This window comes from Pollicipes pollicipes, unplaced genomic scaffold, assembly GCF_011947565.3.
Source record: "Pollicipes pollicipes isolate AB1234 unplaced genomic scaffold, Ppol_2.1 Scaffold_4002;HRSCAF=4701_pilon_pilon_pilon, whole genome shotgun sequence".
In the NCBI taxonomy this organism is placed as follows: Eukaryota; Metazoa; Arthropoda; class Thecostraca; order Pollicipedomorpha; family Pollicipedidae; genus Pollicipes; species Pollicipes pollicipes.
This window is the reverse complement of record NW_023596420.1, coordinates 27623031-27693696: the sequence shown is the minus strand read 5'-3', so window position 1 is coordinate 27693696 and position 70666 is coordinate 27623031. Positions and strand designations below refer to the sequence as shown.

Below are 70666 nucleotides of genomic sequence, written 5' to 3'. Positions count from 1 at the left end.
CCGGCCACCCGCCGGACGCCATGTACCAGCTCGGCTCGAGCGTCGGCGCGCTCAGCTATCTGCTGTACCGCCAGTACGCGCTGCGCTCGTACCGGGAGCTGTGCGGGGGTGCGGCGCGAGCGCCCTGGCACGTGGGAGGACGACGAGAACGCTTGCTGGCGCGCTCCGGCTCCAGAGGTGAGAGAGAGGCTGTAGGAGGTGCGCGCGGAGGTTCCCCACTGTCCTTATCCCCACTGGGCAGGACCCAGGCTCACTCCGTTTCGTAAAGCAGGTTTGCCGATGTGCGCTTCAAGGTATTGTGCTGTGAAAACTGCACATGGTGAATGGTGCTCTTTTTTCTAGGATGGTCTAGTTGACGTGACGATTGGCGTGTGCATCGGAGGAGCTTTGTATCTCCTCCCCCGCCCCTCCCCCTCCCACGTTGGTCCCATTTTACCTAAATCACCAACAAGCCGCTAAAATCATAAAACGGCAAAGGCCCGTATTGGTTTGGAGAAAGCGCTGATAAACCACCTGTCCATCCTGATACCTCAGTCGGTTACGGAGCGCCCGCTTTCTTATTCAACCATCCGAGGCGGGCTGGGTTCGAGTCGCTTTAGGCCCAGGCCATTTTCCCCTGAATGGAATGTACTGCGGCTAGTCTGTCGCACTAAATGTTAGGTCATGTCAGAGTGTATACCAGACCACGCCGAAAATTACGCACGTTAAGCTTTCACAGCAAAACTCTGCTGTTGTCCCGAAATTTCACGACCGGGCGGTGGGGCCAGAACGCAGGTATCAGATGCTACTTAGCATGAGCTCTGATGCCGTAAATTCATTCAACCGAATGGCTCAGACTGCATCTTCGAATGGCTCAGACTGCATCTTCGAATGGCTCAGACTGCATCTTCACCTGATCGTTTGCCCCCCAGTGAATGTCACACTTAGCTCACAGTTGTAGAGCCAAGACTGGAACCAACCGACCAAGAATGAACGCTGAATCATCTGGGCCTGTCACTGATTTTCCGTATCTGGTCGCCTGCTTGCTGCATCGAACAAGGCCATTTAAACGTTGTCTCTCTGTCGGGGTTCTTCAAAATGTACCAACGGAAATGGAACCCCAAAGACATTTTATTGCCCGGCTGGCAGGGCAAAGGTCTGTTCTGCGAAGCAGTGACTACGGGGCCGCACCTGAAAGAATGTGTGAGACAAAAGGTCTTGTGTCCACGGGACAAAACTAGCCCCTTACTTTGTCCTTGGTGGGCTGAGCCAATAAAGATGTAAGGTTCCTAGAAGACCAGTCGGTGACGACAAAGCCCAGCCACTTTACACCTGAATCCTTGCTACCTACGTCGCCCTAGATACCAACAGCTCACCGACTGCAATCCTCCCACCCCTTTTGGATTTTGTCTAGCAGACCCAGGCCCAACAGCTCTGCTTTCTCCACTCTGAACCCCTACGGGTGGTCCAATTTTGTGCGGTGTTCGAAGGTGCTCACCATCGGAAGGCCGCAGACGGGCAGCCGTTTTGGCAGGAGCCGCGGATGGGGCTGTGTTCTGGACACGGCGCCGCCCACGCCTCCCCTCTCCGGACCGCGGTATCGAGACGCCGTCCAGTCGTGTGGCGCCGGCGGCCACAACCAGCTCGTGGCCGGCGGGTGATCTCACTGACCCATCGCCAGACTCCGGGGGAAGGGTCACGGCTGATCTCTGGGACGTAAAGACCGAGAATATCTTGGCAATGGCGCTTATTCTCCATTGGAGGCAGCCAGGATTTACAACGGGGAGGGGAGGAGGAGATAGATCGAGAGATTTGGCTGAGAAGATTTAGGATTGTTCCGTGAGCTCCCCGTCCCGGCCTGCGCCTCTGGCAAGGTAGCAGGGACAACCAGCACAGATCACTCTAGCCCACAGTGAACAATAGAAAGCACTGCCGGCGCCGCGGGGAAAGGCGCGGTAAGCGCGTTTCAAATGTCCTGAGTTTTATCGTTTTCTGACATTAAGTAATCTGAGCACGGACCATGAAACGAATAGACATAAGACACCACCTTCTTCTGATCATCAGCCAGTTGTAAACCTGGACAAAGAGGGCTTGTGTACACTCAGATACATAATCCATCGCGCAATGTGCATGCGTGCAGATTGTTACAGGGTGCTTGCAGATTCCTCCGGGATCAGGGTGGAAGTGTTAAGCATCTTCTCGTAGATTGCTTCGGCGCTATTGGGCAATCTACGATGTTGGACATATAACATGACCGGTGGCGACAGTTGCCGTTCTTGATCACGGACCCCCTTCCGGTGAGATTCATCACAGCAGTCCGCGGCGGGCGCGGACATGGCAGTCAGGCCGTGTGCCGACCGTGCCGACCCGCAAGGCGACCGTCACGTTCAGCGTGGGAGTAAACGAGCGCGCAGCGCCCGGGCCCGGCCCGGCGGGACCCCGCGGGACCCCCCGTCGCGGCACGACGGCGCGGCCGGGCGCCGGCACGAGCCTCCGCCGCCCCTCGCCGGCTGGGGTGGCGTCCCGCTGACAGCCATTGTTGTCGCGCTGGCCGGCGGCGGACGCGGCGTGATTGAGACGGGCGAGTGGCCGGGGTCAGGTGGACAGCTCAGCTCGCGTCTGGACGGCGTGATGACGCGGAGCTTCCGGCTTACCCAGGGCGCTGCTTGACCGAAAACGTCTCCTGGTTTACCGTGTCGCGACGGCAGTCAAGCGCGGGCGCAGGACTGACCCAGGGGAGGGGACGGCGGAGCTGACGCACCGTTAGCCACAGAGCGGGAGGCCTCTGGGCTGCCGCGTGACTTCCAGCGCGTGTCGCGTACCCAGAGCCGACACTCGCAAGTGTGGTAGCCGCTCGTGATACTCTTCTCAAACAAACAGGGACTAGACATCTGCCTGCACGGGAATACTTGCCTGATATGCCTTGCCCATTCTTTCTCAGATGTTAGTTCATACGTTTACGAGTAGATATAGGTCACGAAATGTCAAACGTCTTAGGAGTACGTCAGGTGCGTGTGAAACAAACTGATGAAATGCATGATGAAGCTGAAAATATATCGAAATTTTCCAGCCATACCGCAATGCTATACATTCAAAAAAATACAGCGAATAGAGCCGTAGCACTGTGCCATGTAACTTCATCCGCAAATTGTCGTGATTGTAAAGGGTCCGTACTGCATTTTTTGCGTTCCTAGATTTGTTGCATCTGCGGAAATGTTCTACTTCATCAAATGGAAGTGGGCGGTAGAGCATATTACACAAAACAGCCGTCTTGCCGTTGTAGTGCGTGATGGGAATCGGAACTGTCGGGGTGACTGAGACAAACACTGAGGAACGATCCTGGTAGAGTTGCGTACAGAGCCGCGTCCACTCTTTTAGGTACCGGGAATAAATTAAATTCGTTACGCCACCGTAAGACTGTAGTCTACACTATTATACCAGTGTACAATAAGAATAATAGTATAAGCGATGTTGCCGAAATATTTGATTCTGTTGTGTTGATAAATGCAAGGGTCGTACCATTACTTGTTCATGGACCGCAGTGTAACAAATGAGGATGATTGGGGCTTAGAGGCGCGTCGGCGCCTAGTCATGTACAGTCCATGAACGCCACAAATCAATAGCATGCCTACCGGTATTACCTGAATCACTGGACAGGTAATCGAGAACCAACAGGGCAATCAACGCCCATACTTATTGCGATGACAGCCGAAATTAATTCATGCGTCCCGGCCAATCTCCCCTGCTAAAAGGCAGAGCTAGAATTATGCCGAGGCGAGTGGTATGAGTACCGTCACGCACCGCACCAGTTAATTTAGCCAGCGAGTTGGTCCGGACATTGACGCCTTGCCCAACCACGTCCGTTGCCGTCCGCCGCCGGGGCTGCTCCGGGGTTGTCTGTCGACTGCACCAATCAGCGCGTGAGTGGGCGTCACGTGACCGGTGGTCATGCACGTCTGCAGGCTGCGCCATTAACGCCGCCGACTGAATAATCCTGCCGCCGGTCGGCTGATTAGTCGGCCCGGCCGCCATCTTGGATTCCATTTAAGGTATTCGGCCGGCGGGCAGATGGATTTTTTGTTTTTATTGGGGCTGTAAAGGCGGTCGAGCGGCGTCACGCGCTGAAAATCACGTGACGCCAGGCGATACCTGGCGGCGGATCCGGCGCGGTGTGGCGCGCCATCGCCCGCACGCCCGGCCGGCGTGAATAAGGCATACGATAGCCGATTACGCCGGGCGCAGGCTCGTAATAAAACGCTGCCATTCGGAGATTATCGACATGGAAGTTTTATGGCCGATGCGTGGGTATTGAAGACAATTATCGTTCCTTAACAATGAATGGGATTATGATCTGATGATGTCGGCTTTGCAGAAACCATTGTGGAGGCAGGTGACATTGCCTGGATCACGAATAAATGCATGGGTTTCATCACTCAGCTTGGTCAGTAATTTGATGCTTATCGCCTGACTGTATAACGCTTCCTGACTTAATTGCGCATCGATCGTACGTGATTACATTTAAGCGACATTCCAGTTGTCGGAAGCAGCGGCGAGTGTTCTCGATACCCCAAATGTTGGTTGTAGAATGCCGGCACCAGATGTGTCGCACCTCTGTAACGATTTAACTTACATGACAGTTGTAGTCTCCTGTCAGAATAGAATAAGCTCATTTTTTGACATTGTAAGTGGACGAACAACTGACGTGACAGGACTAAGGGTTGTCCCGAATTATTCAAACAGGACGGGATGAAATACAACCATGCCTTTACGTTTATGCCCTGAGGACAATACATATTTACTTTTCATAGCAATGCGAGTATTGATTTTTGAATGACGTGCTGACCTTAAAACCTGATTGACTTGGGGAGGTTTAGTTATGTAATTTGCAGCACAATTCACTTAATTGGGAAGGCACATACATACCGCACACCAAGGCAAACATGCAGTTCTTTGGTACGAGGGTATGGAAGATTGCTTAATTGAATCGCTTATGAAGATTGTCCGTGCTGCAAGATTCAGATCGAACAGAATGTGCACTCGTTTGGCACACCCATGCAAGGCGTCAATGCGATTCTCTGGTTCTCAGTAAGAAAATAGGCTATGCTGTTGGACCGCATATAAAAATCAGAGTTTCATTTACCCTCGCCCTGATTCGCCGTTTTTCATAATACGATTGACAAGAGGGTCAATGTGGCTCCCTGCCGTTTCCAAAATAAGAAAGACAAAGCTTAGCATAAAATACCAGTGGATCAGCCTTAACAACATCTCGCAATTAGGATATTAAGTTTTATTTTGGGAGGTCAAAAAATCTAACAAATTATATCCGTTCAAACTTCAAATCTCCCCAAATGCCGAACTTTTTCAGGTTTACACGCTCCTGTATGAGATCACACCACGTAGTGACACAAAAAGTGAACAACCGTGTTCCTTGTTCAACAAGCACAATGGAGTGGAACTCTATGCGTTTTTAGCGTATATTTAGGATGTATGGTTCCATCAATGTCACAATGTCGACCCGCCGCGCGCGCCCCGCGGCATCGCCGGTAGCCGCCCGCTGCCCGCGCCGGCCGTAGATCGCCGCGCAGTGCTGTCAAAAGATTACGGCTGTTCCAAAACCAGAAATGCTAGGGACACGTTTTGGGTCTCAAAACACGTGCAGCAGGTGCCCCATAGAATAGTAAAAACTTGGGCGTGATTGCACTACATGCTAGAGAGGTATGCTAAACAAACCTTAAGGGGGCACATCGATCCCCTCCTTGTCAGGGCGAGGGCTAAAATTTGCGGTGGTGGAGGCAAGAGCTGGATTTTCCCTAGATGTGTCTGCTATGCAATTGCCTGCAGTGCTCTTTTAAGTGTTTTAAGCTCAATAAATACGCAAGTGCACAGCCATGCTCCCTACTCGCGAGTGGCGAAACGACGAAAACCTTTACGCATGAAATCGCTTCAATTGTTGTTTTTAACTCAGTCTAATGTGGATTATCGTCATAAATGTATGTTAGTCATTGCTGACATTCACTTCGCTTACCTATGCACTTGGCTGCACTAAGGAGGTGTTTTCCTGATCGCCTGGACGGAAATTGCGACCAAAATTTTCAGTTTCTCCCCTGAGTCCCGCCCTTTTTCCCTCATCATGCTGCGGTGGAGATGCGCCAAGCTGTGCAGAAGATGCGGGAGATAGCCTTGTGTGTCGTCACGCAGTCGCGCGCCAGTTCTAATTCGACGCTGCCGGTAGGCTGCGCCGCCGGACGCCTCCGCCCTCCGGGACACGGAGCCGGCGCGGCCGGCAGGGGTGGCTAATAAGCGATTATCGCTGAAAGTCTCGATGACAGTACGGAACTTAAAGTTGCTCTTAACGAATCAAAACCGCTCCTTTCCTCCAATCTGCTTATGCGGAGCATCGGAACCCACAAACGCTGCTTTGAGGCACAAATGCTCGCATGTTCTGAACTTCTTTGCGTTTCAGGACAATGAAGAAATACTGCAAACTAAGGGAATTGCCGCTCCCTTCTCTCCTTTTCGCTCCCAAGGTGCAAAGGGAGGGCAATACTGGCACCAAACACGGCTTTGGGTCTTGTATTTGTGGTTCTCAGCACCCCTCTGAGGCACCAGGCGCTTTACTCCACCCGACGACATTCACTGTCATGGACATGAGCAGCGTGAAAAAACATGCGAAATGATGATCTCCGTTACATGATGGAAACCATTATGCAAATGATGCATCACAGAGAAAAAGTATTTGGTTATCATTCGACCTTTGTCGAAGTGTGTGGTCGTAAGCTGTAAGCACAACGTTGCCGCATCGGTCTGCTGTACCCGTTCACTGTGCGACGGACCTCGCGTCGGCTTCGCAACAATGGCTAAACCCTCGGCGCGTTGAGGGTTAATCCCCAATCCTGTGACGTATCTCTCCACATATATCACGACTGTCGGTGCATGTCTTGCGTCGCTGACATTGTTATAAGATTTGTGCTGCTTGTTCATAAACAGCAAATGATGGTTGTCCAATTGATTATTTGTTCATGACTATCGACCGTTGTTAATGATGACCAAAAATAACAGGTGATGCACTCGTATCCGTCAAATTTTCGTACGTAATCCTAGTAATCCTAGCACATGCCGGGACTGAACCCTAGATAACTCCTTCTCGAAACATCATGCTTACAGCCCCATCACGTTATCAACCGGCCAATCACAGCGCCTGGCGGCCCGCCCTCCCGCTGTGCACCCCGCCTCCCACGACCAGCCGTGCATGCACTCTCAGATTTAATTACCGTCCGACAAGGTGATAGCAGCGGCTAATATGCCGCGCCGAGTACGACGTGATCCGGCGCGGCGGCGATAGCGGCGCTTCAAGGGCGCCGCCATGTTTGTCGGCGGCTCGGCGGCGTGGCGGCGCGATTAGATTCGCCGGCGCGCGCGTCAGTGGCGGCGATACCGCGCGCTGACGGATTTATGAAGGGCGCGCGCGCGCCGGCCGGCCCGTGTGGTCCGGATTAGCGATGGAGACGGCCGGATCAGAAGCGGGGCGGCGGCAGCGCCGGCAGCGCTGACGCGATAGGCGCCGGGCGTCAGGCCACGGCCGGTCGGATAACGGCGTCAGGGAACTTGTCGGCACAGCGGCTCCGTGTTTGAACGGGCGTGAACGCTCACCTCCCGAGTTTTTTTTTCTCGTCGGTGGAGCAGGCTCGCCCAACGAGCCTATTCTGGCAACCTGACCTGGTCATGTAGCCGCATGAGCACAACATGTTTCAGCTGATATATCAGCTGCTGATTTGGGAGGACATACAACGCGCCCAAAAGCTGGATCAGCTTGATCGTTGTCCTCGCCCGCTCCTGACAGGCGCTGTTTTCTCCTCAAGGACCCGTTACTCTCGCTCCGGCCGGAGACAAACAGCGCCCGCGGCCGTCACCGCCAGCTGACGGCCGCGGCTAATGCGGCGCGCACGTGACCGTACGGTCGTAACACTTGCGCCAAGCACCGCGGCCGCGCCACCGCTCGCCGCCACGGGCGCCAGCTGAACGCCGCGCGCCGCGGGCGCGGGCGTAAATGCCCTGTTGACACTGCCTGCTCACGCCTTTATTGTCGCATTACGGGCGGGCGCAGCGTCAGTCAATAGATCGATGACGGAGCGAATGGCGGCTGGCCGCTGGCCGCTGGGCCGGCCGGCGGACGGACCGGCGCCGCCGGCGCTCGCTGGGCCATCTCCACGTCAGGCGGGCGGTGTCCCGTGGCTCAGCTGACTCACAGGCGACAGTGGGCAGACGCTTCAGTCGGACGCTGCCAGTCGCCAGTGCGCCCTGGCGACAGCGGCCGGGCGCTGCAGTCGGACGCTGCCAGTCGCCAGTGCACCCTGGCGACAGCGGCCGGGCGCTTCAGTCGGACGCTGTCGGTCGCCAGCGCACCCTGGCGACAGCGGCCGGGCGCTTCAGTCGGACGCTGTCGGTCGCCGGTGCACCCTGGCGACAGCGGCCGGGCGCTGCAGTCGGACGCTGTCGGTCGCCAGCGCACCCTGGCGACAGCGGCCGTATGCTGTGGTATACGCCGACTTGGCCGAGCGAGTCGCCGATGTGTGCTGACAAGTCAGCCGTGAGATCGCCGGTACTAGAACATTGAAGAGAAGCCAAGGCCTCGGTTCACAAAGGCGTCAAACGATGCCGACGATGAATCATTCATGAGTAAAAGTATCCGATTGGTTCCCTGGACCATGCAGTCGCGTTAACCAAGATACAATTGCTCTTGCCTCTAAAATGACAAGCAAACACAAGTGCAGTTCAGGGGTAGGTAGGCAAGACCTCACCCTTTCTTAGACCCGATTCTTTCATTTTTAATCATAGATGGATTCTGACTGATCAGTGTGGTGCGTTCCCTTCCTTCCCCCCCCCCCCCCCCTCCCCTGAAGAAAATCTTGGCTGCGTCCCTGAAAGCAAATATTCTGAAAATGCATCGCTGATTCATGAACATAAACTCTTACGTGCGGGGAAATGACAATGGAACAGTACATAAGACATTCTAAAAAGTACAAGAAAGCAAAAAAAAGCGTTTGCTCATTGCTTGAAGGCGGCGGCACACTAAGTCGCGAACCTTCCTCAGGACAGACGTTCTGGTGCACGTTATCATACCCAAGATGCACAGCTTCACCGGTTCACTGAGACTATCGGCATTACTTGGCCACATCCTCACATGTCCTCTCTTTTCCCGGACGCCTCGGGCATCGGAGTCAGCCATGTGTAGTCCGAACCAACCATATAGGTCGTCGCGTGTAATCCCGGCTCACCACTGTGAGCATAATTTGGACATCAGCTCAGCTGTGAGTATGTTCCGCCGCCATCGTGGCCTTCGCTCTACTCCCGCGTGATATCAGAGAGCTCGGTTCTGACGAGAGTGTGTCCTGTTACCGCGTGATATCAGAGAGTTCGGTTCTGACGAGAGTGTGCTTTGTTGCAGGCAAAACCCGCACAAAGGATAAGTACCGCGTGGTGTACAGTGACGCCCAGCGGCTGGAACTGGAGAAGGAGTTCCGCTACAACAACTACATCACCATCAAGCGGAAGCTGGAGCTGTCCAGGATCCTGGGCCTGACGGATCGGCAGGTGGGTGACACGTCCAGCATGGGCTACTGGGTCACACATGACACGTTGTTGTTATTTGGGCTCAAGGGCGCGTCGACTGCCGCGGACATTTTGGGCCCAAACTATTGCTGGGCAGAACTATGTCGTGTTATGACATACAGGTTGCTGTTGCAGCACATTACGCGTGTTCGAAAAAGATCAGTTAGCTTTTTAATGTTGACACCAGGTACATCTACATCACTTGGACATGTTCACTGCAGGGATGCCCTCGGACTTTTCCACCGTGGACCGTGGTGCGTTGTTTTCATGCATGCATAGATTGTGATCTGGGTTCTGTTTGGTTTATATTTTATTTGAGCGCGGATCTTCACCTGCCGGTGATACTTCAGGATTCTAACCACGTGCCACGGTAGGCAGTCGGAGGAACGCAATGATGTATCTGGATCAGTGGTGAAACGCAACAAATGTTCCACAAAGCCGATCCAGGAAGCAATCCCTAGATCGGTCAATCTATTTTGCCCCTGACCACCGCTGTTATCAGTTTTGGACCACTTTAATGCAATAATTTGACAAAATCCAATTTAGGGTTTGAAATGCAATGATCTCGTTTTCAAACATTTATGTCTTACACTGTTTGTATTAGGGACGCAACGTTTCAACCCGCAAGGCCACCGCATTTGACACGCAAAACCCCGCGCGCTTTTGGTCCGATTGTGGACAACGGTGTGCAACATATTGACGGGAAACGGTGCGCCACTCATTTTGTCGTGCCTTTCTTTCATCACTTAATTTGCCTAGCCTGGCTCACATGTCAATACAGCCCTTAGTTACAGCTGTATCACACGCGCAACTGTTATCGGAGCCGAATTAGTGGTGACGTAAAGTTTTATGACCGCGATAACAGGGGCCCTTATGTACGACACGTTTTACGCTTACCGCGATTGTCATTAGTTTTCAACGTATATGTCCTTAATTGCATTTTTTCTGTTATTTTTTCATCTCCTGCGATATTTTTATCTGCATGCAGGCATGTGTCACAAATTTAAGCTCTACAAATGACATCATTCAAACATTCAATATAGATCCGTAAGTTGCGCCAGCAGGCTTTGTCAAATGTGGACGCAGTTCGTCGACATGAGTTACTCAATTCTTATTTTTCTACAGATTTTACTCCAGAATTTGGTTCTATTGCAGGGTTTTTGTGGCCGTGCTAAACGTGAATGATATTGCTTTGGTGCAAAACATTCTTAGACAATATGTTATTGCCATGCTTGTATGCAGCATCACAATGGTCGCGGGATGGTTATCGTGGAAAGAAACGTGAATAGTAATAGGAGGAAAATTTGAATTATTTCAAAGATGCCACGTGGTATTATTCCACGCTGTCGCATGCTGCATCCCAGTAAGAAATGAGAAAATTTGGCGAGACATGAAGGAAACCACCTTCATTTAACAAAAGTCTGAGTAGAACTATGAAGCGGCAGATGTCATTTTGTCAAAGAGTAGTGAGCCATTTGAATGGGCTGTCAAGCGAAGTTGTAGGAAGCCACTCTCTGGAAACATTTAAAAGCCATGGGACAAGCTATTTTGGTCTAAAGATCTCATTTATAACTAAGTTTATGCAGGTCACATGGTAACATTAGTTTCGAGGATGTGTACGAAACCTGAACACGGCCAGCCTCAATGGATCCTTTGGCCCTTTGTTGGTCAGATGTCTTCATGTTTTTATGTCTTAAGGACAGCGAACGCCGTATAGGAGCCTGCATTCGTTCTGGAATGCGGGTTATGAAATTGCGGCCTTTGTGACGCATTCGAAGTGTGTGTGTGTGTGTGTGTGTGTGTGTGTCTGTGTGTGTGTGTGTGTCAGTGTACAGTGTAGTGAACCTCCCATGACTTGAAATATTCGCCATTTCTCTGCTCTTAGTGCAGAGCCATCGATAATGCATATATTTTAAGTGGCATTGCCTGTGGTTTTCTGTGGTGATGTACAAGGATAAAACCTCTGGTTTATCTTGGTGATAGACCGCTTTATACTCCACCCTCTTTCTTCTCATTAGTGGCCAGAAACTGGCATCACGGTGTTTAATGTATACTTTGGTTTCATACGAATTCCGTAGTCCAGGTACGTTGCTCGCTACTGTTCAAGCAACACCACTGGTTTAAATCAAGCAATGCTGTGCATTATACGGCACTGATATGATATTCGATGCGTTCTTTATGAATACGTCTCAAATTAACGAGGAATCACAAAGTGCGTAACTTACTTCTTGCGGGTTAATGTCGAGTTAGCACTTAAGCCTAGGGGGTTGTAGTGGGCTAGATCCCCAGCTGGCCGGGCCGGGCAGGGGTGCGGGCTGAAATTTTGGGAAAAGTTGCGTATCTAGTTTGGATGTTTCACGAACATGACTGGGATGGGTCCCTGGCTGCTTAGTCTATGGACGAATCAGCTTTGAGTGCATGATAGAAGATGACTGCGGCCCCTCCGACTCAAAGCGGTGTTGATCATAACATAAATGTTGATTATTCACGCCATTGGACGGATATTGCTCTTCATTAGCACCAAAACAGTCATTCCATCCCCATGCAATCCACGTTAACGTAAATGTCAAAGCCGTGGTTATAATTGTATCTTCCCTGCATGCACATACTACATACTGCAACCGCATGCATATTTTGGAAGTATTACTACTGACTAAACATAAACCTCGCTAAACAAGAATGTCATGGTGGGATCATTTGGAAAGAAACCATGACGTTAGATAAATATTTCTAGGCTGTGCTCTTTGGGCATACCAGACTGCTCGGTCCACTGGGGGTCTTTGTACTAAAGTGTACAGCGCAGCAATGAATCGACACCGTAATAGACACTTCGATCCCGACTGCCCCCAAATATCTCCCATGTGCGACGCGCGAGCCACTGGCACGCCAGCGATGCCCGAGGCCGGGAGAATCTTCGTGGGAAGGCCGCCGCGGGGTCGGCCATCTGCCGAACGGCGGCAGGCCTGAATCGCCGCCCTGTGCCTTCCGGGAAGCCCGGTTTGATCCAATTCGGGGGAGGAATGTCGCTGGGATCGTCGGAAAGCGATAAATCGAGCGGACGTCTGGACGGTGCGCCAGCTCGGGGCGGCGGCGGCCGGGGTCCACCGCACCCACGTCCACGAGCCGACCCTGCGCGGCACCGTCCCCCGAAGCGCGGCTGTGACTGGGCGCTGAATCAGGGGCTGATTCAGCCGGGCCGGCGGCGGCGCGACGCGACATTCCGGCGGGAGCGGCTGCCCTCGGCACGAATGTGGAGCCGCCGTTACGCGGGCGTTAATGGCGGGCGCTAACAGAGCCAAGGCCGGCGGCGGGCGCAGCGCCGATCTCACGCCGCCGCCGCGGCAGCCCGGCGCCCGCTCCGGGGGCGAGGACGCGAGCGGATGCCGGTCACGGCGGCTCGCTGTCCTCCCACGGGTGTGAGCCCCGGCGCCCGCTCCAGCGGCGAGGACGCGTGCGGGTGCCGGCCACGACGGCTGACTGTCCTCTCACGGGTGTGAGCTCCAGCGTCCGCTCCAGGGGCGAGGACGCGAGCGGATGCCGGTCACGGTGGCGCACTGTCCTCCCACGGGTGGGAGAGGTATAGACTTGGATGCCGGCCGCGACATCACCTTTCGCTCTTGCAGCTGAGGTACTTTTAACCTGAGCTCGGGACAAGAGAAGGCTGGAATGAAAACGACAAATGGTTGGAAATTTGAAAGTTTTCTACCATCAGCTGTGTTTCGGGTCCCCAACCGCAATAAGCGCGGAAGATTATAACGTTGCTGTTAATGGCCGCGGCAGTTGCATGCGCCATAAAAACCGAACGGGGCATCTTCTGCAGTCAGACACAGCATTCTCCAATAAAGACGGCTAACGCAAAGATGTTAGATGAAAAGACAAACCCTTCAGTGACAGACAACAGCTTCTTTGCCTCCATTCGTTCGCACTAATCATTTCAAGTACATGTCACATTAGTTCACCACCAACCATCCGTCTGTGCTGCAGGTGAAGATATGGTTCCAGAACCGCCGCGCTAAGGAACGCAAGCAGAAAAGACGGATGGAGGAGACGGCGAAACGGCAGCTAATCGACCTGCAGCAGCAGACCAACTCCTCAGCCGACATGCAGATGAACATCAACCATTCCCACCTGCAGGTCAGTAACTACTTTCCCCAGAGGTCCAGTTGTTTTTGTGAAAATAAATTACGGGCACTGAACGGGGGAAAATGTTTAAGCTTACCCTCCCCCAAAATCCGCTAAAATGGGTTTTTCCTCGGATTTCACGCACTGCCTCTCAAAGTCTTGTATGCTGGAGCTCCCAAAGAAACAAGAATACTATATTGTCGACGTTTCCCAGCAGCAAGTCAAAACCGTCCTTTCCTGCAGATCAGTGATCCCCCATCCAGCCTGCACGTTGAAAACTACCCCGTCGGTAAGCCAGTGATCTCCTCCAGACATAAAACGCCGTTGCATTTCGGTCTTCTAGAGCTAAATGTCATAAAATAAAGGCACAAACCTCTCCATTTATGGGTTGCGTCTTATGAACTCAACGACCAAAAAAGCATGATCTAGCTCACATGACCTATTTTTCAAACAATTTGGAATAGAAAGGTCTAGTAACATCGGTTTATTTCCTGCTTATGCGACGCAATTTAAACATCCCTGAGCTTGTAGATTTGGTGCATGTACGAAACTAAACCTAGGCCTGAGCCCAAGTCCATGCCTGGCAACCTTTTATCTCTGAGGTGTGTACAATGCCTTATTGAGATCAGCAGTCCTGAGGCTTGTGCTTCGCCAATGTTGCCATATACAGTCAGCAGCTATTTGCTATGACGCTAGCTTCTCCCAGTTCCTATTGCTCCTTACCACGAACCCGTTTGATCAGAGTTGCCATTTGTGTACCTTTAGATATCTTTGCCAATGTGTTCAGATGTTAACATAAAACTCGCGGCGATTCATAACAACAGCTTTAATGAGTTGAAAATTACGGCTAGATCTCCCAATCAGTTTTGGAGGGTGACGCCCGTTTGGGAGTTTCGCTTCTCGGTCAAGAACTCCCTGATTTGCCAGCTTAATAATCCCCGACCGTTCTCATGACTAATACAAAGTAGCTGTCGTAGGCATTGTGCGACGCGCCGCTACCAATACCCAGTTTCTGCGTTCCCCAACTCCAGAAACTATTTGTACGTTCCCCAACTCCAGAAACTATTTGTACGTTCCCCAACTCCAGAAACTATTTGTACGTTCCCCAACTCCAGAAACTATTCGTACGTTCGCCAACTCCAGAAACTATTACCAACTCCATTCATTGAGGAGTCTACCTCAACTTGACGCGCGTGCACGTAACATAAGACCAACGCCCTTTTCACCGACACCCATGCCAACACTGTGACGTCAGCGCTGCCCGGGCCCGCCAGCGCCGGCACCCATTGCCGGCCTGCAGACCGGTCTGCCGCGGGGCCTGCCGGACGCTGCTATCTCAGTCAGATCGCGTCTGGGCGGTGTCGGGGACCGCGGGCCGGCCGACCATCGCCGCGCCGGGCGGTGTCGGGGACTGTGGGTCTGCCGACCACCGCCGCGCCGGACGGTGTCGGGGACCGCGGGCCGGCCGACCACCGCCGCGCCGGGGCGGTCACGCTGCCGACCTCGAGCCCGCCGGTGGTCAGACGGGCACTTAATCGGACGGGCTCTGGACTGGTCTAACCGGGTCAGAACACACCAGATTCGGCTGCTATGCTTCCATGCTGATCAGAGGAACATACCAAAACTCTCCTTTTTCGAGGAGGAATGCTGAATGAATGGCGCACTAGAAGGGGATATGGCATGCTGGTAGAAGTTTGCGAATGTGCAGGTGAACGCGTCAGGTCAGAAGTCAGGATAGTCTGCGAACGAACAGCTGGGCGGCAAAAATGGTCGGAGGTTTGCTTTTTTCACGTCTGGATCAATAGGAAGGCATCTCCTGGAAGCATTAAAATATATATATATATATATATATATATATATATATATATACATATATTTGGACGTAAGCTACTTCATTTAGCTACAGCTGCCTGCATCGTTACAGCCGCTGCTTATAATTTTGTTGCTCACGTCACCCTATCACGGCGTGGCGCACGTCCTGAACCGACCCAGCACGGAGCCCTAGCCGTCTCCGGTCGGCACCGGTCACTCCATCCACCTGACACCGACCCTCCCCCACAGGGTGTGCACGGCCTGCTACCCCTGCACCGGCAGACGTCTGGAGCGGCGGCCGGCGCGGCCGAGGCCGGCCGCTACCCGCGCTACTCGGTCCCCTCCGGCCACCCCATGCACCCCGAGATGGTGGCGCCGCCCCACCCGCAGCAGCAGCAGCAGCAACAACAGCAGCAGCCACCGCAGCAGCCGCCACCGCAGCCACACCAGCACCACCCGCAGCAGCACGTGGTGGCGAAGAGTGAGCCCCGCGAAGTCGAGCCGGCCTTCTAAAGGCAACCGGCGAGGGGTGGCGGGGCCGGCGCCTCGGCCGGCGGAGCCGCGCGCTGATATTACGGCGGCCGGCGGCGGACGCTGCCCCCGCCGGGCGCCGGCCCCGCAGCGGCACCGCAGCGAGTTGCCGCGCCGCGCGCGCCCGGACGCCGAGTACAACTGCCGTCGCGAGGCGCCGTGTGGACCCAGGTGCTCCGGTAGCCCTGCGCGGCGCGGCGGTCCCGCCGACGCGCCGCGAACGCTCCCAGCGTCGCTGCGGCGCGGCGTGGTCCGGCCGGTGTCGGCGTGTGACGCGGGCGCCGGGGCGTGTGGGGCGCGCGGGAGGCCGCGCAGTGATTAGCCAGGCGCGCCTGCAGGGGTGCGAATCTCATTCGTGATTGCGCCGTTCCGGTGATGGCTGCGGTGTCAGCGCTGCGCAAGTTGGATGTGTTCGCATCGGATGACGCTTGGTGGTGATGTGAAGACGGATAACAGGCTCGTGTGCTTGCCTCACCTTGAATTAATGTAGATACTCCAGCAACGGGAGACGCGCAAGTCAAGCGCCTTTGCTTTACTTGCTAAGCTGAAATTAGCAGTGCGCGAATTATCATTTCGTGGTAACGTTTCAGCTAAAACATACTGAAACAAACCGAGAGGAGATAAAATTGATGCTTTCCGTCAGAGAAGCATTGGCCTGGATGACGGCGTGGTCCTCACCGTTAACTTTTCCCAGTGAGTCGTTCTCGCAGTCAGGCCTGCTTATCCCAGTCCGGCTCGGGCCGTCCTCTCCAGTCGGCTCTGTCGCCGCCGATTCGACGCCGTTAGATGAGAATCTCAGTCGACGGCCCGGCAGTTTAATTGGCGGCGCCAGCCGAGCCGGCACGTTCTGAAACGCGTCCCGGGAGAGCCGGCGGTTTGGACGGTAATCGAGGCCGAAACGAGCGGCAATTCACGCGCCGCCCGGCGCATTGTTGTTGCGCGGCCGCCGCCGAATAGCAGAAATTAGCCAGCCCGCTCCGCCAGGGCAGAATTGATCCCCCAGGACTTTAGAAAATGAGCTGTCGCGCTGCGGTCGGCATCGGTTTAAAGGGCTCGAACGGAGCTGGGATTGACGGCAGAAATGTGACGATTGGACCACGGCTGGACCAGAATTAGGACTGTCGGGCTGGCTGGGACAGGCGTGTCGAGGCTCGACGAAGTGCAAGGTTGAGTCGTGCTGTGTGGGGTTAGGCATCAATAGATTTTGTCCGTGCTTGCGCCGCAAATTTCAGTGCCTTGTAGTGTTGACGAGGCACAATTTGTGGGTGTTTGTGTCATTGATGTGGTTGGCCCCGTGAACTGTTACATTCCTCGCTTGTTGATGTGCGTTGCCACCGCAATTCGATTTCTTGAGTTCAATCCGTTAATAAACTAAATTCATTTTGGCATATTGCACACAACCGGAGCATGCCATTTACATGTTAAACCAAGACAAATGTTATCCGACCTTCCGCACTGTTCCGCTCGGTCGGCCCGCGTGATGCCGCCCGCCTGGGCGAGTGCGTGTGCCTCGCCCGTGCGCGGCAGCACAAGCCCACGCCCCGTGACGCGCGCGGCAACCTGGCCAGTGACGCTTGGGGCTCGTTTCCGGAGAGCGGTGACCACGCCTGTTTTCTGTTAGTGTTAGTGTTAGTCGTGACCGCCGCGCCCCGACTGGACCGCCTGACGCCGTGCTGATCCGGACCAGATCTCCGCGGGTCGCCTGTTGCCCGGAGACGGCGGGGGCGGTGACGTCCGCGCGTCGCCAGTGACGGGTGAGGCGGCTGTCCGTGACGCTGCATGCCGCCGTGGGCCGCGCTGCCGTGCGTCATGCTCGCGTACTCTATTCAGCCATCGATCGCAATAAACAAGAGTAGCTGATGCGCTTGGCTGGCGCTGGGAGGCCATGCAGAGCTGGCCGGATGAAACTCGGCTGGATGGCTTCGTGAGAACGCTGACCGGGACTAGCTCTAATGCGGTGGCGAGGTGCTTCACAGGCAGCCCATGTCTGTATCCCAACAAGAGGGCAGCAATACCTACACCAATCAGTTGAACACTAACGGGGGAAGATGCGCCATAGGAACACGGTCATGCGACCGACAATAGCTGCAAACGAAGCCTGTGCCAGGGCAGTACTGAAGCGAGGGAAACAGAGTATCGGCAACGCAGAGCCAATACGCAAAGCATCTGTCACTCCCCGACCTGTCTGTCGGCCGCTGCATTACAACCAAACCGCACATACCCGCATATCACAAACCAGCAACCCGCCGCCCAAGCAGTCACGACATCCTTCCCGCCGCCCCCCCCCCCCCCCCCCCCCCGCTGCCCTGCCGTCGGCTGAGATGAAACAATGCGGCGGCGGCGGCCGGCCAGCGGCGCGGCCGGCTCTGACCGACCGCCCTCCCCGGACTGCCAATTAGTCGCCGGCGCTGGCAGCTTTATGGCCCGGCTGATATAGGGCCGACGCTCACACAACTCTATTTATACGTCACCGATAGAACCCGCCATTTTTATTGATTCTCTTTGATGCGGCCGCACCACAAACAAGATGGCCGCGCCGATTAAACTGTAATGTGGAGCGGCGATCTGTGAGGCGCTTTGCAGAAGAGGATGCAAGCCAAGGTGCTCAGTTGCGGCCTCAACACGAATAACGGTAGAACAGCCAATTGGGAGTGTGCGGCGTGAGTTACATTTCGGCGTGGATCGTCGGTAATAGGATGTTATTGTCGCCGGCCGTGTGCATTGCTGTGCGGTGACTGTCAATGCCACGGGAAGCGTCCGACACCGACGTCAAACAGCAATCCTCCAGAGGTCGGTGGAAAACCCGTCACCCAACTCCCTTGGAGCCTCTTAAGTATGTGTGTGAGAGGAGGGGGAACTGCAGGTCATCATCATCGGATCTGGCTCGTACCTATAGCCACAGCGCCTCGAAAGTTTGCTAGTGACACTGGCGTCAAACGGTAATCCTGCAGAGGTCAGTGGAAAGCCCGTAACCCAACTCCTTTGGAGTCTGAAGTGTGTGTGGCGGGAGGGGGGACTGCAGGTTATCATCATCGGATCTGGCTCGTACCTATAGCCACAGCGCCTCGAAAGTTTGCTAGTGACACTGGCGTCAGACGGCAATCCCGCAGAGGTCAGTGGAAAGCCCGTCACCCAACTCCCTTGGAGTCTGAAGTGTGCGTGTGGGAGCGAAGGGGGGGGGGGGTGGACTGCATGCTACCATTCTAGGATCTGGGTTGTACCTATAGCCACAGCACCTCGATAGCTTGTTGGCTGCAATGGAACTACCAATCGTCTTTTCTGATAATTGAGGTGAACCCATTAAAGTTTCAGCAGAAATGCCAGAAAGCGCTTAAAGACCAGTGCTGTACCTGTTTTTATTGCCAGTCTTACACGCAAGTTGTCACTGAAAATATGTGCCATTAAGAAGTGAAACGGTGTGCGAAAAACGCAACATATCTCAAATTCTAATTTTTACTCAGTTTTATTGTCTAGCATCATTTATGCATGGCTTATTATATTTTCTACGTGGCGTCCAATTTATGTGTTTTCGAAATTACTTTTAACATGAGTTCTCACCATTATCGTGATGTTTCACACGTCATGTAGTGAACACGACACTCCATAAATGCTGTAGGCATATGTTCCTAGGTCAAGTAAATAACCCACTAGAGCGAGCCAAAGATCGACTTTTTCTAAAGGTTAAGCTTTTCAGTTTTACATGCTCATATCTACGAGACAACGCACAGAAGCGACACAAAAAAGGAAGGAACAGACGTGTTCTCTGCTTGACTCTCAGTAAAATGTTATACATGTCTGCGTTTTGAGCACCCATCTATTACGCGGGGATCCATTAATGTAGAGCACGCCGCGCGCGATCGGCGGACTCGTCGGTTGCCGCCCGCCGCCGGCCGCGGATCGCCGTGCAGTGCTCCTAACAACCGTCGCTTTTCAAGGACCAGACATGCGAGGGACACGCTTTTGTATCAGAGCTCAGCTGCGCAGAGCAGAACGCAGAGCGCAGTTGATGCCCAGAGGAAAACGAAAATTTGGCTGCATTGCGCGGCATGCCGTAAAGGTGTTGCCAGGAAACGGCAAGGGGAGGGGTTCACATCGAACCCCCCCCCCCCCCTGTCAGAGCGAGGGTTAAGCTTGTATCACCGAGGAGGGAGGAAGCCACCGTTATTTGCTAATAAAAGAGGAGCGACACGATGAAAGAGCTGCAGTTATCGATGTATAGCAGTCAGTCACTGGCTTAAATCGAAAACAATATATGTCTTGCGGCTGAGCCTTACCTGTTTGCATTTTGCAAGCGTGCGAACAGCAATGGTTATTCAACCAAGGGGACAGGAATGTCTCGTTGGTGGTGCCTTGTTTTCCGGCAACGATGAAAAATTTTGTTTGCAGCAGTCTGCCGAATATCTTGAAGCACGGTAAGCATTATTCGAATGAGTTTTTCACCACTAATTTTAAGCCCGTTTAGCCACATCATATAATGAAGTGAGTCATCATGTTCCATTTAGCTGCTGGCTTATGTGTGCTGTGAAGTCAAAGCCTTCGACCTACCTTAATCGGCGCGTTTCCGCAAACCGTTCTATCCCTGCCCCATCGACTCATGACGGCCACCCGCTGGCGCAAGTCGAAAACAACAAATACCTCACGCCTGAGCCTGTCTTGTTTGAATCTTGCGGCCGAGCCAGCAAACGAGATCCTCTGTAGGAGCGAGTCCGGGCGCGTGCCTGATCCCAGGGGTTCAGCAATGGTCGGCAGTAGAAGTGCGTACCAGAGAGACCTTGACCTGAGTTCTCAGAGAAGGGTATCCTAGGATCGGCACTGGTGTTACGCTGCCGGACGGCGAGATGTTGCTGTTATGAGATCACTCGGGCAAGCACCACACAATGAAACACCATATAGCAGTCATGAGGAAATGATAATGAGATCATTCGGTGCTGGAGTTGGAACATCCGCGACCATTTGCATGCACATGCAGTGCTGAATTATGACCACCCAAAACATACTCAGCATTACCTAACAAAGCATACACTTCACATTATTTTGAACCATTTACTCCTCATGGACACTGACTACCATCCACCATTGAGAATGCATCAAACGGGAGGAAAACAGTTTCTATTTAAGGCACACCAGTCGTGAACAACGCTGAAAACATGCTGTGATACCTTTTAAAAACGGCCTCATGGAAACACCCTCAAAGGCTTGTTTCCGCTTGGAGAAGTATATTAACTTGAGTTAGGGTATGCCAAGCCCTTCACCTTTTCACATCCTTCGGCGAAGGCGTCAAGAACTCCTCATCGTGATCAGAATCACCTTAAAATGCTTCGTGCAAGTTCCCGGATGTAGTGAGCACCTGGCGAGGACTTGTATAGTTTTTGGCGGAATTCTCAGACGGCCCCTTCGAACTCGAAAGGCACTAATTCGAGAGAAATCTTTCAGTAGGTAGACGTGATATTCATGCGAGCGTTATTTGGCATAATTGGTGTAATTTTGGTGGAAGTGCAGTGTTGTAATAGTGCTGATTACGTGCATGCTTCCCAGGCTGTGTACATTTGCTGTCACTAAAACGTATTTCGTGTTTTATGGTCGCGGTATGGTTCAACGACAGGAAAAAGCATCACACATCATTCGAAAGGTATGGTATCTCTCCTCAGTCCTTGATGAATGTGTTATATGCTGTTGAGCCTGGATTGGTTCGAGATTAACTGTGTGGTCACTTCGTGTTTGACATAGGACTTTTTCGTTCAACTACTAAAATTAACGTTTTTGTGACTAGGATAAGTGATGGCCGATTATTGAAGCAAGTATTTCTGTCAGAGAACTGCACTGCACAGCTGGCAAATGCGGACAAGAGAGATTGATTGCATTCTCACCCCGTGTCACAAAACGCTTGGCATCAGTTGTGAGAACCTTCCTTTTATTTGTATAAATTTGTGGTTACCAACTAATAATCCAGCGATATCAAACATCTGGCCAAGGTAACTCCCATACTTGCAGTGCCATTTCAAGTATTTCAATTTCTCACTCACCTGGGTCCAAAATGACCATTGCAGACGGTATCATAAAACGCCAATAAACAACCAAATTTCTCACTCCTTTTCAAAATGCTGGCACTGGTATTATGTGAAACAAAAGGCAATGCTATAATTCCTCTCTATGAAACATATCTGCATTTAATTGGGGAATCTCAGTAAGATAAGATCTTTGTGAGTTTGGCATGTGACAGGAACGTGAATTGTGAGGATCTCAGGAAAAGTTACAGTTAAGTTAAGTTACACCCCGTATAATAATCATTGTTATTGATGAAACACCCAAGATGATCAGTTAATCACTGTTGTATTTTAGAAAACCATTGACTAATTGAACAAGCTGGGTGTGTGCCGAATCATTCATAGATGCCAAGTCATTCATAGCCAAAATGTTGAAGATATGTCCACCAAACTTTATAGATGGCACTAAATGCCATTAAATAAACCCGTAATATGCCAGGAATTATTGATTGGAAACTCCTCTGCTGCATCTAATATCCATGCCTTTTCCCCAGATGGGCACCCAGTCCCCATCGGGTGTTATCGCTGCCCGCTGCGACGACCTAGTGTCGACAGTTCTGCTGCGGCCCACCTGTCATGCTGTTCACGCGGGACGCACGACGCATGAAGGTAGACAAACGTCTACGGCAGCGGGCGTCCTGTGAACGCCGCTGCCGCCACTGCCACCGGAGACGCCTCGTCGTCGGCAGATGCGCCTGCGTCACTGCCAGTGGAGACGCCTCGTCGTCGGCAGATGTGCCGGCGTCACTGCCACCGGAGACGCCTCGTCGTCGGCAGATGCGCCTGCGTCACTGCCGCCGGAGACGCCTCGTCGTCGGCAGATGCGCCTGCGTCACTGCCACCGGAGACGCCTCGTCGTCGGCAGATGCGCCTGCGTCACTGCCGCCGGAGACGCCTCGTCGTCGGCAGATGCGCCTGCGTCACTGCCACCGGAGACGCCTCGTCGTCGGCAGATGCGTCTGCGTCACTGCCGCCGGAGACGCCTCGTCGTCGGCAGATGCGTCTGCGTCACTGCCACCGGAGACGCCTCGTCGTCGGCAGATGCGTCTGCGTCACTGCCGCCGGAGACGCCTCGTCGTCGGCAGATGCGTCTGCGTCACTGCCACCGGAGACGCCTCGTCGTCGGCAGATGCGTCTGCGTCACTGCCGCCGGAGACGCCTCGTCGTCGGCAGATGCGTCTGCGTCACTGCCGCCGGAGACGCCTCGTCGTCGGCAGATGCGTCTGCGTCACTGCCACCGGAGACGCCTCGTCGTCGGCAGATGCGCCTGCGTCACTGCCACCGGAGACGCCTCGTCGTCGGCAGATGCGCCTGCGTCACTGCCACCGGAGACGCCTCGTCGTCGGCAGATGCGTCTGCGTCACTGCCGCCGGAGACGCCTCGTCGTCGGCAGATGTGCCGGCGTCACTGCCACCGGAGACGCCTCGTCGTCGGCAGATGCGCCTGCGTCACTGCCACCGGAGGCGCCTCGTCGTTAGCAGATGCGTCTGCGTCACTGCCGCCGGAGACGCCTCGTCGTCGGCAGATGCGCCTGCGTCACTGCCGCCGGAGACGCCTCGCCGTCGGGAGATGTGCCGGCGTCACTGCCGCCGGAGACGCCTCGTCGTCGGCAGATGCGCCTGCGTCACTGCCGCCGGAGACGCCTCGTCGTCGGCAGATGCGTCTGCGTCACTGCCGCCGGAGACGCCTCGTCGTCGGCAGATGCGTCTGCGTCACTGCCACCGGAGACGCCTCGTCGTCGGCAGATGCGTCCGCGTCACTGCCCGTGAGTCATCAGCGTTACGGTGTGCGCCGAGTGTGTGCGGCGGCAGCGGGTGGGAGTGTTCAGGTGCGGCTGAGGTGCTACCGGCGTGGCTGAGAAGTCACCGGCGAGGCTGAGACGTTACCGGCGAGGCTGAGACGTTGCCGGCGCGTCTGAAGGACTACGGCCGCGGGCAGGGACGCTGCCGCGTGATTACTCTGTTTACTTGATATGAATCAGGAAATATAGTGCTCTGCCCGCAGGTTGTGTTCATGCAACATAGCCCTATTTGTCGGTCATGATTATGCGAGTGCTTTGATGGCCGTTCGTGATTAAAACAGGACAGCTATTTTTCCGCCGGTCGTGATTACCGAGACCACATTGTTTTGCCTACCGACGTAATTGCAAAGCAGTGCTTTGCCCCCCCCCCCCACACACACACCATGGTCGTGATTGCATCCCAGTCTGCGCCCCGATACTACTCCACGGACCTCAGGGCCATCAGGTACCAAGGTCAGCGTTCATGTATAGTTTCGGATGGCCGCGCTGAGCTGTGCTGACTAGACCTGTATCACGCTGGGTTATTCCAGCATGTTCTTACTGCGCTCAGCGTCGCCCTGATTTCAAACACGACGCTGCTTTGTTTGCCGCTCATAATAACGCGTGTGCGTCGGTTACGGGTACATCATGATTGTAAGTCGGCAGTAGTGCCTTGTCCGTCGGTCTTGGTTGTAAAGAAAATAGTGTTTTGTGTGTCCTTGTGGTTAAAAAATGGGAGGAATAAGGTACATCTCCAAAAATACATTCGTGTTCACCTCCATCTTTCATATATGATTTGCTGCAATCCTGCAAATGTGGCGATCGTGTATACCTCTGACAATTGTATGGCGATCTTTCCACGTCGTATGGATCTCGTGAAGCTCTGCAGAAGCACTGAAGACGATGTAGGTCCTTGGATGAAAACCGTCAATGATAAATGAAAGCAAAAGGGTCTCCTTAACATCCCTTAGAAAAGTATCGGCCAAGTTCTCAGGAACCCAGGATGGGTTCCCGAACATTCTTCGGAGGGGGTTCAGCGAGGTTCTTAAGTACTGTAAGAGTGCTCCGTGCGAAGGTTCTCCGAGGCCGTTTTGAAGTTCTCCGAGACCATCCTGAAATGTGGTGATTCCGTGGGAATACATACTCTTCTTTGAAACCAAGCAAAGCTATCACTGTCTCTCAGTGCATCCCTTGTCCGCTGGGCAAGAACACCCACGAGATTGCAGCGCTGGACATTTCAGGCAAACGTCTCGTTAGGTTGCAAGACGCGGCCATTTTTCGCGTAAAGCAACACGACTCAAATGCGACAGGCGGCGCGGCGACGCCATTAAGACGGAATGTTAAGGCAATCCCCTGTCGACCGCAGTCTGCCCTCACCACAAAATCGACCTCGCATTGGCCACACCGAGCTCGAGAGATCGACCTCACATTGGCCACACCGAGCTCGAGAGGTCGACCTCACATTGGGCATACCAATCTCGAGACTTCTAGCACAGCGCGTCGCCGACGATCGGCACATCAAAATGCGAACACGCCCTGATGAAAATGTGTTTAAACACGTGACATGAGATCATTAAGTGGCTCAAGCCAGTTTGCCCAGCCTCATGCCAGCTCATCACAGGCTATTAGCGTGTTTCACTGTCCCGATGATGCAGAGTTGAAATATGCTGAAAATCACGGGCGTCACTCCAAATGTTTTCAGGGGGGGGGGGGGGGGCTGAATCCCTCTAATGCTGGCTTGAGCCCTCTTCCTTGAAAGACCCCTTTGAGCTCCCTTAATGCCTATGAACAAAAAGAGAATTCTGAACCAAAGAAAGGCAGGAAAACTATCTTAGCTATTAGCACCCCTGGACAACTATTAGTACATATTAGTCGGTCTCCGTCTCCATCTCCCGTCTCGTTGGCCTCCGTCTGCGACCCCGTCTCCGTCTCCATCTTAGTCTCAGTCTCTATCGCGATCTCTGATCCTGTCCCCGCCCCGTTTCTTAATCATCGGAGCACCAATTTGCTGTCTGACAAGAGAGCACAAGAAACTCCTGGGACCATTCACACCGTCCTGTTCCCGTCTCCGCACCAGTTGCCTCTCTCTTGCACGTTCCCGTACCCCTCCCCACAGCTGTGCCCCCGCTGGTGCACGTGTTCACGCCCGTGTCCGGGTCCATGTCCTCCACCATGCTCCCCGGTGAAGCTCTTCTTGATGATGAGCTGATAATCAAAACAAAAAATCAGTAAACAGCACTCGTAATATATGACCCATCTCACGCATACCAAACGCGTACCTAGGTTGCGCTCGCCCGTTTGTGGACAGCTCGAATGCTTGCAGACTGCATACAACACAACGGGGATGAATAGTTCGTTGCGAGCCACGTGCCACGTGCCGCAGATGGTGCCTTCCGCATCGCCTTGGGTAAGAGCTTAGAAGCGTACGTGAAGAGTGAAAACAAGCACAGCCGCTCCCCAGCAGAGTAAGAACCACACAACACCGGCTCCGAGCTCTTACGCTTGCACATGAAGCCAAACGACTTTGAGTGGGGCCCTGGCAGCATCCATTTCTTTTAAAACGGCCTCTATCTGACGGACTTGGTAACAACATGCAAAAGTCGTTCATCTCTGTCCTAAGAATTATTAAATCAACGGTACTCTGGCCAAAGCTTGCGTATATGGATGCCCGATCGTAAGAAATGTGGGTAATAAGTGAGCAGCGTTTACAGCACTGCGCAAAATTAAGTGCTGACATTTGCGGGGAACGCGAACGGTAGGGAGGAGATAATAAAAACGGGCACGAGATTGGCTTATAAATGGGGATTATAACAGACGCACCAAAATTATATCAATTTCGGGCCCACCATTCGCGGCCGCCTCGCCACCGCGACCGACATTTATAGAACAAAATAGAAATGAACAGAACAGAATAGAATGTTCAGGAAGAAAAGTTCTGCAAGGGCCTGAAACTTCCCGATCTGTGCTGCTCCTGGAGTTTTTTTCGGATGATTATTTAGGTGCCTTCAACAACATGGCCGCCAGAGTTCGCGTTGCGGCTATCTGGGCATGGTCCGGTGGATTCTATACATCTAGTGCTCGTCCAAACGGTTTTGAATGCGTTTGTGTTGGGAGCTGTAACTATCTCGGTGGACAGGCTATTCAATTCATTTATGTCACATACGCGGAATGTTTTGTGGCGATGAGAGCTATTTGCAGTGGGCTCCTTGAGGTTCAAGGGGTGCTCTGCAGCGTCGCGCTCCCCAGTGTCACGCTGAAACAATTCATCAGGGCTGATTCTCAGCCTGACTGTGGTTGTCCAGTACACCATGAGCATGTCTCCTGGACAGCTCCGGTAGTACGTGCCTGGCAGCTTGAGCATCTTTAGCCTGCCCTTATAATCTAGGTGTGACACACACGTGGCCAGCTTGGATACCCTCCTCAATACTACTTCAACTGTGTCTTAGTCTCCACAATACATTGGCCCCCATGCATCTGCCATATTCGAGGTGAGGCCTGACCAGAGACTGGAACAGCACAGGCATAGTCTTGACATCTAGTGCATCAAAGGACCATTTAAACAGCCCCAACTTTCTATTGGCTTTTGCTACTGCGCTTGTCGTCTGAGCATGAAAATGAAGCTTCCGGCCCATCGAAATTTATTAATTCTTCTTACCATTAACTGTGTCAAGGTAAGAGATAATCTGATAGGAGAGTAATAATAAGTAGCCTTATTCCTCGGACAAAAACAAGGAGAATGGGGCTATGTTGGGTTGATATTTCGGCAGCATGCCTTTATCGAAACAACAGCAAAAGGAGGAAGGCACTTCCGCTACTGCGCAACAAACCTCCATTTCACCCGGCTGCCGAAGCACAGCGTAATCGTGTGAAACGGCGAAAAGGACCAATTTTGCCTTCCACAAGTAAATTCTCTTGACACGTGACGCGTGCAGCATTGGACTTGGCACCACGCGCTTTGCCAATTATATGTATGTCAAAATGTGCAAGCTTCTTGTCACTCATACTGGTGGTTTCCGAGTTTTCATCCGGTTTACGGCGGCGGTTAAGCCAAATTTGCGCAAATCGTACTCTTAAATAGCTTTCGACGACACTTTAACGCTACCAGTGGCCATTGGCCAGTACTGCGACAAACGCTAAAGGCACGCCGTGGACCTGCGAGAGCGTCGCTTCGTACTCCGCGTTGCATGGTGTCGATAGGTGCTGTGTGCGAAGCCCAGCTGGGTAGCTATCTGGGTTCAGCCCGCCCTCGTCAAAAAGCTGACGGTGGTAAGCCAGCCCCACAAAAGTATCCGGGGTCCCTGACGGCATGCTAAATTAGACACGATTTTCAAACCTTGCATTTGCATCAGAGCTTGCTGATTTCGTTCGCACGCATCGGCAGTCGGTCGGTGCCTGCTCCATGGCGATTGACCACCAGCAAAGGACCACGTGACGTGCCGGCTGCGAGGAGCAGAATTACGCTCAAGCTTATTTGTAATATGGCGGCGCAGCGGAGTATCAACGCACTTGAGATAAATTGGCCAACGGCTGAGAACAATGCGCACAACGGGGTATGCTGGGGACATAGCGGAATCTAAGCTTGATACTGTGCTGAGATGGTGAGCCGAAAACCCGAAAAATGGCTGGTTTGAGATGCATCGTACTCGTGCTGCCCCAAGCCTCAGAACGGAAAATCTTACACTTATTGTCGCCATTTTCATGCCCTTAATTGGTTGTTTTGAAGGTTTGCAGAACTCGAATTCACCAAACTGCCCATTCTTCTTATGTATAAGAAAATGATTTACACGTTGCTCAATTTTAAAGCATTTCACAAGTCATACTAACACTAAAAACTGAATAACGCCACTACTAATCAAGGCAATGTTTCATCTTTGAAGATGCTGACACAAACATCAAATGTGATGAAATAAGCTCACTTGTAACTATTGGTATGCTTTGAGGTGGAAAAGACTGTTTCTTGTGTTGTCTAGTTAACTTTTTTTGTCTAGACTAATCTAGACAAAACAAGTGTTCTTGTAAGTAAATATGCTCCCCATTACGTCATTGTTTGATCACATCATCATGCCTTGCACTACATTGATTGAGAGCCATTTGACGGTCGTTATATCTGGAAGTTGTGCTCGCGAATGCCAGATACGAACGATTCGACACTCATATATTTCTTGGCATTGATCGCCGCATGCCTAATGGAATGACAACATTTGAATGAAGTCGTTATGACATCATTGATGCCTGGGGGACTTTGAAATAGTTTCCCCGAAACAGTCTGCGCATCGTCACGGGCACGTAGTTCAGAAGCGAGAGGGACTTAACTCTTATGGAAGGCAGGGCCGTAAATTGCACCGAGTGATCTTCAACATGGCTATTTCAGTTCAAAACCTATATAAGGGTGGAACACTCCCTTTAAGCCGCAGACATTGGTTGGATGTAGAAATCACATTTGGGGTTTTTGTTTTGATTCATCTTTGACCGGGCTACGATAACGACCACCAAACGTGGACCATAGCAGTTTGACCATACAATACAGTACATATCGCCTGGCCTGTGATACTATCGTGGCCAAAAGCACCCCAAACAATCCACTTTCCAGGCCGATCCGGGAGTACCTACCGATTGCATCGCGGGTGGATGGAATCGGTCAATGGCTTCCAGAGCTACAAAGAACTAAAGTCAGCGCTGAGAAGTTGCGAGAAAACCCGCGTCACTACCACTCCCACTATCGCAGAGCGCAGGCACGTGGTAGCACGGTCACCACCCGTGTTGAAAGTTTGGGAATTTTGCATTTCAGGCGTTTCTACACATGCGATGTTCATTACGGTGCTGATCAGTAGTAACGCTTATCTCTGATCAACTCTTCTTAGGACTAAAACAGTACTGAATTTCTTCAAAAGCCTTAAAAAAGTTTTGTTCAGTCTGAAAGGCACCTAAATTCGAGTTCGCAGAAATGGAAGCCTCGGCTTCGCAGTCTCCGGCACTGCTACAGACAATTTCTGGTGTCCAGCACCTACCCTTTTCAGCATCGGAGTGCCAGGATCAAGTCAACAGTAAAGTTCGTAGGCGCTCTGGACAATGCAGTGAGTTCCAGAATTCTTCCAATCACAGCCTTCCAATGAAGCAGAGTATTTTTTGGTCCGCTCATGGAACCCTAACCTTCGTTTGTAGACCTTCCCAATGATCTGAGGGCTCGAAGTTGTCCATTTTTACGCCCTGAGTTGATGACACGCACTCAGTTGGCCGGTTCCTTGCTCCTTTGAAGATCAAAAACTTCTCAAGGGTCATTTTTGTATTTGATGGAATGTCAGCTTCGCTCATTTGGGCGAATCATTTGGGCGAAAAAAGCTCGTTGCATATCGAGACACAAAAGAAAAGGATTGCGCCGTTTGGCAATGGCAGGGAGAGAGCCACAGACTCCGGGTGCTACGTTACTGGAGGACAACGGCCTTTTACTCCGACATCTATAGGTGAAATAAATAACCTTAGCTTGATAGTAGTTCATACAGTTAATAGATGTCGCTGCAAGCTCTGAGGCTGATAGTGGTGGCATAACACAAGCATAATTTGTCTCATATTTCTACAAACTCAGAAGTTAAATTTTCATAGTATACTGCTTATGTTTTTGAGTTGTTTGAATTATAAAGCCACATTTGCTGAGAATTTCTGTGCAATTTGGCTTTCAACGTCACAAGAATGGCTGCCCTGCAATGTTGTGCGCCACACTCGCCGCACTCGTCTAACTGTTATAATTAGGTGGTTCAGGTGCCAGTTGTTGGATGGGTGGAAAAGCCTGGTGTGTTTTCTAGAAATTATTGTTGAAAACGTAGAAACTCTGTGACATCACTGCTTTACTCCAGAAGAAATAAATATTCTCTCAGAAGGTAAGAAGTCAGTCTAGCCATTTATCTGCCTTATCTGCCGCCCAGATGAGTAAACTCTAGCACGAATTTATATCGGACGCATCACAGGTTTAGAAAGGGAAGCATCGTTCAAGTGCAGGCTCCTCATTCTTGTCCATGCAATTTTGATTTTAAGGAATGTTGCTTTTGTGGGATACCTTGGTTAGCATTTCGATATATTGACCTCAGATATCAGAAAGTTTGATAGGTAGTGCCCTTCATTAGTTCATAGCCAAGTAAGGTATAATGACCACTTCCTGGATGTTCTCAAGCAAATGTGAGAAGGATGTGTAGGCTGATCAAAAGATTCATAGTTAGTGTGAGCCTAGTGGCTTTTGGTTAGGAGTTTTTCTGGCTTCACAGCTGCTTATGTCAGGAATTAATCCAGCATTACATCCCTGATGATTACTCTGTGTCCAAGCTGTTAGGGAAGGTGCACAGCAGCAGTCAGATCTTTGTCTGGTGAGAACCAAGTTCAGATGTAAGGCATTTCTCTAAATACCAGCCTTCATATAAAATCATGGTATTAGTATTGATGTTAACCATGAACATTTATGATGCCATGGTTGGATATATACAGGTGTTGCTGTGGCTTATGAGCTTGTGATACTGTGATTTGATGAATTCTTCAGATTGGGCAAAGCATCTGGGCTAAACCATTATCATATTGACTATGATGTCACACTGAATGTACAAAGAAAGGTAACATAGCAATTTAATCAGGTGTATCAGGCATTGACAACAGAAGCATTACAAGAGCAAAGCATTTCATGATGTAGGTGTCTTCTGATAGCTTTTTTATTGAAAAGGGTGCTTCCTTTTGTTAGCTTTCATTCAATTCAAGAGCAAATCAGTGGCCAGATAATATTTGTGCCATAAAGCTACTTTCACAAAGCCTGCTTGTACATAACTTACCCTGCAATGGCAATTCAGGGGTACAGTACCTTGTGTTCTGAGTGGTTTAGCTCAATGTTCTGATGAAAACTTATGCAGTACATGATTATTGTCACTAAAGACTAGTCATACATAACTTGTTGCCTATACTGGTGCATGTACAATCCATAGATAATTCAATAAAAGATAATGATGATATGCATCATATTCCTTTTGCACAAAACTAATGTGTCTAAGGTCCTTAGAATACAGATTAAAAAACCATGACACCATGCTTTTTGCATATTTTGGCATCACCTGGTGCTTCTAAATTGCACCTGGAAAAGTCTGCCTGTAACAATCATGACTGGACATGGTGTAGCCTGTTTGTACATCATGCTGTCCTGCTGTGTGATAACTGGATTGCCTGTCTAGGGTGACAAGTGGGGGACTGATACTGTGGGCTTAAGCAAGGGAACAATGGTCTCCAAAGCTAACTTACAAAACTTTGTGAGCACCAGCTGACCAGACAATACTTTTGCCATTGGTGGTCATTTCATGTTTATTTTAAGGAGGCTCATCTAAGAACTATAATCTTTCAGGGTGCATGACCCAGGGAATTCAGATATTTTGGTGGCAGTTGTGTAACTTCTTAGGTGTCTTTCGGTTCTGTTACAAGTACCGATTGGTTTGGAACCACCTTGGCAAGCTATGCCTGTTGTAAGAAAACAAATATGGGTTTTACTTTGTTTGGAGGGTGACCAATCACCAACTGTTTGTTCTAAATGACATGGATGCCTCAGTAAAAGACAACTAGCGAGGTGTGATACTTTATTAAAGGCATTGTTGAAGTTTCATTACAACTCCTCTGATCCATACTTCACCTGCATCCTAACTGTGCATATGGCCTGTGGGTTGCATGCATTCAGAATAATGCATTTGGAGAAATAGTTGTATAATAATTTTGCCTCTGCTTGCAAAGTAAATTCCTAAAGCAATGTGTAAATGTTCTTGTGTCCATTAAGTGTGCGTTATGGAAATCAAATCACCTAGGTTGGAAACTGATCACATGTTTCATGGCACCATTGAACAATTCTGATCATAAACCAGTTGGAGATCACATATTTTTTAGGAAGGCCATTGTATGCCCAACCAGCCAAGCTGTTCTCTAAGTTTGATGTCTCAAGCAAAATGCATACATGGTGTAGCTAAGTATGTAGGCCTGCACAGCTTACTAACATGCCAGCATTTGTTATTTCATGGGTAATTAAGTATGCCTTAAAATCTTAGTTACTGACACTGCTTGGGCAGTGTTAGGCATATTCTCTGATGATAAGTCAAGTTTGTGTAAATGCCAAGCTGGGGTGTCTCACTGGAGATGGTGTTAAATAAACTTAAAAGCAGCCTGTACAATGGCTATTTGAGCAAAAACACTTTCACAACATGAACACATAGGGTCCTGAATTAACCCAATTTTCCAGCACCAAAACATCTTGATCAAATCTTGCTTAGCATGTATTTTTCTGGTAATATTTTCCCATTATTTCCGCCATTCACACCAATCTCCAATATTGTAACATCTATTATTTGAATGGTTGGCTGCCAAGGCTGTGTCAAACTTGGCACAGAATAGCAAATTTCTAGTTCCAGTTCCAAATGCAATACAAGTTAAGGTTCATTGGTGTCCACCAATTTTGTCAGATCAGTTAGCAAGGGTTTGAATGTTTTCAAGTTTGTTTTTTTACAAATGGCCAGGTAATTTTGCAAACAACTTTGTTTCTTCATTTTCAAGCTTGGTTGCAGTTGGTTTTCTTTCTATCAAAGTTTGGCTTGTCTGTCAAATTAATGATGCAGCTTGCTTTCCACTCATCTTCTGTGTTTTTATCCCTAAAGAATTTGCATGTGTCTGACAAATCCATAGGTATGTTTGTTACCATTCCAAAGTTATGTGAACTGTTAGTAATTGCACTTGTAATGGACTCCACTTTAATGTTGCAATCATATGGTACAGGCCCATCACTAGCTTTATAGTTACACATGATGCTTATTTCACATCACATGCTTTTAGATGGTGCAAAGCCAGACAGCTCCTTTCTGGTGTTGCACAGCTGGTATTTAAAATGCTTATCCTCTTCAATATGTTCATCACATTATCCTACATCTGGGGAGGAATTTTATTCACATCTGAATCAGAATGTATGCCACTGGACTGCTCCTGGTCCATGCTTTTGTGATTTCATCACACCTATTGTGTCCAGTTGTTTTGAGAGGCTGGATAGAGTGCACTAGACAGATAGCCATTTGCAGTGACTGAGGCATACCCACAAAATTCCCAATTTGTTCAGGATATGATGCCACTTGTGCTGCCAGATGATAACATATTGCCAGGGAGCCATCCTGTGACCTAAAGCCCATGCTGTCCAACCAGCAATGTACTGCACCAGAGCCATGCTGTGAACTAAGACACCTGCTTCCCAACCACCAATATACTGTACCTGAGCCATGCTGTGACCCAACACCCCTGCTTCCCAGCCAGCAATGTACTGCACCAGAGCCATGCTGTGACCCAACACCCCTGCTTCCCAACCAGCAGTGTACTATGCCTGAGCCATGCTGTGATGTCATGCTTCTGCTCCCCATCCAGGAAGGAACCACACACTAAGTGTGAAGTGTTGTAATGTCACACCCTGGGTCATCAAATAAGAATGCGCTGGACCTGACCCGTACCGTGATGCCATAACCCCGCTCCCAAACAGGTGACACTCAGCACGTGATCTGTATTATGTGACGCCTAGCTGCCCAACAGTCATGGCACCACACTTGAGCTATGTTGTGCTGCTGCTGACCAGTGTGGCGATGTCCTGGCAGCGGAGAGCGATGCGCCGCACCTGAGCCGCGCTCCGAGGCCGGCCGCCATGGGGCAGGCGCACAGCTCCGTGCCGTCGGCGCTGCACCTGCAGCACGGCCTGGGCGGCGGCGCCGCCGCGCCCTTCCCCTCCCAGTACCATGTCAAGGCCAGCAGCAGCGGCAGTGTCCTCACGCCCGCCTACCAGAAGCGGCTCAGGTAGGCGCTGGCCGACGCCCGTATGGTCGGGCGTGGGGACGGGCAGGCAGGAGATGGGGAGGGTAAGGTGGGTTGGGGTGGGGGGGGGACTGCTTGCTGTTTGGCGGGACTTATGGTACTTTAGGATATTTCGCAAGTAGCCATGTGTAGACCATTTTGTCATTTTCATGCGGCGACGTTCAGTCAAATTTCCCCAAACCATTTATGGACCTACAGCGTCAACCATCGTTGAGCAGATTTTTCCGAGGCAGTGGAGTTCAGAGCACAACATCAGTTCGCTCACCGTGATATTAACTACAGTGTGCATAGCTTCTCAGGTTGAGCAAAATCGAGGCAATGAACTCGTAATCTGTGACAAAACTCCAAGTCGTACGTTGGGGCGGACATTCCGCACATCGGATCTCGACCTCCTCCGATCCTCCGATAATGCGACGTTGCCGTGCTGGCTGCGGACGGGGAGCGTCGCAATATCGTGCCCTGCTAGTGCCGTCTCCCCCCCCCCCCCCTCCCCCCTGATAGCCGCTCAGTGGGCCTACTCGTGGTCATCAGTCATGCGGCGCGGGGTGCTCCGCAGCCGAGGTGACCCGGTCCTCGCGGGGTGGCCCGGTGTCGGGGTGACCCGGTCCTTGCGGGGTGACCCGGTGCCGACGTGACCTGGTCCTTGCGGGGTGGCCCGGTGTCGGGGTGACCCGGTCCTTGCGGGGTGGCCCTGTGTTGAGGTGACCCAGTCCTTGCGGGATGGCCCAGTGCCGAGGTGAGCCAGTCCGTGTCGGGCGGCCCGGTGTCGGGGTGACCCGGTCCTTGCGGGGTGGCCCGGTGCCGACGTGACCTGGTCCTTGCGGGGTGGCCCGGTGTCGGGGTGACCCGGTCCTTGCGGAGTGGCCCAGTGCCGATGTGAGCCAGTCCGTGTAGGACGGCCCAGTGCCTGGATGACGCGGTCCTTGCGGGATGGCCCAGTGCCGAGGTGAGCCAGTCCGTGAAGGGCGGCCCGGTGCCGGGATGACGCGGTCCTTACGGGACGGCCCGGTGCCGAGTGTGACCCCGTTCTGGCCGTGCTCCAGCCGCGACAAGAAGAAGATCGGCGGCTTCGCGACGCTGCGTCGACGGCTGGGCCGGCGGCGGCGTCACCACAAGACGCAGGACCACGCCAAGGTAGGGGCGCGGCGAGCCGCCTGCTGCGGGGCAACACGGAACGATGCGGGCTGGGGTGAGGACCGCGCGACACAGTGTGTTGTATTGCATTGGAATCGAACTCTATACACGGATTGGCTGTCACGGTTCTACGTCGAACCACTACAGGCGGAGCTAGTAAGGTGATTGATAGCATAAAATGCACACGAATAGTACGCACGCCCCTCACGCAACGTATAACACACAGCACAAATCGAAAATCCGCTATTTGAGCAAGAAGCCCTCGCCAGACCCCTCCTTGGGCGGTATGTGGTGCGAAGCCGGGTCTGGTGGGTCGGGTGGGGTGTCCTGTGGGCTTATGTCGTGGGGTGTCCGAAGTTCTCTGAAAGGGTGTCGTCCTCCATTGTCTCTCCATCCGATAAGAGGCCTGCCAGTTCCGGCTCAATAGAGCATGGAAGCGGTTGGGTTTGGTGTGCTCCAGCCGTTGCTCACGTCAAGGCTCTGCGTTAACGGTGAATAGCTGGCTTACGAGTCACTAGACAGTTTCCGCGTCTTGTCGAAATGCCACCTCCGACGTGAGCCATTCCAGTGGCAAATTTCTCACCTTGCTTATATGGGCATGAAAGCCTGGGCTCATTCGCGTTTTTGGGCTTCATGCGTGTTAACCTGACGCTGAAAATCAGGTTTGTGCCCCGGTTGTCCTTATCGGGCGTTGACGCTGAGACGGCCCCGCTTGGCTCGCTGCCTTCGTCATAAATCAAGCGCAGAGGCAGCATGTCGTGAGTGATGTGGGAATGTGACGGCGACGTGCACCGCGACTGCCTCTGTCCAAGGCCGCGCGTGTGCGCGCATGCGTGTGTGCGGATTGGCTAACCGAGACCGGGTGCGGCAGCTGGCCGGTTGAGACTGTGTTTGCACTACACGACTAGTCCAGACCGCACACGTCAGCTGACTCGCCCAACTCGCGTATGTCGGCCACCTGACCCCAGCCATAGGGGTGCACCTGGGGACTGTGACCGGGTTTCTTGTGGCGGCCGGCTGTGGCGGGGGCCGTGCGCGTCAGCTGTCCCGCCGTCGGCCGGCGGCGGCTGAGCCAGCTCTGCACGTGTGCGCAGGTGATCCGGGAGTACATCTGCGACTGGCCGGCGCGGGACGTGCGCGCCCTCAACGAGGAGTACCGGGCGCTGGGTCTGATGCGCGAGCTGGCGCAGAGCGCGGCCGCCGCCCGGCCGCTGGCTTCCTCCTGCCAGCAGGACCTGTGCGAGCTGTACCAGAGCCGCTACTGTGCCGACGTCGACCTCGTCTACCAGGGCTGTGTCTTCTCCGTGCACAGGTCAGTGGCGCCAGGCCACAGACGGATGGACGCGCTCGCTCACGGGCCAGTGCTCTGAAATTACAGTGCAGGGATGACGGCTTGGGGTGTTCCAACTTTGTGATGTTACCTTACGCTAGCGATTTTGAGTGTTGCCTGACGGATTATCCGTACGTGAGTTGATAGCGTGTGAGGTGTGTCAATAGGAATAGTTGGTAAATGATTGGATTTAGCTGATGTTCTTGTTGCGCCTAGAAAGTTAATATATATTTAACTGTTAATTCAGATGACTAAGCCAGTGCCTGTGTGTTACACGTGACCGATGACGTAGGCCAGCTTCGTCTGTGTCCTGTTCCTCACCGATATGTGGTCGTCCGGGGTGCATCCGGCTTCAACAGTGGACAGCCACAGCGCCGCCCCTCCAGAGGCACGCTCAGAGGCGTGTGACGCCCTTCCGCCACCACCAGGTCGATCCTGAGCGCGCGCTGCCCCTACTTCCGCAAGCTGCTGAAGGACCAGCCGCGACCGGGCGCGCCCGTGCCCGTCCGGATCCGCACGGCCGGCGTGGACCCGGAGCTGCTGAACGCGCTGCTGCAGTACCTGTACTGCGGCGAGCTCAACTGCTCGGGCCTGCTGTCGGCGGGCGCCGGCCGGCGCCGCCAGCTGGACGTGTTGGCGCAGCTGGAGGCCGAATTCGGCGCGCCGGCGCCGCTCGAGCGCGACATGAAGTACCTGCTGGAGACGGCCGACCTGGCCGACGCGCTGCTCGTGTTCCGGCCGGCCGGCGGCGGCGCGCACGACGCGCATCCGCACTCGTTCGAGTTGCCCTGCCACAAGGCCATCCTGAGCGCGCGCAGCCCCTTTTTCAAGGCGTTCATCGACCGGCGCATGAAGCTGAGCGAGGCGGGCGGCGAGCGCGCGCGTGGCAAGGCGCCCATCCGCATCGAGCTCGACGAGACGGTGCTGCCGCGCCGCTACGCCTACGTGCTGCTGCGCATCATGTACATGGACACGGTGGACCTGAGCCTGATCCTGCACAGTAGCAGCGAGCCGAGCGTGTGCCGGCCCATCAGCCTGGTGGACGAGGCGGTGGAGCTGTACCAGATCGGGCGGTTCGTCGAGCTGGACGTGCTGACGCAGGCCAGCGAGGACCTGATCCTGGAGGCGCTCTGCGTGGAAAGCCTGCCCCGCATCCTGCGCTGGTCGGCAGAACCGCACGGCTCGCAGTGGGTGCACCGCCAGGTGAGCGGCTGCCGGCGGCGGCGCGCGGGCGCTCTGTGACGGTGCTGGATGCCAATGGCCGGTTGGGGCGGATGCGTTTCGAACAAGTTACGTTTTGGACATGCTCTTTTCGGTCGTTGCCCCGTTGGGCGTTTGCTGGCATTTAGCAAAGGCATTTGCTGTGCCGTTCGCTCAACTTTGTTGTCTCACTGACTGCTGTGCTGGCTCTTGCCAGCTCCTCCCACCCACTCCTCTCTACTTCCAGCTGCATGGGACATGGAAAAGATAGAAAAAGGAGACAGTCACCCAGTTTTCAAGCCAATTATTGCATTACTCATATAACTGATTTACTGTTACGCTTTCATGAAACACATGTGCCCCGCCACTCATCCCTACGTTCCTTAACCTCTGCCGATACTTGAACCCCTCAAGCTTTGAGCAGTATAGCATTAGTGCTTAGCTTTGACCACTCATCCGTGCTTGGCAGGGAAGCTCACTATGCTGACCGTGCTGACGTACGCGTCCTCCGCCTCATCGTGTGTCGTGTTCCACGCCCCGGAGTCCGCTGCGGCCCCCCTGCGATGATCCCGGCCCTCCCGTCTGGGGTCAGCCGAGGCAGCTACTGTACCCCGGCCCGCCTCCCGCCCGTGCGCGCCCTCTGACACGGCTCCGGTGCGACCTCAGGCGCTGCAGTTTCTGTGCGAGGAGTTCAGCGCAGTGGTCTGCACGCCGTCGCTGCACGAGCTGTCGCTGTCGCAGCTGGCGGCTGTCGTCAGCTCCGACTTCGTGCAGGCCAGCGAGCTGGAGATCCTGCAGGGCATCATCCGCTGGAGCGAGCACCAGCTGGTCAGACGCATGGAGGAGCGAGGTGCGTGGCGCCGCCAGCTGCGCGCTCGCGGCGCAGCCCGCGGCGAGAGCGGTCGACGCCTCCGCCGAGCAGTGCCACCGAGAGCGGGGCGGCGGGCTGATCCTGCGTCTCAACATGGGATTTGAGCTAGTGTGTCACGGCGTGAAGCTTGAGCCGAGCCCGGAAACCTGAAATGTAGGCCCCCAGACACAGGGGATCTCACGACAAAGCTTGCAAATGAGCATGGGGTCCTGGAAGATACTTTCGCAGCATATAACGGATCCCGTTTTCAGGAGTGTTTTCGGGTTTTCCTCCACAACGGGCAATATGAGTCCTGACCAAGCAGCCCCTTGTGTAGAATGTCAAATCCAAAGTATTCTCGCAAAATACACAAAGAATTGCTGTATCCCAGTAGATGATGAGTGGGGTGGACTGTAATGCAGCAGCATAGGACATAATATTCGGATCCTTGGGCGTGCAGAAAGTTTGCTCAGCGCATGAGCATTCACAGCATTTGGTCATCTGGGGCCTGCCGAATGCCAGAGGGCAATACGTCTCATCAAAATCAGCTTGTCAAACCTTACCACCATAATGTAGCTGATGTAGTCACCAGGTTGTCACCATGTCACTACGTTTTTGGTTGTAACTGGTAGTCAATAGGTTGACATAAGTGCTTCATGCCGTGCTGGTGTGCGGTTAAGCTGTTGCGGTCTATGCGAATAACTGTACTTCCGAGACATACATTTGGAAGATTGGACAGCTCTCATCCAGGATTTGCTTTGAACAAATGTAATACGCTGCATGTTGACCTGAGTCCCGTAAGATCCAGCAGCCAAAGTTGAAGCCGAATTCAAGATAGGGAAAGGCCTTGCAGATACACTGAGACGCGCATATTTGATCGCGGAGAATCCCGCAAAAAGCATCTATAGACGGCGCTGATGGAAAATTATATCTTTACACCACCCATGTCAGTGTTCCAAGGAGCGACTACCATCACTACCATTCCGTAGGTGGAGGTATAGTCTTCGGAATATTTGGGATGAGGTGTTAGTACAGGATATGGAGTAGCGTTCTCAGATGCTTCAGAGGGCCAATTAGCACCGTGTGATATTTGGATATTTGGGATGAAGTGTTAATACAGGATATGGAGTAGCGTTCTCAGATGCTTCAGAGGGCCAATTAGCACCGTTTGATATTCGGATATTTGGGATGAGTTGTTAGTACAGGATATGGAATGGCATTCTCAGATGCTTCAGAGGGCCCATTAGCACCTGAGGACGGCCTCAGAAAGACGAGGCGTTGTATGCAAACTAACAGTGTTGACGACGGATGTGTTGTGAGCTTTTTCAATATGGCCGTGCCATTCAACAAAGTCAAAACAGCCCGTAATTGTGCCACTGCTGTGAATGACGCGGTTATTAATGTCAGATGGAACTATTTGTGTTATGTGTTTGTAGGACAACGTTAGCTCCGTACGCACAAGTTATTCGGGGATTGCGCAAAAAATCGTTTCTTTGTGCGGGTCTTAAATGGATTAGAATTGGTTAGCAGAATCTGTGCGTGAACTTAACTACTGAACGATGTAGATTTACAATTCAAGATACAAATAGGTTGCTTTACTTCGCCATCAAACTTGCTGTGCTATACAATTCTGCACATGGATGCAAAATTATGGCTAAAAATGGAAATGAACGACTTGCAACGCAAAGGCACATAGATCAGCATAACATTAGCATCTAGTCGGCACAACTTGTGTAGGTGATAACTTTTAACAAAATGCGGCACTGACCTCGGGTCGGCGCGCTGGTCCCGGTCTTGTGGCCCGGCCGTGTTCCGCTCTCGCTCCGTTGCCGATCGTCGGCCGGTGTTCTCCGGAGGCCGGCTGAGCACCGCAGCACCGTCACTGTGCCGACAGAGCCGAACCTGCTGTCGCACACGGCCCACTCTGTGACCAAGAAGGGTGTGAAGCGGCGCGAGCTGAGCGACGCCGAGCTGCGCGAGGTGATGGCGCCGCTGCTGCCGCACCTGCGGCTCGACCACCTGCTGCCCGTCGACCACGACACGGTCACAGCCGCCATCCGGCGCGGCCTCATCAGCATCCCGCCGTCGCACATGATCGGCGAGGACACCAGCAGCCGGTGCGTGGCGGCGGGGGTGGGATCCGGGGTTGTCGCCGGAGCGGGGCGCGACAGACGGGGATGACGGCTCGGGGAGAGTGACCGCCTGGCTGTATGTGATGGCTGCCGCGAGGCGGCACCTTGTGAGCAAGGCAGCTTGTCTGACCGGCTGCATATGGGAACTGTTGCGAAGCATAAGTGACGCGTCGTAGAACAGTGCCTGGCTGACAGGTCCCAGTTAACCCCATCGACTGCAGCCAGTCAACTCTAATACCAGTCTGTCGTGGAGCAGTGCCTGACGGACAGGTCCCAGCTAACCCCATCAACAGCAGCCAGTCAACTCTAACACCAGTCTGTCGTGGAGCAGTATCTGACTGGCAGGTCCCAGCTAACCCCATTGACAGCAGTCAGTCGACTCTAACACCAGTCTTCTGTGATCGTGACGCTGCGAGTTGGTCGGTCTCGCTGCACCCTTTCCGGTATGTCGGCGGGATGCTTCCAGAGGCGCGTTACCGCCGCCCACTGCCTGACACGCCACTGTTCGTCTCGACTTTGTTAGTGTCGTGAGTCGACAGCACCCTGTGGCCGTCCAGACCCTCCCCAGCGCCCCCGAGCCAGTGGTGCCCTCTGAGCGCACGCCTCCGGCGCCGACAGGGCCCGCTCCTGGTTCCGGGGCAAGCGAAAACGCGGCGAGTACGTGCGGCCGCGCTACTTCCTGCCCTACGTGGAGGAGGTCAAGGTCAGATCGGTGAGTGGCCCTCGACTCGGCGGGTGACCAGGCAAGTTTGCTCTGTGGAGGCCGAAGTTGGATTGGTGGGTGGCTCGGGACGCTGCTGGTGGTCCATGTGGTTCCGAGCTGCGTCGAGATGGCGTGATTTTGTAATGCGTGGGTTGGAAGCATGGCCACATTTCGATCTGACGTGATAATGGATGATTGCCAGTGGCAGAAACTTGGAATGACATAGCTTTCATTAATATCGCGGGCCGTAAAAAAAGCAATTAAGTCACATAGTTAAAACTGCTGTATTCGGAGTTCCCAATGGTGTTTTTAATGTACCCCGCAAACAAAATAGCTCTGGGTTCTCCACATGGGTCAGAGTCAGAAATATTACCATATGGCGCTCGCCGTTTCCCCACCCCGCCCCCACCCTCCCCTGCCTGGTGTGCGTCCCCGAGCCCTGCCCGGTCTGATGAGTGTCCTGCCGTCAGGCGATGCTCGAGAGTCACCTGGGCAACGAGTACGGTACGGGCGTGTTCCACTACCAGCACAGCGTGGCGGCCACGATCCCGGACGCGCTGTACATGGTGGACGGCGAGGCGCACGCAAGCGCCGCCGACGCCGACTCCTCTGCCGGCGAGGACGATATTCCCGGTGAGGCCCCGTCCGAGCCAGCACCGGCGGGCGGACGACAGCGCTGGCCGAATGAAGCGTCGGTCTTGTCTGCGTTGTCGGAGGGCTGGTTCAAGTCGCCTGCCGCGGACTGTTGTGCTGCCGAAATGGCGTGGTGTGGCCTGATGGTGGGCGCCGCTAGGCAGTCGGGTTAGAAGTGATTGTCTACGTTTATGTGCTAGTACCTTGCGCCATGTCGGCACCACAGGAGCTCGCGGTAGTTGATGTGAAGGAAGACGGCCCATGTCATCATCATCCTTTTAGAAATTGTTTGTGTAAGAAACCCAGCGATACGCCCTATTTTGGAGCAAACACTCACACATAACATCAGCGGTTCAGACTTGGTGGAGTGTTGACACTGCTTTCAGAGTTGGTGAAGTGTTGAGTCTGTTCGTGTCGTCGTAGGTGGTGCAGTATCCCTCTTACGTACCCTCCCTGTGACGTGAGCTCTTTCGACCTCACTGTGACATACCTTCGACCTCGACCTGTTTGTGATATGTGATTTTGCGTGCCTCATTCCTGTTCACTTTGTCCATCCTGGAGTTTGACCCCCTCCTCCTTCTGTATGATAAGCCTGCATCCTTTCCGTGACTAGCGTCTGGTTGATCTCTACTCCCGTCTGCCCTGTCGCCAGCACGCATCTGTTCCCGTTTCCCGTGTGCCTCATGATGCCTGGTCACAGCGTCGTTCCGTTACAGTGGCGCCGCGGGCCGACATCCTGTCGGCGATGCTGCAGCGACAGCGCGAGCTGCAGGCGTCCGGCCTCTACCAGCGCGCCAGCACGTGCCTGCTGCTGACGCCGGCGCGCGTGCGCCGCCAGGTCGGCCTGCAGGTGGTGCGCGAGTACGGCCTGCCCGACTGTATGGTGCGGGTGCTGCAGGTCAGTCGCCGCCCCGCCCGCGCCGAGGCCACCAGGGCGCGCCTGATGCTGCCGGACGGCTGATGCTGCGCCGCAACACGGGATCATTACACGTGTTTTCCATTGCTGTTCGGCTGGGGTGTGATGTACTGAGCCGGTGCTACTGCACAGCTGTGCCTTGTTTTTGGGACTGGGTTGTAGTGGGGTGGTTTGTATTGCTGGGCTGATTTGGTCGCTCCATTCGTGGCTCCTTAGTGTCCCATACCCTGAGCGTTAGTCGTCTCTTGATCGCTGACATGCCTCCATGGTGTCTGATCCCTAACATTCTTCTACAGTGTCTGATCCCTGACACGCCTCTGCGGTGACACCGATCTCTGACATGCATCTGTGGTGTCTGATCCCTGACACGCTTCTGCAGTGTCCCTGATCCCTGACACACCTCCGCGGTACCCCTGATCCCTGACACGCCTCTGCATTGTCCCTGATCTCTGACATGCCTCTACAGTGTCTGATCCCTGACACGCGTCTACAGTGTCCCTGATCTCTGACATGCCTCTACAGTGTCAGATCCCTGACACACCTGTGTAGTGCCCCTGATCTCTGACATGCCTCTACAGTGTCTGATCCCTGACACGCCTCTACAGTGTCCCTGATCCCTGGCGTGCCTCTGCAGTGTCCCTGATCCCTGACACGCCTCTGCAGTGTCCCTTTATCCCTGACACGCCTTTACGATGTCGCGCAGGAGGCGAGCCGGCGCAGCGAGGGTCAGCTGACTGTGACGCAGGCCGGCAGCCGGTGGCGCTCCACCAACGACCTGCCGCGGCACTGCCTGCTCACCTTCCCGGAGCCGGAGCCGGCCCAGTTCCGCACCCTGGACGTGAGTCAGCCGGCCGCCGGCTGCACCGCCGCGCGCGGCGTCGGCACGGCCGTCTCCCCCAGCGGCGGGGCGGCACTTTTAGTACATGTTTCGTTGCGTTGTGTGTTTTGCTGTCCGTTGGCGATGCATTCTTTGCTTCACCGCGGTGGTATGGGTTTGTCGATGTGGGTCCGGTTTTTGCCGTGGGGCTGCGGCGTGTGACGTTAGTAGGTAATAGGGATGATTTTTTTGTAACATTTACTTAATCGACGATCATTTGATATGAATTAGTTACTAGCCATGTTCATGGCAAATTGATTAGCTGACATGCTGTATGGTTCTCCTGATTGTATCCCGGAACTTTGGGATTATGATTCGGACGTGGTATGAACATTCCGTCACTGCGAATTGTTGAAGCATGATGGCACACAACACAGCAAGTAGTTTATCACCTCCTGTAGTAAACACAACTCAGTGTTCATCAACACTTCGTATGCACGTATGTACGTATGCACAGCACACGTTCTGGTATGTTGCTAATAAATCATGTGATGGGAGCAACGGCCATTATAGATCCGTCGCTGCTATCGTTCACGTCGCGTCATGGGTGACCATGTTGGATGTCAGTCCACCTTTCGCACCGCATGGTCTTTCTGTTGCGTGTCCAACCACGCAGTGATACGAGTATCCCCCTCGCACGCTCCGCCTGCGCTGTCTCACACCGTTTTTGCCCCCCCCCCCCCCCCCCCCCTCCCCTGCCCGTCTCGCTGTCCCGCCTGTTGACGGCGGATGACGCCGCCGTGGCGCCGGCAGCTGGAGGCGCTGAACCTGCGCGAGCCGGGCCACCTGTCGACCATGCCGGACGTGGCGCTGGCCACGGGCACGCTGCCGCGCCAGCGCTCGCTGCGCCAGATGCGCGAGCGCGAGCTGGAGCTGGACCTGGGCGACGGCACGCGCCACTACCAGAGCCACTGACGGCCGGCGCCGGACGTGTGCGTCTGCACCTGCACCCTGCAGTGACGCGACTCCACGTCCGGCCGACCGCGCCGCCGCCGCCGCCGCCGCGACCGACGCCGCCGCCGACGACGACATCACCACATTGTAGATCTCATCCATTGTGCGCCTTACCTGCTGCCATATTCGCTGCCGCCGCCGGCGCCGGGCGGCGTGCGCGGCGCCGCGGGAGGAGTACAAAGCCGTCGCCCGGGCCGGCTGCGGGCCCGCGCGCCGCCTCTCCCCTCGTCTGCGCGCGCCTGGTCCGCCCGGCGGCCGGCAGGCGTGGGCCGCGCGCGCGCGCGCTCGTGCCGATCGCTCTCTCCTGTCGCGACAGACAGCTGCTCTACCTCTCACGGTGACGGGCTGCTGCGCGCACGTGCTCGTGCGCCCGCTCTGCGCGCGGACCACTGGTGCGTCAGTGGCGAGCGCCGGTGGAGACCCGGAGCGCCGGGCGACGCCGCCGCCGGCGCCGGCCCGCGAGCGGCCGTGTGATTCACGTTTTGCCAGCTGCAATATGCCGGCGCGCTCCTGTCGCGCCCGGCTCTGTTGACCGCTCGGCGTTCACTGGTGATTTCGTTGTGCCCCAGATGTGATAGTGTGCAGTTTTCATACCTATACATATATATCTGTGTGTTTTGTGCGTACGCGTGCGTGTCATGTGTTTGTGCTCCACGGTCTGTCGTGGTTTTGCCCGGGTATTGGCCTTGCTCGCCGCAGGGGTCTGCAGCGTGGACCCCTCGCGAGCATTCCTCACGAACACCGAACAAATGTTATCCACTCAAATGACGATCGACCAAATAGCCTCCCTCCGCACCTGATTTCACGGTTGTGTTCTGGCGGGATGTGTGCGGCGTCCGCGCGCCGGCGGCAGCGGACCGCCCCCGTCGTGTCGCGATCGCCGCGCGGCGCGGCGGGCCGTTGCGCTCCGGCGGCACCGGTGTTCACCGGCGCGCGGCTCGGCCAGAGCGAGCAGCGACCACTAACCCGTTCCGTGCGCACGGGCAGGCCCGAGTGTGTGCGACAGTGACGCGGCTTACGCTGAGGGCGTGTGTGAGCCGGGCCCCCGTGCCGCGATCGCTGATTGGTCGGAGAGGGCCGGCCGACTGCCGCCTCGCTGAGGGCCACTGCGACACGTAACACTGGTTTGTATTACACCGTATTCACTTATCGCTTGCTGTTGGTATATACGTTGTAGTCCTTGTACAATTGCTGCGACTTTAGGATCAATACAATACTTATATTCACGTATGCACAATGCTTCTGGCGTGGGTGCTGGTGTGTTGGTCAGAAATCTGCGACGGAGGTCCCCAAGCAGCTTGGGGTCTCGGTTGGGGAGCGACCCTCCCCAAATCATGAGCCTTGGCATTCCGTCCACATTCGGCGTCGGTTTGGGCTCGGGGATGGCTGTCAGCGGTTCCGGCCTTGCACTGGCGAATTCAGTGGGAATGTCGATATGAAATGGTCCAGATCGCACCAGCGGACTGTTGGTGATGGAGAGCCTTCCCATGTCAATGCCAATCAAACCGCTGGAGGGTATTTCATGTCATGCATCAGCTAGCTTTTGACCAGGACACCGCCCAGCTGTAGCTTTTGTAAAGAAAGTTCGACAAGCTACACAGCTGATTACTATAGACAACGCGCAAAGCCCCTCAGATCTGCGTTATTCCTTGGATAAAGACTGAAGAACACAACGGACATTTGTGACAAGAACCTTGTGTCTGCTCGGTTGCGGTTCCGTAATATTGCGGGTGCTAGCCTCGGCCGCTGGAGCTCAAACCTCTGCTCCCAAAAGAAAGATCACTTTTAAAGGAGGACGCCCAGCCTCGCCGGAACCTACTGAAGACCGTGGTCCCTTTTCAACGGGGTCATTCTACCGGGTTGGAAATACACACGCGACTGCGGAGCCATTTAGCCACACGCAGGAGTGTCCCGCCTGACTTCCGCATGCGTCAAGTGACACAACTCACATCAGTGAAGACACATTTTATATTCATGACAGCACATCTGGCGAGACATTCACTGATGACAGTACAACCACCCAGGAGCAACAGTCCCCCATCGGTAACGTCAGCATCGCTGCCGTGACCAAGCCCGACACTCACAAACACCGGCGAGGGCATCACCATCATCGAAACCAACTACAATTCAAAATCGTCCCGCAGTTCGTTGTACTCCTGTACGTGTTTTCGGATGGCAGACGCGTCCACCCAGGTCAGGAAGTCCTCCATGTTCCTCGTGACGAAGAACGCCGGGTCCTTGACCACCTCAGGCCCAATGCGCACGTGTCCCTGCTCCACGAACTGCGTGGCCATTTTGACCGTGGGCGCCATCTTAAGGCGCACCATGAGCACAGGCAGGCGTCGTCGGCAGAAAGACGACGCCGTCACCTTGTCCACCAGCTCCAGGTTCCACTTGGTTGGGATCAGGCCCATCTGGTAGGCCTTTTCGATCAGCTGTGCGGAGGCCTCCACCCGGAACTTATCCTTTGGGTCGAGGTTCCGTATTTTGCGGGCGATCTCTCGGATCTGGCGAGCCAGCTTGTTGTACTTTGTGTAGTCATCCCGTTTCTTTATCTGGAACTTACGTAAGATCTTGGCTTCGTGCAGTGTGTTGTCTGCTTCCCATGATATGAAATCTACCTTCTTGAGCAATCTCTGCTCATGATACTTTAGCTTTCTAACCATGATTTTCTATGTTGCAATAATATCTGCAGAATAAATAAAACATAGTCATTGGAAGTCTTCAGGCTGATATGGAACTGAGCAACAGGATGTTACAGACAGTGGAATCATTGGATATTTAAGGGGGTAGACAATGTTGTAAGTAGAACAGACATAAGGACACAACAATCAAGACACTTCATAAGCAAATATGTATTATTTTAATTCCTCTACATTATTTTTGTCACTAATAAGTGCTAGCAACCCTCTAAATGATTGCTGCACCAGATGGTATACTATCAGGTTCATGGCAAATATCATATCCATATGATTTGGTTGTCACCTCAAGTAGGAGTACAATGGGTGTGAGTGTAACAAACAAATATTTTTAGGAATTAGGAAACCCAGCAAGGGGCCATCAAACCAGCAATAAGTATCACACATTGGCACAGGTCCACTATCCCACCAAGCTACCAAATGTCAAAATGTGGCATGTCAAGAGGCTTTCATGATATTGCTTCCCCTCCAATGCTCATGAGGATAGTGCTTATTTCTTAAAACTGGAAGGAAAACACACCCTCCAATTTCATGTAGTGGAGGGCACATATGCCAACACAGGCATGTTCTTATACACACCCAGTCTGTGGACTATGGCAAGCATGCCAACAAGATGTTTAAGACACGCATCACCCTGCCACAAATAGAATGACAAACTGCCCAATTTGGAGCAAACATTGCTAACCTTACCTTCCCCCAAAAATACAAATGCCAATCAGACTTGGTTATTTTCTATGATCTTAGCAGTCACTTTATATCACATAACACGTGCTAATTGCCATAACATTCCAATTTAATATTTCCACCCCAAATCTTTGATTATCCACATTTGATGCTTTTGACAGTTGCCCTAGATCTCAGGTTATGTCCCACCTCTGTAACAACGAGATCTCTGAAATGAGAAATCTGTAATGCTTTGCAAACCGGACTACCATGTCTTCCAAAGCTTAGGATTGGTTCCCTGGCACTAGAAATTACGTACCTGCTTGGAAGCTACACTTTTCTACAAGAAAAGACCGCTTCCACCTACTGCATCTCTCTTCCTCACGAACGAGCAAAACTATACTTAACTTACGGGGCTAATAGATTCCTACTCCCCGAGAGCGGCGGCACGAACCTGGACACCACGATCCAACACGGAACCCCCATGCTCGCTATTGATGCAATCTGTGACGCACATGTGCGCCATGATTCCCAGCCGATATAAACTCGTCAGCTTTTAAAATTAAATGACGTCATAAAAACGTAAGTTGTTACGAGGCACTTACTTGATGAGTGGGTGCCACGATATTCTTTTCGATAAATGCATGTATTCAAAATATAAATACGTCTATCTATTCATTCTCCTAGTTATTTCACCAGGATTGGAGTTATTGCTATGACCTTACATGTACGTCATGATAACCTCAATTAAAACTGCATACTTCGAGAGCTCCCATCTCTGTCTTGTTGATATGCATCAGGTGCAGAGGAAATGTGTATAAAATGCTCTAAACCATAAATAACCGTGTTGGCAGGGGCGGATCCAGAGGGGGGCACGGACTTTGACCCCATTGGGCCCCGAAGGAGCCCACTGGCTCGGAAGGGGTCCATAGCCGGCCGAAGAGGTGAGTTTTTTTTAACACAAAACGCAACAAAACTGGGGATCTCTGGACTTCCAGGCGACCAAAAACAGCTGTAAGCAAAAGTGAAGGGCGTGCGAAAAGTCCAAAATATTATCCAATGATTGGAAAAGCTCTGAACTGTACACTTGAAGCCCCATTGCACTGTCTAGGGGCCCATACTGTTTCCGGGAGACCCATATGCCCACATGCAGAATCATATCGATCGTTAATGAGCATTCCGCGTTTCCTTTCATCTCTTTGCAGTTGCTCGGAGGGCCCTGCGCTGTTGGTAGGGCCCTTCCTGTTAGTGTGCCGTTGCACTCCCCTCCAATCACGGGCCCTTCCACGGATTTTTTCCATTCGCCAGAGAGGCCCTGTGAGCTATAGCTGGGGTTCCACATCTTAACCTGCCGGGGTATTATCGGGTGCCCAGGGGCCCTTTACGTGGGTCTCGGTAAACCTACCGACACACAGCTCATGGGCTCTCTACATTAGCCTAAGACGTTTACAATTCTCTGTCACTTGCTTAGTTCCCTACACTCTTGTCAGGAGCCATCTGATGACCTGGTTGGGCACACTCAGTCGTTCGGGAACACCGCATACTGGGTCTTGTGTATTTATTTTCCGAATGGGGGCCCTACGCTCTTGTGGGGAGACATCTGATAACCTGCTCGGGCATGTTCAATCGTTCGGGGCCCTCTACATTGGGCCTTGGGCACGGGCTATTTGAATGGGGCCCTACGCACTTGTCGGGGGGCCCTCTGTTCGCCTCCTCGACCACACTGATCGGGGGCCCTGCACATTGGTTCTTAATGTTTGAATTAAGCACCCTCTGCTCCTATCGAGGTCATCTGATAACCTGCTCGGATACACTTCATCTTTCGGGGACCCTCCGCACCGGGTTTTGGCTGTCTCGTACTTGAATTGAGGGCCTTACGCTCCTGTGTGGTCTATTCTGATAAGATGCTCGGACCCTTTCGATCGTGGAGACCTCTACATCTTGTTTTGGACATTTCCTTTTTGAATGGAGGGCCCTTCGCTCTTTTCGGGGGCCCTATCTGCCCTAACCTGCTCTGGCACACCCGATCATTCCGGGACTCTCTGCATTGAATCTTGGGTACTTCCTATTTAAATGGAGGCTCCTACGCTCTTGATGGGGACCCTATATTTTAACCTGCTCGGGCACACTTGATCGTTGGGAGCCCTACATATTTTGTCGTAAGTATTTCTTACTTAAATGGATGGTCCTATGTCTTGGCGGGTCCCATCTATAAAGCTGCTCGGGCCAGTGGCGGATAGACAGAAGGGCGAGGCACGAGATCATCTCCCCATGGACCATACCGAGAGGACCTAAAGGCTCCGAAAGGACCCATAACCGGCCGAACAGACGCAGTTTTCTTACAACAAAATTAGACGCCTTTGGACCTACAGACGACCAAAAACAATTGCTAGCAAAAGTAAAGAGCTCATGATCAGACGAAGTTTATTCTTTCCTGATTGAGCAGGTGTTGCTGGGGGGGGGGGAGTTTTGGGGCTCATTACGCTGCCCAGAGACGTTACGCTGCTGCCCGGACCCCATATGTCCACTTAACGGGTCAATCTGATCGCTAAGGAGCTTTCCATGTTGCCTTTGATCTCTGAATTTTTTCGTAGGGCCAAACTCTGCTGTTGGAATGTTATCTGCTCCATGCCTGGGCACTCTTGATCGAGCAGGTTTTCCTCGACGTATTTTTTTTTCTCGTTTGCCCGAAAGGCTCTAAACGCTTTTACGGGGCCCCATATGCCAGAGTGCACTCAGTTGCTCAGGGGCCCTTCATATTAGTCCCTGGTTCTTTCCACTTGCTTGGAGGGCCTTGTGCTGTTGCTGGGGCCCTTATAGGGTGAGGCACCGAGACACCCGATGTTCAGGGGCCCTCTACCTTGATCGAGGGATCTTTCCCTTTGATCTCAAATGCAGAGGACTCTTCACTCCTATCGAGGCTCTTTCTTTAACGTGCTCGTACACTTTTGATAGCACAGGGGTATTAATTCATGGTCTTGGGTAACTCCCCTTTGCTCAGAGGGTCTTGTGCTCTGGGTGGGGCAACATATGTCAGCCTGCGGGGGGACAACCGATCGTTTAGGGGCCCACCACATTGGTCTTGGGTTCTTTTTTATTGCTCTGAGGATCCTGCACTTGTTGATGGGAGCCACATTGTTTGCCTCCCGCGGCACCCACGATCGCTCGGATTTCGTCCCAATTGCCCTTGGCGCCTTCGCCTTAGAGCAGTGGTTGGGTATGTGCCGATAAATTTTTACGCGCAATTGCCGAACGTAATTTTGCATGCCGCCGGCGTCGTATGTGTCATTTTCATTGACTATTCAGTGTGTAACACTTGTACTAGTGCATCGCGTTCTTAACATATTTCGAATGTTATGATACGTTGTACTCCTTTATGACAAATGAAAAATTATGCAGTCATCAGCCATCAGCTGATTACATTGCCCTCCCGGCTAGCCGCAAGTTGGTTTTGATGGTTGCAAGCAGCCAGCTCAAGTTTATTTTGCCTGTTGTTCCGAAACACTTAGCACCAAAATCACAGCATTTAACCTGACCTGTAGAAAATGAGTGAGCTCTATGCGTATGCATGGGGTAGCACGCCTAGCTTTATAGGGCTGCGCACGTTAAGATGGGTTTCCGTATTTTATTGAATAAATGAATAGGTAAATATATATATATATATAATATATATATATATATATATATATATATATATATATATATATGTATGTATATTACATCCGACTTGTCTTAAAACGTGATGACCGAAAAGCAAGAATATTTTTGGAGGGGCTTCAAACTCCAGGGGGCCCACAGTGTTGCGTGCCCCCCCTTGACGAAATCTCGGATCCGCCCCCGCGTGTTGTACACCACCCGCAACCATAGTACTGCAAGGCTTAACACATAAACATCTGACACACATTTTGCCGCCTCTTAGGATGCGTGGAAAATGGTCTTCAGGTGATCAAAGTTCAATGACTTTGCTCAAGGACTTAGAGGCTAATGAGGCAAACAGCAATAGAAGACCGTGTTTCGTTTAGCCATGACGAGTGGGTGCCACAAGCGGGAACCACGAAGCCTGCACGAAATGAATGCAAAACTGCAGCAGAAAAATGTAGCTTTGTTTTGCTCTGCGCAGATATTTTAGTAAATTTTTATCTAAGGATGTGGTAGCTCGCGATAGGAGGGAGAGTGGCGCTAATATTACGAAAAAAGGGACTCCGCTTGACAGGATAAATACCTATAGCTAATCGGTTCTCAGCCCTTGGCAAAGTTCGAAGTATAAACGTTCGAGTCAGTTGTGATCTCGGAATTAGCAATTAACGTAGGTACCCCGTTCGGCTTAGCAGACCTATGTCGCTGTATAAATAATTTTGCTGCACGTAGGCCGTGGGCCGTAATGCGCTGTCACGACACGAATACAGCCCGTTTTGAATGCCTGACTGTGTTTGGCACTTACGTGAGGTAACCCCTTGCTCACAGAGCCAGGTAGCCCCTTGCTAAAAAAATGGGATCATCATTCTGTACTAGATTATTTCATCGTGAATTATGCATGCATTAGAAAATATGACGATTATTGACCTTTGTCACAACCTGCCATGTTTGGATTCAGCAACAAAAACCTTGTGGTTTTCCCTCAATAAGTCAGGTTTGACCTTCAACTTATGCTCTCTTAGACTCTGCTTTTGATGCTCAACCCACCATGGCCCCCAGTACACTATTAAGGTTACCTTTTGGGTTTGCTGCATTTGAAATACAAAGGTTCTGTACAATAAGATGTTAAATGAACCTAGGGAGTGTCATTGCTGATCAGAAACCACTGCCAAAGCAGAAACTGACAGCCTGCCTTGCAAAGAATGTTAATAGGTGTATACATGCATGTTAAGTGTTATATGCTAAAGAACCACAGTAATTGACACCCTAAAACCAAGATACTATTAGGTACCTGGTATATGCATATACACAAGACCACTACAACACCCAACACATCTCACCATGGTCTTAAAAATATATGCTGTTTTATGCATGTGACTTACCTAATATACAATTGTAGATTAAGTCGTGGAGTCTAAATAGCAGTTTGTCTGACATTAAAACAAAACATCGATAACTGACCAGCAATTGTCCAATATTTGTGTTGTGGAATTCTGTGCAAAGGAGATAACTTGCATATACCTTTGTATTGCTATATTTACACTTGCCAAATGAAACCAACTGCTGTTTTGCTTTGTTATGACATGCCATTCATTTTGCCAATTTGGAACTATTCAGATCATTGTTGTACTCATGGATGCGAGAAGTTCTCACAAGCTGGAATGGGTGGGGGCTGGCAGACAGCAAGCCATTATAGGTTATTATTTGTAGACACTGTCCACAGGTCTAATATAAAACTTTCAGAAACTTTGCACCTTTGCCTCCCTGACTTCTGATGCCCTTAGTATCATACATGCAGGGTGTCCTGAAATTGATGCACCATTGCATTCTCCCCACTAACAGAAAAAATGATTGACACCCATTCATGATTTATCTGCCAATGTAATGCCTACACAGTCATATACATTGTGACATGTGCTCAGACATGCTGCTCATCAGGTTGTCAAGAATCTCCATCTGAACCCTCCACCATGCTGTTTGCTCATTCTGGAACAGGGCCTTTTCTGATGTGGCGGCAACATTTTTCTGCCTGATGATCGCTCAGAGATTCTCGGTCGACGACATGTCGGGGCTGTTGCCTGGCCATGTACCCTTCTCCCAGAAGCCCGGGAAGTTAGTGCATCACCAGTCCTGAGTCTTCCTGGTGTGATGATCTGGAGCACCGTCCTGCTGGAAAATCACCATTGACATGTCTGTCAGGAATTTGACCTCGGTTGGTGGGTCATTCTCTCTCCTCCGCTGCATCGCCGAGGCTGCAGTCTTCTCCAGCACCTCTCTGACGTAGTCAGCGGTGACGGTGTGTCCGCGCGGGACTTCGTGTAGCTCATAGAGGCTTCAGTAGCTCATCATGCCCCAGACAAGAATATTTAGCTCCTGTAGCCCGTTTTAGGTGCTTCACTGTCCCGGCGATTGGCACCTCCGAGCTGTTGTTGGGCCAGACCCGGTCGTTCTGGCGGTTAAGAGCTTAGAAGAGCTCGAAGAGCGACTCGACATTGAACAGGAAGCGTCTCCAGTCCTCAACGGACCAGTTCTTGCGGGCCTTGGTGAATTCCAGCCGCCCGCGCTTCTGGTCCACGGTAAGCCTTGACTGCAAGCTGGTGTTAAGCGGCTTCAGTTGCATGCTGGTCCTCAGGTACCGGCGGACGGCCGACTTGGGGGCTGGGTGCTTTTGTGCCGTCAGTTTTCGCGCCAGGGTTCTCGTCGAGTGGTGCCTTTTGAAGGCCGTCTTGCAATGCCGATCTCCACCACCCGGCTCAAGGCCGACTTCCGCCCGCAACCTGTGCGACTTTCGAGCGTCTCTCCTGAGCGATCGCGTGCCAGCCAGTGCCTAATCGTCGCTACGTTGACGTCCGAGTCCCAGGCGACCTGAACCTGGGCCATGCTGCCCTTGACCATCCCAACCGCGCGTTAGTGGATCGGTGGCCTGTGCTCTCTCACCATTGGCGATATGCAAACTCGACGCATTGGCTACCTCAAAAGGAATGACCTTTCCCGCCCGTTACCGGCCGAGGTGAGGCCGGCCGCGAGGGTCATGTGATCGCCTGACACGGCAGGGTGCCCTGGGGCCGAGCGCGGTAAAATCCGGCTCACTCAGCGCTCGGGAGGGGGGAAATGATAGGCGGCACTATCCGCACAGCAATTTCAGGACACCCTGTATGTCTGCATACGGTGCCAACTTCATTACTGGGCAGGAGGCAGGTTGTGTTAAGTTTGCAGTAAGGCACGAGGTCAAATCTGTACACGTGGTATTTATTTACCATTGTTTGTTGCATTTCATCTTCGATGGTACATAGGATGTGGAAAGTTAAATACATCTGGTTCAAAGAAACAAGTACAAAATTATATACTATTAATGTGACTACAAGAGGATATCCAAAGTATGACCCAAACATGCAGCATCTTAACACTGCCAAATGGTGGCATATGCTTACAAAACTAACAGATTTTGATGGAGAAGAACAGACAAACAACTGTATCGTGGTGGTTGAGCTGATGCATGGTGACATTATCATTTTAGGGGTCGATTCTGGATCTGCCTGCTTTGGAGCATTTATGAGGATTACTGTCAGATCCTTGCAATAATTGGAGACAGAAACGTGAAACAAACTCCACAATGTGTATGTGCATACACCACCAAGAAGTCATTGATGGATCTAAAACCATCCGACCCATATGTGCACCAGTAACCCGCGGGAAATGAGTAAAGGAGTCACTTCCCCAAAGCAAATGTGAATACGAGATCTGCGGCCTAAGCTGCGAATGATTCGTCCACGAAAATTTTTACACACGTGAAGTACCATTTGTCAGAACGAACATTTATTTCGGCATCCTACAACAACAAAGGAACCGGCGGACAAGGTCCAACATCCCATTCGGGCCCGGCTAGAATTCGCGGCGCCAGCCGGTGCGGTGTTGGACACCCCGTCATAGAGTTAGCCCATGCAAGAGCCCGGGAGACATACCCCCACCTGGCAGTGACTCCCGGCCATGACAACGTTACGTGCTGTGAGCGCGCCACTCTCTGCCGGCGGGGGGCGGGTTCTGCCCGCGATGCGAGACACTGCTGCGACTCGGCCTGGTGGAAGGCGAGCACGACGTGGAAAACGTGGAAGGCTTGCTTGTTGGGAGCTGAACAGCATTGAGTGCCTGAGAAACTGAGACCAATGCCAAGACCTATGCAGAGACCAAAGGCCATACACATCATTTCATCTGCACGGCGCCCGCGCCCACTCACCGATGGGAGCCGGCTCCGCCAATCCCAGCTTCGCCCCCCCCCCCCCCGTGCGGCACCGTGGGCCGGAGATCGCCTCACGAGATGAAAGCGTGCAACTGATGGCATCGTTGCAAGAATGCTGTAGCATGATGTGGCTAATAAGAGATATGCCACCACACCATGCGTAATATTGTTTTTTCTTGGATGTTTTTTCAGCTCACATTTTCCGCACCATGCTTCGGCTGTTTGAGACATCCTTGCATGCAAAGCTGTATGCAGAGTTCCGGCCGAACCCGCCAGCATCTCTCATTAATGTTGTTTTGCAAGCTGTCAAGGTAAGACTATATGCGGAATTTGTTTCCATATTATAGTTAATTTAATATTTATGGTAAGGACAAGTTTAATGTTGGCTGTGAATGGTATTAATTCCAGTCATCTCATTTGATTGTGAAGGAGTGCAACTAGGTATGGGACCTGGCTTTGTTGATCAAGGCCTCTGAGCTTCATTTGCATTATATCTTCATATTGATTGGCAATTTCAGTCATTTGTGCACATGCTTACAATCAATCAGTGCAAACATGGAACAATTTAGCTGACGCGCTATGCGGCCGAGCTTTTAACGATTTTGGATAATAAGATCACATGCTTCAGTTCTGATAGTGTGGAACCTTATATTATGGTGTTTTTTTTCGAACTGTAGTGAACAGAGACGTGCTTTCACATGTGTTAGCTCAAGGATGCCTGAATTACTTATTTCAAATTAATATTTGTGTATTTGTGCTGTTTGTGCACGCCTTTTTGTCAAATACCAGACATGGACTGGTCAGTAGGCAGCTCACTGTCCGGAACACCCACAGAAGAAGTTGCCACTGGATCGTGCACTTGATGTCGGCTGCGGCAGTGGACAGAACACCCGCTGTCTGGCACCCCATTTCCGTTCCGTACTAGCCACGGACGTCAGTCCAGCGCAGATCAAGGAGGCGGCCGCAAGTAACACTGTCGCAAATATCGAATACCGGTGAGTTGGACGGAGCCGCGAATAACTGCCTTCAGGTGTTCCGGGGGTGTTACGTTGCCACGCAGTCCCCCGTTATGTGTTCAAAGAGCCTAGACTCGTTCTACAATGGCTTCCCTCCAATGTTCTTTAAAGGGAATGTTCCACATTTGGAAATATTCAGCGAAGTATCAAATATTATGGAATAAGTTCACTTGCTGAAAATGAAATGATCAGATGATCACGTCAGGTGATGATGAAGCTTACTTTGATGAACAACATTCCCTTTAAAAGAAATGTTCCACATTCGAAGATATTCTGGCAGGCATCAGATATGATGAAATGAGCTCTTTTGTAGGTGGCGATTTACTTTTGAGTGTTAGATGGGTAAGCAAGGACTGCTCTAGACCACACAATTTCATTATTTTATTAATATGTTTACTTAATTATATGTTATTATATATTACTTACTTGATTATAATACCATGTTGAGTATATAGTTATGAATATATACTCAATACGGTCCCGCTGGTTCCGTTGGTTAGAGGACCTGCCTTCCGATCCACCCACGCGTGAGGGGAGAGGGGGGGGGGGGGGGTTCGGGCTACTTCAGGTGCTCGCCATTTGTCCTTCAGAGGTGCAGCCTGCGGCCCGTGGCAACGGTCAGGCCAGCTAAAGTTCAGATGACGTCAGAGGGAAAGGCGGACCGTGTCGAGCATTGCGGTATGTTAAAACTTCGCCTCCAAATTTTGCCGGATTGTGCGATCGGATGATAAGGCGTCAGAGTTCACACAACAAGCACGGCTTGGCGTGAACTCTGATCCCATAAATTCATCCATTTAGAAGGTTTGGATTAAATCTTAAAAAAGATCGCATTTTGATTACGTCATGAAGCGTCTTTATGACGTTAGTTACTGCCAGATTGATTGTGTCAGAGCTGCCACGGGAACGGACGGGCTGACTCACTTGTAGTACTTCAACTTCCTGAGAGGTGGCGGGGTGTTGCTGGAGAATGTTCGCGAAACGGAAGATCGTCTTGCGAAACGGAAGATCGTCTTGTCCTCTTATTTTGGCGTTTCTCGTGATGTTCTTGTATATTTGTTCGTTATTTTATATGACGGTATTCTATTCACACGCTCGGTTTTGACGTTTTCAGGTTATTTGATTACTTTACCGTCATAACTCGTACAACTGCCCAAGTTACTGTATTACATAGTTCAAAACGTGATTTATGTTCGAGGCTTGCAGTAGACGCATTACTCTGGTTTAGGGTCAGCTGAGATCCGTTGATGCTAGAAATCGTGCTGATGTACGCCAGACGCGAATAACTCGATGATCATATTTTTCGTGGCCTTGTGCGTTTTGTGGCCATTGAGGTGGCAGTATTTGCGTGACGTCTGTCTGGCGTCATGCATTGCTGGCTGACCTAATATATGAAGTCCGCACGAAATAGTCTGCACAAGCTCGCGGGCGGCAAGCTCAGAAACCAGAGGGTTTTAAGTCTTCAGAGGGACAGAGCTGTAAACTGCACTGGATGATTTTTAAAATGACTATCTCAGTCCAAACACCCCTGTAACCTCTGGCGTTATGGGCCGGGCATGTCGCAGGATCATATAACATGGTATAGACTACTCTAGTAGGGTAGTAGTCTCTAGTGCTACTGGTAGTGCCCAACTGCGCATTCGAACTGGCTGGTTTGTAACGAAAACTTCACTTAGCATTGTGCTGCACCCCGTGCTCAGTTCAGAACTATGTACGGCCACGAGGCTGGCCTGTTCGTAGTGGGACAGACATGCAACTTCACTGCTTACGAGGGGAACTGAGGTTGCAAAAAGGACATACCGGCACGATGAGGATCTGGTGGGAGCGGTTTTCCCGTGCTACAGTTACCTGACCTGAGGCAGGCCCTGCAAAACGTCTAGCCTATCACTCTCTGTATTATGCTCTAGGCTTCAAACATTAGCTCATCGGATACTTCTAAAAGTCGTCCATCCCTCTCCTTTGCTGAATTGCCATCGCTCCCGCTGGTTATCAATGCCCCCCCCCCCCCCCCCTCTACACACACACACACACCCACACGCACGCACGCACGCACGCACGCACGCACGCACGCACGCACGCACATTTTCATTTAGTCCTCATAGGCGTGGTCCTGCATGATCCTGTGGCCGAGTGTAAAGCCACTTTTCCAGGGCTCCCTGCCGCCGAAGCGCCGCTGTTGTTACCCACCGCCCAGTGTTAAGGACCAGGGAGCTTCTGTTTACGGGAGAGCCACTCTGCTCCTCACCAGCAGGCGGTATCTGTTCTGCCTCGCTCCGTAACATCATGGCACGCCCGTTCTATCCTCTCCCTGCGTGCCGCCAGGGTATCAGCTGCCGAGGAGATCCCAGCGCCGCCCGACTCCATACAGCTGATCGCCGCCTGCCAGTGCGCCCATTTCTTCGAGCTGCCCCGTTTCTTTCGCGGAGGCGGACCGCGTGCTGGCGCCGGGCGGCCTGCTCGCTCTGTATGCGTACGGCTTGCCCGAGCCGTACCGCGACGGCGCGCTCTGGACCGAACTCAATGACGTCATACTGCAGGTGGGTGCGGAGGCCAGCGAGCCTCGCTCTGTTGGTCTCGGACTTGAGACGGCCCCGAAACGTTTGGTCTTTCGGGTGCGCAATATGCGGAAGTTTTCGGCCCCCCCCCCCCCCCCCCCCGCCTAAAATGCATTTGACTTACGGGGGAGCGTCGCATTAATCCCCCAGTCGGGCGTGCGATGTGAAACCCGAAAATAGAGTACGAACCAGCCATCTTGTTGTAGGATGCGGCTGACCGTGCTGTGTTGTGTTCGGCAGGCTCAGGCGGCCACGGCCGGCTTCTGGGCGCACACCCGGAATGAGGTGGCGGACCGGTACAGCGACCCACGCTTCCGGCTGCCCTACCCGGGCGAGGTCAGGTGGGTCTCGGCTGCACCGCCGGCGAACAGGCCCGTGAGGGTCAGCGGGATGCATCGCGTGACAGCGCCAGCACGAGCGAGGCGGGCCGGGACGGGGCACAGTGCCGTCCTGTGTGGGATGGTGTCAAAGCGTGACGTGATGTGGGACTGTCGCGGCGGCGCATAGATTTCGCGCTCTGGTGATGTTCTCTTCTGTCCGCATGCCCTTTAGCCTGCATACCTCCATGACTTCCAGATGCCTTCTAACTTAACTTTATGTTGCGGTTTTGTATTTCGTACGTGTCTTGTGGGCTTTCTAACGCACTCAGCTGGTTGGGCTTTTTATGGCGCCGCCTGCTGATTCTGGCAGGGAGGGTGCGCACAGCGGGAATCGATCCCGTATTTTCAGTTCCCTGGATGCGCCGCTTTACCACTGCACTATCAAGACGCCTTCTCCACTTGTCGCAATTCTCATGGCCGTGAACAAGATTTCGGGGAGAAACGGCTAAGACGTATCTTGCACTGGCTCACTGCGAAAGTCCTTGCAAGTGCGAAGGCACCAGTAGTGTGGTGGTTCATCTGCGTGCGTGGGAAGTCAGGGGTACGAGGTTCGATTTCCTGCGGCGCCCACCCTTGCTACCAGGGTGAGAGGTAGGCGACGCCATATACTCATAAGAGCTGAGCACGTCGCAAAGCCCCAATACCAACAATGGCAACGAAGTATACCCAAGCGGCGATTTTCTTAAATATCGTCACTTCTTTATTTCCTATCCCACCTTTGGCCGGCTCGCTGACTTTGCCCTCCCGCTGGCCCGTGACCCCGTACCGCGCGGCTGACGGCGCCGACCGCGGCCACAGGGACGAGAGTCACTACCAGGAGCGGACGCTGACGCTGGACGGCCTGCTGGGCGGCATCAGCACCTGGTCCGGCTTCCAGACCATGGTGGACCGCTGCGGCGCCGAGCGGGGCGAGGCCCTGTTGCGGCAGACCCGGGAGCGGTGAGTGGCCAGTGGCTGGCGGGACGGTCCGGCACGCGACCAGGGCGCCAGGCCGATCGGCACGGCACCGCTTTGTGATTTCTGGTGTGTGTGCGGTCCTGCCATATGGTGTCGGAGGCAGATGGCTGACGTGACGCTGTTGCGCAGTAACGCGCGTTGGACTAGCTTAATCATATTCCCGGTCGGGTACTGAAGCTTTAAGTTGCAGTCGTTTGTGCACTTCTGGATGCAGTCAAACGTTAGCGAGGTTAGAGTTGTGGGGGATGGTGCAACAAAACATAGTGACGATACTAGCCTGTTGTTTATGTCAAGTCTCCAATTTAAAAGCGATTTTTCGTATTAATTTATGCACCATCGGCGGTTGCAAAATTAGACCGGAAAAACTAAACCACCCGGTGTTGCCTCAGATTCCATGCGGTGCTCTCCAACGGCGATCCGAAGGTCGATACTAGCGCCATCACTATCACCGTCCGGTACTTCTACTTCCTGCTGATGGCGCGGAAGCCGGTGTCGCCCTGATCGCGGCTCACAGATGACAGCGTTCGTGCTTGTCGTGCCGTTTTGGGACGGCGCATAGCGGGAGCTGGAGATGGGAGACAGCGGGAGACGGTGATTAGCTGGATGGATTGTTAAAGTCAGTTTGTCTCACGTGGGCGAGGTGCGTTTAGAGGCTCTTCGAATGAGCGGGTAAGATGTTGGGATTCAATTTTGTACCTCGATATTCTGCTGTTGGAGTAGTGTAGCTGAAAACTGTCTCGTCATTGTGGAGCTTTAGGTGTCTATTTTTGTATGAATCTTGTTGAGAGGGCACTATGCGATTAACGGGACAAGTGACGGGATGAAGTGAGTATTCATATAATACGAATCCTTCAGTGTGGTATTTTATGAGAATCAGGTTCTTTGCTTTATTATCGTGGCATGCAAGGGTTGAGCGGTAGTGATACAGCAAATGTAGCTGCTCATTGTCAATGCCAACGAGTGACTCGCACTACCGTAGTGGTGCTGTTTTTCATACGTTGTGCTCTTTTCGGGATATAGCTGGCGTCCGTTGATATTGCTAACGCGTACGTCATGTCATAAGTATGTCGTTCAAGAACGTGACGAATGTTGTTGTTCACTGTTCACCACCTCGCGTTCCTCGGGAATGGTTTTGTCCGCTGGTTAGTGTGATTGCCAACGGAGCGTCTGTTTCTGTTGTCCGTCGGGATAATTTGCCTGACCTGATCAACCATCGACACTAATGCATGTCAGACCTATGCCATTCCAGCCAGCGTTGTGCGTGTCTTGCAACGATGTCGGCCTTACCATGAGATGACAATACATCAGATTCGCCGTCGCAGCAACGTTTCACGTTCCCCCGCCACTGGGTGCCGCGCTCGGACACGTAAGCTGGCCACAGCTGCGCGCTCTGCGGCACTAGACAGGAATGAAACCACTTGTCAACACAAAGTTAAGTGTACTGTCCCGTGTGGACGCAACGTTGGAGTGCGTTACAACATCAGATGAGTAACACGGTACGCATGTATTACCCTCTACCTCCCCAATTTCTTTAGGACGTGCAAACATGATGCAACGTAAAGCGAGGCCATACGAGGTCACACTCAACAGATCTGCTCCGCGACATGCATAACAAAATGAGAGCAGAATGGACGTGACCAACGCAAGAGGCATTCTTATCGTCCATCCACGCGGCCCGCGCTTCCAGACGTGGTCACAGAACAGGGAGCCTCCGCGCCTGCGTCGGGCGCTGGCGCTGCCGCAGGCGAATCAACCACGGCTGGCGGTGCCGCTACTGCTGCCGCTGAAACGACTGCCGAGTGATCTCTCAGCCATTCCTGTAGCTCGCCCGCACCGTTGCAGTGTTTCTGGGATGGCCAGGACCCGATCCTGGTGTTCCACCGTTCTCACTAAACATGTCGGCTTGCAGGCGTAAAAAATGGGGCACTCTTTGGATTCAATGAAAATGCGTGCAGCTGATCGTCTCACCGGGCTCACTCCGTTTGAGTAAGTCGGGAAAGCGACGCATGCCGTTTGCCATACTGAAAACGTAGCTGACTTAGTCGACAACGTCGAGCCACACGCGTTTGCCAGTGCTTTCTGCGGTGTAGGAGACTCACGGATGGCCCTGAGATGCTCTGCACAGGGTCGCACGGAGTCTGTGGACATCTCAAAGCCAGCCGAATCCACCACGTCCTTCACAAATGCAGAATTCTCGGTGTTGAGCGTGATGCGGCTGACCCCAGTCACCTCCAGTCACTTAATGGGCTGCCAGAAGGAGCTTTCGATGGTGTTATAGACTGTGTAAAACTACCTTTTAGTCATTGTGCATCTTGATCTCTCAACAGGTAAAAGCTAACCCATATTTTACTCAAGAGTTATGTGTGCTTTTCGCATGATCAAGACTGCACTGGCATTCTAGTTGCCATGTAATGGCAAAACAGGATAGAAAGCAATGGCAGTCATCAGTGATCCTACATTCGTGAAATCGTGACTCTCACAGAAGATGCTTGTTTGAGGACGAAAACGAGGATCCCGTCAACACCACGTCAGAGCGTTACATTGCTACCGCTCTGACGTCCTGAACTGCCCTGGGACGATTTCACGGAGCCGGTCGCGACGGGGATTGGCTTCAGCAAGATCGCGCGATACCATACATGCAATGCCCGCCGTCTCGCCCGATCGTGTCCTCTAGATGACCTTTTCTCTGGCATGCACATCAGCTTAAGACTAGCGGTAAGTGGTTTCCCACTCGCCCGACCCGTCGCCCTTGATCACAAGAAGAGCTCCACGTGATTTATCCAGCTTACCGTCAGAGGCCGCCTTTAGACCTGAGATAGGACGCATCGCCGTTGATAAGGGTGACGGGACAATCGGTCACCTGCAGCGAGTTCAGCTCTAGCGCACTTCGGACCATCAGGGGGCATGTGGGACATCTTTTGTTGTCACAATTTGACGGACATGGAATCTCTGATGACCACCGCTGTTGCTGTTTATGTTTTGTCGTTGAGTTATGTTACGCCTTGCTGCGTCAGTATAACGCCCGGTATCACCCCTGCCAGTGCAGTCTTGATCATGCGAGAAATACGCATGTCTCTCTTGAGTAAAATACGGGTTAGCTTTTATCTGTTGAGAGATCAAGATGCACACTGACTAAAAGGTAGTCTTACACGGTCTATTTGTTTCACCTTTCTACGTTTTTTTTACGAACCTGTCATTGCTGTTTTGTGAAACAAACTGCTTTCTTAGTAGTCACGGTATGTGCCGACTGTAAGGCTTTATGGGCGGCGGGGGGGGGGGGGGGAGAGGGGACCATGAGATTCTTAGGTTTAGCACGAGCCCTTTTGACTGCATATATTTCTAGTATGAGCGCCAGCGCTAAGTGTGGGTACCGACTCCACCACCCGATCGTCAAATTCCGGGTCGACGGCAAGACTGCAACGAATTATAAATGCTAGGATCTATATTTTGGGCGTTATGAAAACCTACGGAAGTTTATTTCAGAAACGACACTCATAGGCACAGGCCATAGCCGTGATATGAAACGACATAACAATTCTGAATTTGAGGTAAGCAGTTTGTAACATCATAGCGTACAACCGATAGCAAAGCGGTAAAGAGCGATTTTTATGGACGGGCTAGGTATATAAGAGCTATTTCTCTGAGCGCTCTTTCTCATTGCTCCAGTGTGTCGTGAGATTGTGGATGGGGTCTACAGCGTGCCATTTATGGACGTGATGTGGCCACTGACCAAACAGTTCTCGCCCTTCTCCGTACACGCGACGTCTTAGGTTTGAACCGAACCGATCAGCTCACCGGCCTTGAGCCCGCTGCGCAAACCAGTCATACACTAACACCTACGCCCTAACCACCGGAGTTTTGGCATAGCCAGCAAATAACACTTTGGTGCTAATAAACTTTCCAGAACTATATTATTGATGATGTTTATGACTCACTGCACTTCATTTATTCTTGTTTCGTGTGGTTTAGCACGTTAAGAGTTATACGGCGACGGTTTGTCATAGATTTGGCTCCAGGTAACAATTCAGACTTTTCCAAATTTCGTCGGTGACAGAAAAGACACTTTTGCACCGCTGCCGAGCAGCTTAATGAATAGAGCCAAGCCAAGAACATACGGCCACCCATACAAATAAGAAGTATCTCAGACACAACATGGAAGGTCGCGGAATCATCGCGTGTGTCCGATCAGGTTAAGAGATGAAAGGCTCCGACAAGGGCATAGGGCGCTCCATTCAAATAAAAATACCGACGACACAATGTAGAGGGCCCCTGAATGATCGAGTGCGCTGGAGCAGGTTGAGAGATAAGACCCCCGACAAGAGCGCAAGAGCGCAAGGGTTTCCATTAAAAAGGCAAAAACCCAATACTTAATGCAGAGGAGCCCCGAGCGCTCGAGTGTGCCCGAGCAGGTTATCAGAAAGATCTCTTGCGGGAGCGAAGTACCCAGCATTCAAATAAGAAGTACCCAAGGCCCAGTGTGGAAGGCTCCCGAAAGATGGAGTGTACCCGAACAGGCTATCAGATGCCCCCGACAGGAAGGAAGAGCCATGCATTCAAATGCCCAATGTGGAGGGCCCCCAAGCAATCCAGTGTGCCCGAGCAGATTACCAGATGGGCCCCTGACAGGAGCGTAAGGCCCTAAGTAAGTGTCAGGGAGTTGGAAGGGCCCTAGATCATCGAAGGAGCCCCATGAGCATATCGCGAGCGTGTCGGACCAACCGAGACCAACGTGGAGGGCCCCTGAGCAACCGAGAATACCCTGGCAGGTTAATATGCGGGACCCCGGCTATAGTGTACAGAGCCTTTTGGGCAAACGGAGGGAATTCTCGGGAAGCCCCTGACTGACCAGAGAGCCCAGGCATGCTAGCAGGAAGGGTCAGCAACAGTGCAGGGGCCTCCTGGTAAATGCAAAGAAATCAAGTGCAAAGTGCAAGGCCCCTTAACGATCGGATTGACCCTGCAAGGGGCGTATATGTCTCCGGAAACAGCATAGGACCTCTGGTCAGCATATTGTGCCTTAAAATATCCCATCAACTTCTCAGTCAGTGAGGAAGTATTTTTGTCTACTCGTGGGCCGTTCACTTTCGTCTGCGACTGCGGTTGTTTGCCTGGAAGTCCCAGACGTCAAATTTTGGTGCGTTTTGTGATAAAAATAAAGTGCATCTGTTCGGCCGACTTTGGGTCCCTTCGGGTTGCAAGGAGGGGGTGCATGTCCCGCGCCCCCTCTGAATTCGTGCCTATATATATATATATATATATATATATATATATATATATATATATATATATATATAATGCACAGTCAGAACATAATCGGACCAAATCCGCGATGTTTTCCGTATTCGTGCCCGTATGGCGACGACCTCCACGTCTCTGCCCCTCCCCCACTATGTCGAGAAGTCGACACCGATGGGTGGGTCCCTGTATCACGGCACAGTGCGTAACAGAAGGCCTTCTGTCAGCAAGAGGCTTCTGGTCGACCAGAGGTACGTGTTGCCGAAGAGGAACAGGACGGGGTCCTGTATGTCAGAGAGCCACTCGCTTTGGTCGAGGTCCTCTTGCGCGACGGTAATGAGATGTTTCGTAATGTGACAATAGAAGGGTCTGGCCAGTCACGGCCTCTAGTGCCAAATAGGAGCCTCCCAGAGCCCATGGACCCGGGCCCTAAAATGGGCCCGGGGCCCCGTTTGAGCCGCGGGCCCGATAACCCTAATTGCAGTCCATACTGCGGTCCGTACAGTGTTTGGTTGGCATGTTTTTTTGTTGTCATGATTGTCTTTAAAACATTTTTGATTTGATGGTTTTACATCAGAGCTCACGCAACGCAGGATTGTTGTGTGTGCTTTAGGAATCCATCTCCCTTTTGTGAAATTCCAATTATGCGGTAAACCTTTATGGAAAAAGTTGCATGTGCCGTAATGCTTGGCTTGATCCCCTGCCATTTGACCTCCGTAACTATTAAATAGCCGCTCCCACTGACTGCAGACCATCCACTTCATAGGTCAAATAGCGAGCATGCCAACATGATGCCGACTGTGCGGTACTGGTGGTGCCTGACCGATGCATAGGCCCAAATCGACTCACTTGGTGCCTGGTCGGAGCAAGAAGCGCTCTGGCGGTCATCTGAGAGCCCTTCCCAGCGGGCCTGGCGCCTGTAGAAGGCTCCGACCAGTCCTCCGTGCCTGAAGTCCTCCAATCGGGCCCTGATCGCTGGTCCCGATAGGCCTTCGCCTCCAGCCGACTCGAGGTCTCTGCCAACACAGAGCCCCTGTTAGGCCTGGTGGGGCCCCGGCAGACCGTAGGGCCTGAACAATGTAAACCGCTGGTTCCGGCTCTGTTCCTGTTGACTAGTTTCGGTTACTAGTTCAACTTAAATCGGTGAAACCTAGTATCGGTCGTTACGGCACGACCAAAAGACGAATGTCTATCAAAAAGGATGGGATAAAAATTCAACCAACCGCGGCGACACGACTCGCCGCAAGGGGAGCTAGTAGGCAGCCCCAGCAGAACAGGCACAAAACCGGCGGGACCGTCGCGTGGCGGCACCGAGCAAGCTCAGCTGGCGCCCTCGTCAGGTCACTCCTATCGGCATTAAGTGGACGGCGGTGGCGACCGAAAAGCTACGTCCAACGCCTCAGGAAATCCAATGTAAGTAGAAGGATTCAGAACAAATGAACAATCAAAAGTTTGCTCTCCCCTATCCCAATTTCTATCTTCACGGTCCCGGAACATAAAGTGGTCGTAGACTCCTTACCAAATCGGTTATTCTCTACTGCAATCGCTGTCAACTTGTACTCAAACAACATAACCAAGTTAGAGACCTTACACTGCAGAGAATTGTCGGGGCGTTTCACTTGATGACTGATCAGCACGCGCACACTTCTGAATGAACGCTTAATACAAAAGAGGGAAACGTATCGGGACACGTTTTATTGCAAACATATTCAGACGACACTGCTGCTATTCTATTCAGACGAAACTGCATATTACAAGTGTCTTATGTAATGTGTGGGCACACAGCACACTACACACCGCACACACACCCTACACTGCGTGGGCAGCCACCGATATGTGACGTCCGATAAGTCATTCCGACTGCTGCACTTGGGCACCCGCTGTACCCAGGCCGAACCTGTGGCCTTTGACAGGCAGCACCATCAAAACGCCGTCCAGTCCCTCGATTTGCGATTCGCTCTTGCTTTGATTCGCGGATCGCTTCATATGAAATTAGATATACCTTATAAGGCCGCTGGCCCGTGGTAGGTCAAATTTAGGCCGTGGCTGTCAGCGAAGGTAGTTCCCAAGAAATCGTTCAATCGGATGCGACAACGGAGTGTTAGATGATGCAGTACATCTCTGATATAGCTTCTTAGACAGTAAGACAATTTGATTCATATTTACGACCAATTTCGATGGACTTGGATTAGGTGGGAAGGTCAAACCGAGGTCAAAACCAATCTGGTTTTTACTGGACAGCTTCCTTTAAGAGATAGATTCTGATGCTCATTTCGAATTGCTTGAGAACAGGGGCCGCAACAAAAATCTCCCTTGGACTTTTGATGGTCAGAGGGCACTGACCTAAAATGACCGAGATCGACCATTTGATGGTTAGAGGGTACTGACCTAAAATGACCCAGATCGACCTTTTGTTTTCCAGAACATGCCACCTAGCGTTATCTTTGTTAGTTGTTCAACTTTAAAAATCAAGGCAGTCTTGAATGTGTTTGGTCACCATGACCCTTTTAACGTCAAACAAGACCACTGACCTGAAAGTAACACCAGAAGACCTTTGTTTAGAATATATATCTAGGTTGAAGGCGGCCGCATGAGGAGGTTTGAGGGCACGTTGCACACAAGTATGGAGTCTGACTTTGTTTGAATACCTTGACCCGAAAATCATAACCTGTGAACCTCGGGTTTCAACACAGGTCATCTCTCACACAGGCCTACATACCCTGCGAACTTGGTGTCTCTAACTTTCCTGATTTTGAGACATCAGGGGTCAAATGCCCCCCCCCCCCCCCCCCCGAGTGCGTCGTATACAACCGTCCACCCGGGCACGTGTTGGAAACGCCATGTAGACACGCTAAAATAAAAATGCGATAAAATGCAATGTTTTTGTGACATACCAGAAATTGCATTGCTGTTTTAACGCATCCGGAACGCACCAGACTCGGTTTTTAGTGAACATTTCTGAGTTGTTCTCCACCTCATCGTGAAATCCCGCATCTGCCTCTGCTTCGGACTGGATCGCATCAGATTGGACCCGAGTAAGGTGGGCTGCAAAAGACCGTGTGAGAGATCCTTTGGTGCTCTAGAGTGCGCTAGAAAGGAATGCAGCAGTTTGGAGACAATGCGACAGGTATCGACTGGACAGAGGGCATGGAATAAAGACATGAGGACGTAAAGACATCCGGCCAACAAAGGGCCATAAGGGTGCATCGGGATTGGCCTACCTCAGGTTCCGCACGCATCCTCGGAAACTAATCTTACCACCTGACGTGCATGAATTTAGCTATGAATGAGATCCCTGAATGGCGCCAACAATCCCTGACAGGGATTCGTGGCGCCTGTTAGGTGAGTCTAGAAGACATCATATTTTCAGATTCACCAAGTTTGAAATATACGTGATGGGATAGGTCCACTATAGGACCACGCTCGGTAGAACGGGAGGGACTGGCCGGCATCTTCGGCGTCACCCGATTCAAGCAATACCCCTGGGGCAGGAGATACACTCTAGTGACTGGTAGCATGCCACCCACTGCGCTGTTGGGACCAAAGACGCAGGCTCTTGCGCTGGCGGCGGCCCGAATGCAGAGATGGGCGTTGCCTCCGGCAGCCTGAACGTAGGATGTTGAATCCAGGCAGGCAGAGGAAATTTCGATGGCTGACGCCTCCCTCAATTGGCCACGCCCCCCCCCCCCCCCCCGAGTGCAGAGAGGGGAGAATCTGGTCGACATCTCAGATGAGGCTTCAGTTTGCCTCCTGGAGCAGTTTGACCGGGATGGAGCCCCTGACCTGTGAAAATGTAAGACGAGCCATCGGCCGTGATAAAGTGATATCAAGAGTCGC

At 52.4% G+C, this 70666-nt stretch overlaps 3 protein-coding genes and 1 long non-coding RNA gene across 6 annotated transcripts in view; 3 read left to right on the top strand and 1 right to left on the bottom strand.

The window, feature by feature from the left end:
• LOC119094316 (homeotic protein caudal) overlaps window positions 1–16075 on the top strand; it is a 43090-nt gene extending 27015 nt beyond the window's left edge. Inside the window, exons 3-5 of the mRNA XM_037217387.1 lie at window positions 9425–9570; window positions 13573–13722; window positions 15772–16075. Of these exons, the coding sequence (XP_037073282.1) occupies window positions 9425–9570; window positions 13573–13722; window positions 15772–16035 (560 nt within the window). The 3' untranslated portion in view covers window positions 16036–16075. The remainder of the gene's footprint in view (window positions 1–9424; window positions 9571–13572; window positions 13723–15771) is intronic.
• Window positions 16076–30636: 14561 nt separating this feature from the next.
• On the top strand, window positions 30637–45626 carry LOC119094629 (BTB/POZ domain-containing protein 7). Its single transcript, XM_037217714.1, has 12 exons — window positions 30637–30752; window positions 34512–34707; window positions 35769–35859; window positions 36954–37171; window positions 37618–38392; window positions 39056–39239; window positions 41134–41356; window positions 41990–42083; window positions 42545–42707; window positions 43424–43605; window positions 44327–44461; window positions 45254–45626. The coding sequence occupies exons 2-12, from the start codon at window positions 34559–34561 to the stop codon at window positions 45413–45415; spliced, it is 2376 nt and encodes a 791-aa protein (XP_037073609.1). The 5' UTR covers window positions 30637–30752; window positions 34512–34558; the 3' UTR covers window positions 45416–45626.
• Window positions 45627–47404: 1778 nt separating this feature from the next.
• Window positions 47405–49307, bottom strand: LOC119093618 (U3 small nucleolar ribonucleoprotein IMP3-like). 3 transcript variants are annotated; one of them, XM_037216598.1, is made up of 2 exons: window positions 49229–49307; window positions 47405–48143 (listed from the first exon to the last, which is right to left on the bottom strand). In XM_037216598.1, the coding sequence occupies exon 2, from the start codon at window positions 48118–48120 to the stop codon at window positions 47575–47577; it is 546 nt and encodes a 181-aa protein (XP_037072493.1). In that variant the 5' UTR covers window positions 48121–48143; window positions 49229–49307; the 3' UTR covers window positions 47405–47574. The 3 variants fall into 3 exon arrangements, with proteins under 3 accessions (XP_037072493.1, XP_037072494.1, XP_037072492.1); XM_037216599.1 differs by having other exon boundaries at window positions 49271–49300; XM_037216597.1 differs by lacking the exon at window positions 49229–49307 and adding an exon at window positions 49136–49222.
• A 3744-nt stretch (window positions 49308–53051) lies between these two features.
• Window positions 53052–60111, top strand: LOC119093593 (uncharacterized). Its single transcript, XR_005093642.1, has 4 exons — window positions 53052–53122; window positions 56882–57000; window positions 57524–57684; window positions 60025–60111. It is a non-coding gene; the product is annotated as an uncharacterized LOC119093593 (long non-coding RNA).
• Window positions 60112–70666: the final 10555 nt, after the last annotated feature.

What these genes read in the sequence shown, in the direction of transcription:
- LOC119093618 (XM_037216598.1), bottom strand. Translation starts at nt 48,120, where the DNA reads ATGGTTAGAAAGCTAAAGTATCATGAGCAGAGATTGCTCAAGAAGGTA.
- LOC119094629 (XM_037217714.1), top strand. Translation starts at nt 34,559, where the DNA reads ATGGGGCAGGCGCACAGCTCCGTGCCGTCGGCGCTGCACCTGCAGCAC. An exon ending in AGACGCAGGACCACGCCAAG is followed by an intron (nt 35,860 to 36,953) that starts GTAGGGGCGCGG and finishes ACGTGTGCGCAG; the next exon opens with GTGATCCGGGAGTACATCTG. An exon ending in CGGCGAGGACGATATTCCCG is followed by an intron (nt 42,708 to 43,423) that starts GTGAGGCCCCGT and finishes GTTCCGTTACAG; the next exon opens with TGGCGCCGCGGGCCGACATC.